This window comes from Neomonachus schauinslandi, chromosome 2 (assembly GCF_002201575.2).
Source record: "Neomonachus schauinslandi chromosome 2, ASM220157v2, whole genome shotgun sequence".
In the NCBI taxonomy this organism is placed as follows: Eukaryota; Metazoa; Chordata; class Mammalia; order Carnivora; family Phocidae; genus Neomonachus; species Neomonachus schauinslandi.
Genome location: NC_058404.1, coordinates 38,975,025 through 39,046,261, shown reverse-complemented (window position 1 = coordinate 39,046,261; position 71,237 = coordinate 38,975,025). Strand labels below are relative to the sequence as shown.

At 45.6% G+C, this 71,237-nt stretch overlaps 2 protein-coding genes across 3 annotated transcripts; one reads left to right on the top strand and one right to left on the bottom strand.

Annotated features, from left to right (window-relative positions):
- The first annotated feature begins 13,238 nt into the window (after window positions 1-13,238).
- Window positions 13,239-37,142, top strand: PLAT (plasminogen activator, tissue type). The gene is given in 14 exon segments (XM_044912282.1): window positions 13,239-13,325; window positions 24,627-24,724; window positions 25,590-25,632; window positions 27,529-27,666; window positions 28,020-28,130; window positions 28,655-28,829; window positions 29,502-29,599; window positions 30,809-30,983; window positions 31,510-31,595; window positions 32,959-33,154; window positions 33,265-33,401; window positions 33,562-33,702; window positions 34,787-34,953; window positions 36,250-37,142. Coding segments are annotated over 13 exon segments (1,689 nt in total). The 5' UTR covers window positions 13,239-13,325; window positions 24,627-24,661; the 3' UTR covers window positions 36,409-37,142.
- Window positions 37,143-41,597: 4,455 nt separating this feature from the next.
- On the bottom strand, window positions 41,598-56,976 carry AP3M2 (adaptor related protein complex 3 subunit mu 2). 2 transcript variants are annotated; one of them, XM_021681537.2, is made up of 9 exons: window positions 56,948-56,976; window positions 54,907-55,249; window positions 51,788-51,959; window positions 47,666-47,803; window positions 45,546-45,631; window positions 44,983-45,116; window positions 43,419-43,626; window positions 42,998-43,142; window positions 41,598-41,851 (listed from the first exon to the last, which is right to left on the bottom strand). In XM_021681537.2, exons 2-9 carry the CDS (start codon window positions 55,177-55,179, stop codon window positions 41,751-41,753), a joined length of 1,257 nt encoding a protein of 418 aa, XP_021537212.1. In that variant the 5' UTR covers window positions 55,180-55,249; window positions 56,948-56,976; the 3' UTR covers window positions 41,598-41,750. The 2 variants fall into 2 exon arrangements, with proteins under 2 accessions (XP_021537212.1, XP_044768210.1); XM_044912275.1 differs by lacking the exons at window positions 51,788-51,959; window positions 56,948-56,976 and having other exon boundaries at window positions 41,650-41,851; window positions 47,666-47,812; window positions 54,906-55,244.
- Between the last annotated feature and the right edge of the window lie 14,261 nt (window positions 56,977-71,237).

Sequence of the window (71,237 nt, the reverse complement as noted above, 5' to 3'; positions counted from 1 at the left end):
CTTTTCCCCGCATGAAGTCCTGTCCAACTCTGAGAAATCAGTGGCATTCTCTCGACGCTTCCTGCTGGCAGGAGGGAGGCCCCTGACCGTGGAGCGAGGGCGGAAAGGCTCGGCAGTGCGTGGGCCCCACAAGGGGCAGCGTGTGGGGAGAGCTGGGGCTCTGGCCCAGGTCACGACTCTGCCGCTTCGGGGAAGCAGTGAACTTCCGGCAAATGTTCTTATCACAAATTAATTAGTCATGCCAGATTGTTAATAATTACGAATTAATAACACCGGGTTGATAATATAACACTGACCTCACTGTGTTTTGCGAGGAAGAGATGAGATTGTTTCTGTAAATTCTTTAGAATAGCAGCTGGAACGCAGAAGCCCCCCCCACGTTTGCTCATCTTCCACGTCTGCCCTGAGCACAAAGACCGAACTCCTCAGTGCGGCTCAGGGAGCCTCTCGAGCTGGCCCGACCCCTTCTCCAGCCTCATCGCCGGCTCCCCATTTCCCGCCTGTCGCTAGCCACGCGAACCTGTGTGGCCGCCTAAGCGCCTTGCTTTCCCATGTGCCTTCTTTTCCAGCGATGCGGCCCCTCGCCCCCGCCCGGGTGACAAAGGCAGACCCCTCTCGTTCAACTCGGCAGCAGCGCCTTGTTCACGAAGACTGCTGGGTGCTAGCATCTCCTCGGCGAGAGGGACCCCTCCCTCCTTCGAGCCGGCTGCACCACGTGCTTGCCTCCGTTCTGTCGGGCGGCATTTCTGTCCAGCCCCTGGCAGGCTACAGCCCAGGGGCCAAATCAACCCGCCACCTGCTTTTGTAAGGAAAGATTCTTCAGCCAACTGGTAGTTTGAGCACCAACTCAGCGGCTCACCCCTTGTCTGTGGCTGCTTTCACGCTGACGTGACAACACTGTGTGGTTATGACAGAGCTTGTATGAACCGTAAAGCCTAAAGTCTTTATCATCCGGCCCTTTATGGAGTAATTCTGCCGACTTCTCTAGTACGTAATACAACTGTAAGGGTATAGTTAGTATCGTTAGCGGCGTGGACCTCCCGTGCAATTGAAAATCTGAGTGTAACTTTTGAATCTCCAAAAACTTAACTACTAATAGCCTACTGTTGACCAGAAGCCTTACCCATAACATAACAGTTGATTAATACATAGTTTGTATATTATTATATATTGTGTTCTTACAATAGAGTAAGCTAGAGAAAAGAAACGTAATTAAGAAAATCATAAGAAAGAGGGGCGCCTGGGTGGCTCAGCCGGTTGTCTGCCTTCCACTCAGGTCACGATCCCAGGATCCTCAGATAGAGCCCCATGTTGGCTCCTTGCTCAGTGGGGCGTCTGCTTCTCCCTCTCCCTCTGCCCTCCCCACCCCCGCTTGTGTTCCTCTCTCTCTCTCTGTCAACTAAATACATAAATCTTTTTTGGGGCACCTGGGTGGCTCAGTCGGTTAAGCGGCTGCCTTCGGCTCAGGTCATGATCCCGGGGTCCTGCGCTCGAGCCCCACATCGGGCTCCCTGCTCAGCGGGGAGCCTGCTTCTCTCTCTCCCTCTGCCTGCCTCTCTGCCTACTTGTGCTCTCTATCTCTCTGTCAAATAAATAAATAAAATTTTTTTAAAAAAATCTTTTTAAAAAAAGAAAATCATAAGAAAGAGAAAATGCATTTATAGTACTGTACTGTATTTATAAAAAAACCCAAACAAACCCTGAGTCTAGGTGGACCCACACGGTTCAAACCCTCGTTGTGCAAGAGTCAGCTGTACAAACTTGTGTCTCCTCACTAGACTGTTACCTGACGGCAGAGTGTCACTTGCCTCTCTAACCCCAGCGTGGAGCACACTGCCTGACATATAGTAAAGGATCCAATAAATGTTTTGAGAAGTAAAAGACTGAGCTCATAAATCAATGAATGCCTAGGTCTTCTTCTGTCTCCCTGATCCCTAGGTGGAGTGAGGACCGACCATATGGCTTGAATTTAGAGGCATAGGATTTGTTTGATTGAGATGAAGTTTCCGGGATCTCGGTATGTGTATCAGAATGAAATGGTGAAATGAAGTAGCTTTATTTATCTGGATCATAAAAAGCTCAGTTGCATGAAAGAGATTCACTCTCTCTGCAAAACACTCTGAGGATGGCTCCTAGGATACCCCAGAAGTATAAAACAGACTGTACAGACAGAAGAACAGTGGAAACCAGAAGTTGTGTGCACCTGCTTCTGTCTCTTCTGTCTGAAGAAGAGTTAAGACAGTCAGATTTCATAAAGAGGGAAAGCAAGTGATCAAATCAGTCGGCCATGGAGGGATAATGACTTTGTGCATTGAATTGGCTGGGGCTTTTTAGACCTATTTTTGTGGAGGCTCACATGGAGCCTTTTCTCAGATAGACAGCATCCTTACCCTGTGATCATATTTAACTTTGTCTAATTTCATTTCTTTGGAGCAGTAAGGTTTATTCCATGGTGTTCTGGAGAGAGAGGGCTGGTCGAGGCACCCCGGTGGCTCAGATCTACCACCAACTGGTAGAGTACCTGAGGGTCCAGAGCAATGAAAGTGCCAAGCGTAGGCTAAACCAAGGGAAATCCAGGGCTTTTTCTAGTTCTATAATTCTGCAAATCCGATTAGCCTACCCTTGGATTTGGGAGTACAAGACTCCCTTCACCTCCACGGGACTCAGGTACAAGCATCTCAGTGCAGAGAGAGACTAGTATCTGTTCTCAAGAGGCAGTATGTTGTGTCTACCGCCTTTGTATTTTTTTTTTTAAGATTTTATTTTAGAGAGCAAGAGAGCGAGCATGAGCAGGGGGAGGCCACAGGGAGACGGAGAAGCCGGCTCGATACCGAGCAGGGAGCCCAATGCAGGGCTCGATCCCAGGACCCTGGGGTTAATGACCTGAGCCGAAGGCAGACACTTAACCCACTGAGCCACCGAGGCACCCCCCCCCGCCTTTGTGTTCTTGCACCCCTTTCTGCTTCGTCTGGTAACAGACCCCACACCCCAAGCCGCAGAGATAGACAGAGGACCCAGGCCCGGCCGGTCCCCAGAATCTACCTTAGGTAATGGACTGTAAGAATGTGAGCCGGAGCCATCCAGTCCGTGTCCCCCAGAGGCTAGAGCAGCCGTCCGAGGGGAGCTGTCACACAGAGAGAGGAGAGGAGAGATGGCAAGCACAGACCAGGGTGTGTTGCCCATCAGGCCCGCTGACTGCTCGCCTGGGCCAATCAACCTCCTCCTGTGCTCAAGGTGGCTCGGGGCGGCCACAGCTCGCCAGCACACGGCAGAGTCCCGGCCTTTCCATGGCATGCCGGCCGGCTGGCTAGCGCAAGCCCAACGTGCTGCCTTGTTAACGGCCTTTCTGTTCTCTCTGGACAGTCAGGTCTGGGCGCTCCCGTCTTCACCGGGCCGCCTTGCACCGCAGTTGCTCGGGCAAACTCTGGAGTCAGGCTGGATCGAATGCTGTCACTCACTAATTGTATGACGTCGGGCAAGTGACTGCCCCTCTGGGGGCTTCGGTTTTCTCGTCTGCAAACTGGGGACGATCTCACACCAACTTCACGGGATTAAATGCATGTGACGTGCCCAACCCTGGAAAGTGCTACGTAAGAGGTCGTACCTATTAACATTCTACACAGTGACCTCAGCCTCCTTTTACTAACCTTTAGAAAACAGTTTTTAAGATGATAGCCAGATCGAGGGAGCCAGGGGTGGCGAAATGTTTGACACCTGGCCGAGGAGGGGCAGGACCCCAGAGGCAGCCGTGCGTCACCCCATCAGCCAGCGGGGGCACAACGGGTCATACAGGATCACAGAGTGGCACGTTTACCAGTGGCAGAGTCACTCCGGGGTTTAAAACCCTGGGGAAAGAAAAATGCAGGTTCCTGGGTCCCAGGAGCAGCCTCCCTGCCCGCCCCCCCCCCAGGGCGTGCTGACCCCTGCTGTGGGGTCCAGAGCCTTCCAGGCATCTGCCGCAGCTGGGAGAGGTCAGAGTGTGGAGACACGGTCCCCTTTCAGCCTGAGTGGCATGCGGACATTCGTAAAAGATCGTATCTAACTTTGTGTCCAATTCCCAGCCGGATAGAACCACTTCAGATGTATTTTTGTTTACGGCTTCACCTTGAATTATTTATAGGAATTCAGTACTCAGGCCCCATTTCCTGTTTAGGACAAGCAGAGTGCTTAAAGGAATTGGTGCCAGTTAGCCTTTTCTGGCCCTGTGCTCCCTGCCCTGCCGACCCCCTGGACAGTCAACCCCCCCTCCGCGGCTGCCTGACTCCAGGGAGGCCCGAACAAAGTCACGGGGCCCCTGGGTTCCAGGTGCAGTGGGCCGAGGTAGCTAAACTTCCTTGCCCACCTTCCCTGCCCTCTACCCGCCTTTTTGCTCTGCACTCTTCATGAAGGTACTTCATAGGGAATCATAATTCGACTTATCGGGCCGCCTGGCTGGCTCAGTCAGTGGGGACGCGGCTCTTAATCCTGGAACCGTGAGTTCAAGCCCCATGTTGGGCATAAAGCTTAATTCAGGAAAATAAAATTGACTTATGTTTACGTAGCAATGTCTCGCCAATTATCATTTGACCCTCCAAAAACGCCTCCGAAAGTAGGCAGTGTCGGATTTCATTCCGGTTTTACAGATGAGGAAACTGGCTCCAGGAACTCAGGGTGCTTGACCTCTGGACCTATCAGTGCTGTTACAGGCCGTCAGGGCCTTTGGGCGGCCACGTTCCAGATGTGAGCCTGTTCCTCCCACTGTTTCCTGTTGCCTCTCTCAGCTGGAGAGTGGCTTCCCCAGCCTGGCCCCGTGGCAGCAGGCGGGAGGCCTGGCCACCACGGTGAGGCTTATGTCCAATGGGAGGTCACAGCTACAGGGACAACTTTAATTACTCTGGCATCTCTAGGGATGGAAAAAGAGTGATCTGTCCCAGGCTCCACAGGGTGGAGGCAGGTGGGAAGGGCGAAGCGCCACTGCTCCTGGGTGTTGAGGCCCTCCCCCTGACCAGGGGGCTGTGGTGGGTTCAGATGAGGGGTTGCCGGGGGTGCCCACCTAGGGGGTGGGAGCTGAGATGTGGGGGGTGGTCACAGGACTATTCCCATTAGTGAGGGAGACAAGCAGGAGAAAACGCAAGAGGCAGTCTCAGGAACATTCCGTGGAGACAAGAGCCCGCCACACGGCGCTGCCTCGAGGACGTGAAGAGCTCAGGGGTGGCGTGCGCGCCACCACAGCGGGATCCCTCTGGCCAGTGTGCCGGGAGAGCCTGTTTCTGATGTGGTGCGGGTTCTCCTGGTAGCAGGACAGACAAAAACATCAACAAACTGCATCGTCATCTGAGTTGCCTCCTATGGCAGGCTAATGCTGGGTAAAACACCTTCTCTGTCCCTCTCACAGGATGTCACTCGTACGAAGAACAGATGTGACAGTGTATATGGAAGAGCTTCGTAGAAGACCGGGCACTACGCAAAATCAGTTCTTAGCCGCAGCCACACGGCAGCTCAGCTGGCAGATTTTGGCAGGTAGTGGCTTCTCCTTGTTTGAAGTCTCCTTCCTCTCACTATCTTCGCTCCAGATAGGTACCATCCCTGGATATCAGAGCTGTGGTGTGGTGACACGGAGGGCCGCATGGTCAACGCCACCCTTCAGAAATAACTTCTACTTTCCTTCATGAGTCAGATTACCTTCCACTAGCCCAGCGACTACCTTCCTTCTCCTCTTCGTGTTGCCTGCCCCCAGAGCCTTGTGGTTCCTCGGGTCTCCTCTGCTCTTCGGCATCAGCCCTCCTTCTCCCTGAGCCCTTTGCCTTCGGCCAGCCTGGACACGGAGGCCCACTACGTGCTAGAAATTCTCACCCTAGAAAATCTTACTCTAAATCCAAGGTTCAGACCTCGGCACTCTCAACACTCTCTACCGAGAGGCTCACCTACTCCCTTGGTTTACAATATTGTTTCAGAGCAGTTGCTTTTCCGATCTGTAGCTATAACCTCTCCTATGCTGTTAACCCTTTGGGGAGTGTGTTTTTTTTTACAAGTTGGCATCATAGGGCACCTGGGTGGCTCAGTCGGTTAAGCATTGGACTCCTGATTTCGACCCAGGTCATGATCTCAGGGTTGTGAGATCGAGCCCCACATCGGGCTCCGTGCTCAGCGTCTGGAGTCTGCTCAGGATTCTTTCCTTCACCCTCTGCCCCTCTGCTCACCCGCTCGCTCGTGTGTTCTCTCTTTCTGTAAAATAAATAAATCTTAAAAAAAAATAAGTTGGCATCATAGTGTTTTCTAACCTGATGTATACATTCTTCACATTCCAAGGTGATTTCTATATTAGCCCAAACCCATGAAATAGTAACTTGGGAATGGATGGGTCTGCGGCCTTGACCTGTTACAGTTGTGATGGTCATTACACGTAAGTAAGTAGGGGCTCACGAAGCCTTTTTTTTTTTTTTTTTACGATTTATTTATTTTAGAGAGACAGAGAGAGCAAGGGTAGGGAGGAGGGGCAGAGGGAGAGGGAGAGAGAATCCCAAGCAGACTCCCTGCTGAGTGAAGAGCCTGACACCGGGCTCCATCCCACAACCCTGAGATCACAGACCTGAGATCATGACCTACGCCGAAACCAAGAGTCAGATGCCCAACTGACTGCACTACTTCGGCGCCCCCACAAAGTCTTTCTTTTAAATTGGAGGTCAGGTCAGAATATTCAGATCAACAGGAGCTTGTTCGGTGCTCAGATTCTGGCAACTTCCCTCTGTTTCTAATAAAAGCTGTGGACTGGGCCACCTCATCCCTGAACCAACACAGTGAGATAGGACAAGTGACATTTGGAATGTGTGTGATTAAAGGCATCAATCTAAAATCAAACAGGAAACCCTGTGCCCCATAGATAAAGGGAGGCTGGGGGCAATTTTTGATCTCAGATTTACTCAGATTGGTGCAAATCCATCACAGGGGGAAAAAAATGTACATTTCAGTCAGAATGAGCTCAAAAAGCATCTTGTAAAGTATGCATCATTTCCCTGAGGTGGAGTCTAGATACGCAGGGAGCTATGGAAAGCTACACCAGAACTTTATTCACTGGGCAAAAATGCTTGACTCAGGAAGAAGGCCACCGGAGCAGAGTCCTGTGATGGCACGGTGGGAAGGTGGGTCCAGTGTAAACAGTATGTTCCCGTCGCCCTGAACACATGCTGTTCCCCAGCTGGTGACCAGAACTGATGCAGAGCCTGCCCTGCGTAAGTGATCACACCTCCCTATCAGGGATGATCTCATCACAGAGGTGAGGAGGACTGGGCGGCTTTCTCCAAGGAGCCTGTCCCCGCCACACACGGCAAGGACCTCACACTTGGGGTCAGCCTGGGGGCAGAACGGATGGAGGGATCTGTGCCCATTTGGATTTGGTTATTGCTGCTGTTGTTGTTTTAGAACAAAAAGAAATGACAGGAAAGGCCGAAAGGAGACAAATCAAGGACTTCAAGGAGGCCACCGGATTTGGTAGCGCTAGGTTCAGTAGGACAAGGGCACACAGAGGAGACCAGCACTCCCGCACTGGCCCCCAACACTCACACTGCCACCTGGGGCAGCCACTTCTCAGTGTCCTCAAGCATAGAGGAAGGGATTAGAGTAGCTCAAGTCACCTCAGATTGAGCACAGACACCCTTAAAATCATAAGATGTTGACAGAATACTTAGAGCTATTGATTAAATAAGCTATGCCCAGATATAAGCAGATGGCAGTGGATGATTTCACAGACCAATTAATCTCTGCAAAATACGCCACAAAACTAGATTCTTATGTATACATAAATATAATATTAAGATAGAGTTTTATAATATCAGAAATGGTTGTATTGTGCATTTTCAAATAAATATTTTTTAATTAACAGACATTTTTTAGAGAAGTTTTAGATTTACAGAAAAATTGAGTAGGAAGTACAGAATTTTCCCATATACCCTCTCTTCCCTGACACAATCTCCTCCTTCATTAATTTGTGTTTAGTGTGGTAATTTCTTTTTTTTGAGAGAGAGAGAGAGAGGCGGTGGTGGGGGGCAGTGGGGGAAACAGAGGGAGAGGGAGAGAGAATCTTAAGCAGGCCCCACACCCAGCAGAGAGCCTGATGCAGGGCTCGATCTCACGACCCTGAGATCATGACCTGAGCTGAAACCAAGAGGCAGACGCTCAACCGACTGAGCCACCCGGGCGCCCCTGTAAAATGGCTTTTAAAAGAAAAAATATTATTAGCATTGGTTTTTTTCACAGGTATGACACTAATATCGCTTAGAAGACAGTACAGAGGGCGCCTGGGTGGCTCAGTCGGTTAAGCGACTGCCTTCGGCTCAGGTCATGATCCTGGAGTCCCGGGATCGAGTCCCGCGTCGGGCTCCCTGCTCGGCGGGGAGCCTGCTTCTCCCTCTGCCCCTCCCCCCTCTCATGTGCTCTCTCTCATTCTCGCTCTCTCAAATGAATAAATAAATCTTTAAAAAAAAATTTTTAAAAAGAAGACAGTACAGAACTGCAAAAAATATTGACAAAATGACTTATTAAATCACCAATTTTATATCACTTTCCTCAGTGTTTTCTTTCTTCTGTTATCCTACTTGACCAAATAATACTCCTGTGAGTTGATTGCTCTCAAGCTAAAGCACAGGGTAAACTGGCCCAGAGTCATCCACCTAATTTCAGAGAAAAAAGACAAACTTCCCGATTTAGAGCCGCGGGCTCTCTCCACCAGCCCCACCGCTCAGCAGGGAGCCGGTGCAATGGGACAGGTGTGTGTTTACCCCTCCAGAAGTTTGAAACTGGAGGTCACGTCTCAGAGGTCCAAGGGGTAGCTTAGAACCAAGGACGTGAAGTTGTTTTAGAGAATGGGGGGGAAGAAACTCGATCCCCTCCAAGAAGGAATTGATTGAAAGTGAGATGTATTCAAGAAGAGTTTGAATAAATGCAAGGATAACTTTATAACAGGTTAAGGAAAATCCTAATCTTCCAACACGTTGTCCTAGACAACCCTGTCCTTCTGGGGCCTGTGTCAGAGAGAAACTGCTAGACACACTCACACTGGCTTGGATCCACTGTGGAGTCAGTAAGTCTCTTTTTATTAAAACAGTTTAAAAATATCATGAAAGGAATTGACAAAAAAACCTCCCAAAAGTACAACACTCCAACACTTGATTTTCTCTTCCAATCTTCATTATACATATACGTGGTATTTACGTGGTTTATATTACAGTGCATAATACATATCTGTTTTCTACTTCTTTTGGGTGAGATAATTTATGATCAGTTTTGATTTTCTATATAATTATATTATCAATCACCATAATGGCTATGTAATATTGCATTATACTAACATATTATTCCCCTATTTTTGGACATATGTTATTCTCAGTCTTTAGATAGCCAAAATAATGTTTTATACCTACATTTTCTTGTTTAGGAATTTTAAAAATTTATTTCATTGGGCTACATACAGTTGACCCTTAAACAACATGGGTTTGAACCAAATGGGTCCACTTATATGCAGATATTTAAAAAAATAAATACAGTACAATACTGTAAATGTTTTTTCTCTTCCTTATGATTTTCTTAATAACACTTCTTTTTTTGGCTGACTTCATTGTAAGAATACAGTATATAATGCATATAACACACAAAATATGTGTTAATCAACTATGTTATCGGTAAGGCTTCTAGTCAACAGTAGGCTATTAGTAGTTATATTGGGGGGGAGTCAAAATGTATACAAGGATTTTCAACAGTGTGGGGGGTCGGCACCCCTATGCAGAAGTAGAATTACTTCTCCAAGAGAATAACCCAATTTTTACCTTTTTATTTTGAAATAATTTCACACTTCTAGAAGAGTTGCAAATATAGTACAAAAAACTCTGGTACCGTCTCGTGAATGACTCTTAACAAAACAACCATATTTAAAGGCATTTCTCAGGGTGCCTGGGTGGCTCAGTCAGCTAAGCGTCTGCCTTTGGCTCAGGTCATGGTTCCAGAGACCTGGGATAGAGCCCCGCATCAGGCTCCCTGCTCAGCGGAGAGTCGGCTTCTCCCTCTCCCTCTGCCTGCCGCTCTCCTGCTTGTGCTCTCTCTCTCCGTCAAATAAATAAATAAAATCTTTTTTTTTTTTTAGATTTTTTGAATTTTTATTTATTTGACGGAGAGAGAGAGAGAGACAGCGAGAGAGGGAACACAAGCAGGCGGAGTGGGAGAGGGAGAAGCAGGCCTCCCGCTGAGCAGGGAGCCCAATGCAGGGCTTGATCCCAGGACCCCGGGATCATGACCCGAGCCGAAGGCAGACGCTTAACGATTGAGCCACCCAGACGCCCCAATAAATAAAATCTTAAAAAAAAAATAAAGGCACTTCTCAGGCTTTCAGCCTATTTGATGTTTCTTGATGTTTGCGTGGAATTCAGGTCAGTGATACAGCTGAGCAATTCGAGAGTCTCTAGTTGGGATGAAGGCATAGACAATGAATGCCATATACCACCACCTCACATCTGTTATGATATCTACCCCACTGATCGCTGGGGCACCTGGGTGGCTCAGCCAGCTAAGCATCTGCCTTCGGCTCAGGTCATGATCCCAGGGTCCTGGGATTGAGCCCCGCATCGGGCTCCCTGCTCAGCGGGGAGTCTGCTTCTCCCTCTCCCTCTGCCTCTGCTAGTGTTCTCTCTCTCTCTCAAATAAAAAAAAAAAAAGATATTAAAAAAATCCACCCTGACGGCTAACAAAATTAAACTTCCTTAGATTGTACACAAAATTTCTGTCTTCTGGTCTCAAACCATCTTGTCCTAAGGCTCTTGCCCATTTCTCTTTTCTTGGAGTTTCCACAAACATCACATCATTTCTTAGTCAGTGTGGTCCTTATTCTCATGCGCCATCCCTGCGCCCATTCCAGTGATAAGGGGTCCCCACTGGTGACTCACACATTCTGCAAGGGCTGGGTGCCACCTTGAAAGAATGCCAGGCTGGGAAAGTGCTGTAGGAATATTTCCTTCCAGTTTCCCTGAGCCCATTTTGTCTCCATGTTATTTGGGCTGGGTTTTATTTCTCTTCCTTGAAAGCAAAGGGTTTTGATACAATTTTCCCAGGATGTGATTTCACCAAGATTTCTTTTTTCTTTTTCCCTCCTCCGCAACAATCCCTCGTCTAGAATCAAGGCCCCCATTGTCACTGTATCAGCTTCTCTACACCTACCTCCTCCTCCTCCTCAGGCTTCCCCAAAGAAAAACAATCTCTTATTTAATAGGAACACAAAGGCCCCAGTTCCTAGGTTCTAGCAAGGTATAATCTGGTCGGAGTCACTTGGGTGTATTGCAGCAAAGCTGAGGGGTACCTGTTGGTGACCGGAAACCTCTCCTCTTAATCTCCTGCTCCCTCTTGGTCTCCCCCTCTCTCCCTCAAGACCCCAGGCCTGTAGTTCCCTTGAGGCCAACAGACAGCTCCACCCCACTGGAGACTACTTGGAAGGTTGTGATTAAATTTGCATTTTAGCTGGGGGCTAAAAACCTAAGGGAATGCATTTCTAAAGGGGGAATTGTAGGTATCTTGACACGTGTTGGGAAAGGACTCTCCCTGCCCACTCCTGGATCACACCCCGTTATGGATCCTGGCATATAGATCCTACCCCTGCTCAGGCTTTAGGAGCCAATACCCAGGCTCCAATCTGTGTGTGATCTAAGGATTTAAGCGTAATCATTCCAGAGTAAATCATCCTCTACAGGAATTCAGATTAAAGATCCCTCCATCCCTGCCGAACCAAAATGGCAGAAAAAGCCTCTGGCCCTTATCATGGCATCCCACACTACAGGGAGGTAGAGACGTCTCCATAGGACAGAGCCATTCTTGGCTGCAGCTAATCTGATGTCCTAGGCCCAATGCTCTGTAGCTAACTTGACCCCCGTGGTTCCCCTTTTCTATAACGGCCACTGGCAGAGCTACGGCTTGATAAAAATATAGAAACACAGTTTGACTTTGGACACGACTGCCTTATTTTCCCACCTCAAAATCAGCTCCCATTGCTTGACAAATATGAGCACACTTAGGATCAGAATCTATGAAATCTGGCCTCTCCTACAAGAGCTGGTCATCCCTCAATTTCTTCTGCCCACCTCAGTCTTCTGATCCCTCTCCTGGCATCCCTCTTGCTTCTTTCTTTCACACTGCCTTGTCTCAGCCAGACACTAACCAATAATACAGATGCCACATATTGAGCCCCGAGGTACGCCAGGGAGCTCCTGCACATGGTCACGCTCTAATCCACGCACGTGACCTCTGATGCGCTAGCTCAGCACGACTGAAAACCCTGGCTGAAGTCACGTCCCTCATTACTGGTACCGCTGATTCAAGCCTAAGCCTCCCCTTAACCTGCTGCTTTTCCTTATCAGTCATCTGCAGATTCTAACAGGTCAAACAGGTTGCCCATTTCTAGGAGCATTTGCATTTAAAAGCTAACTCCAGAACAGGGGAAAGTTTAAGGGATGGATAGCCAACGATAGAATTTCAGGCAAGGCTGTGCAGAAAAAGAGTTTAGACAGAGCATTGATTCAGGGCCCTCCACCTTTATTCCATAGCCCCACTCAGGGAATGCTGGAGCCGAGAAGTCCTCAGCCATCACTTTACAGGGAAGTGAAATGATCTCTCCATGATTATAGGGTGGGGGAGTGGCAGGGTGGGTGCCTGATGCAGATTTCAGGCTGGGGTACTTTCCACAGCAGAGGAGCCCTGCCCACCTTTGTTTACTGACCCCCCCCAACCCCGTTCCCCACGTGCCCCAACCCTGGCACTTCTGTGCCTGGAGGGAACTGGTCCACCTGTCCAGTCCTCCCAACCTCTTGTGTCCAGAGGGGCAGATTTACTGCTGGAGATTCCAGAAGAAGCCCTCGAGGCCTCGTCTGTATTTGTTTAGAACCGTAAATTCCTCTTTCCATGATAGGCTTACAGCCAGCTGATACCGAGGGTCCCATTTAGGTCATAGACCAGGGCTTTAAAGGAAGATGATTGTTAAGGTTCCGTCCAACTCCCAAATTCCTGTGATTTGATGACATCAGGATTGTGAATACTCAGGCTGGCCCTAAACCAGGTTGGGCTGTGCTGCTTCCATCAGAAACTTCCTCCCCCTCTTTATAAAAACAGGCCCGCCCCGTTGGGCTCCCTCAGGGCCCTGTCCACTGGGCATTCTCCCGCTGCAGAGAAACCCGCCCACCCAGGGCCACTGACCCCACCCCCTGCCTTGAAATTTAAAGCAGACCGGAGCTGTGCAAGGAGACTGGAGCGGAGGTCCCGCAAGAGCCCCGGGCTGAAGAGAAAGCTCTCCAGGGAGGGAAGGAAAGCCAGCAGTGGCGGTAAGTTGAATTCTGTGCCTCCCTGTCTGTCCATCTCCTCCTGCCTCTCTTAAAAGTCTTTCAGGCAAACTGAGCCAATAGAGGAATGCTTTAAGGAGGGACTGACTTTGTAATTCAGGCAAAAAGCGGATTAGCTAGAATCCGAGCCCAAAGGGAGCCTTCTTTTTGTATCTGCATTTCATTGGGATGGGCTGAAGCATTTTGGAGGGGCGAGGGCAGTCAGGGGAAGAGAGAATAGGAGGGATTATTTTTTGGAGAAGAAATCTCTGCAGAGCAAAGGGGAAAGTGAAAAGAATTAGAGAGAAATGCTCTGAAGAGACAGCGGGAGCCCCTCATGACTAAAGGGCAAAAAAACGTGCAATCAACTGCCTTCGGGATTTGTGGCTATCAGAGCCTGGAGGGTCCACAGTGTCTGGCTGCCGCCCTCCCTCAGTGAGCCCATTAAGAAACCGGGGCTGGGGATGGGGCGGGGTGGGTGGGGAGAGTGGTGCACGACTTGCCTCCTTGCCTCAGAGCAGGATTAAGTAGGTGGGAAGTGCTGGGAAAGAGAAGGTCTCTGATCTACCCCCATGTCCCCTACCCCCATCTCCACTGGTCAGTTTTTGCCCAGTGTGCAAGTATGAGGTCCTCTTTAAGGACTTTCAATTACAGAGGGGAGAATAACATCAATGGCTTTTCTTCCTAACTGCAGGACGCCTATCAGGGCTTTCCAGATTTTCGCTGTTATTATCTTTATTTTCTTAACCTCCCTGGGAGGGAGCCAGGGAAGTAGAAAAACATGCTGAGCTCCCAGGTTAACTAGTGACAAACTGAAATGCAAAGAAGTGTGGAAATGATGACTTACCTGGTGGTCAGGTCGGATTAATAATGGTGATCTCCTGCAGTGGATTGATGACAGAAGAAAATTGTGTGTGTGTGTGTGTGTGTATTTGCAATTCCATGAACAAATTCTGCAAATACAACTAGTAAACGGAGTCCCCTCAAAGGGGACTTCCTAGCAATTCTTGCCCACGGGCAGGAAGACTCATCCTGGAATCTAGACGCTGACTTGTCCAGAATCAATATATGACGGTCAGCCTCAGTGCTTCCTGTGAGAGCCCAGCCAGGCTCGGGGCACCAGCAGGGATTTGTGAATGTTGAAACAGAAAAAGCTCCACACCACTCATCAATTTATTCCACCTAAAGTGTTCTCAGGGATGCCAACCTCAAACCTCTGGATCTCATCAAGAATAAATGGTAGCTCCCCTCTGCCTGGTGGCTTAGTCTCTGTCCAGATTCCCTAAGACCAACTCAGTTTATTTTGTGATGCCCCAGATCAGATACTCCTGGTGTCTGTGCTACTCGTCAGTGACTTCATCACACGGGGTGGGGGGTGGGGAGGGACGGGACGACAGCCAGGGAGTAGCTGAGGGACAGCAGTGATTTGTGCTCATTGAGGAGAGGTTCTGGGACTCAGCTTTATTTTCCTGGGTCCCAACATGTTGAGTAGAACCATGCTCAGTACATTTCAAACTATTGTAACCAGCAGCCCGGCCATACCTAGTGACCGTACCCATCTAACGCTTTTATAAATGACTGGCTGGGACCACAGAGCATTCGGGGGAACTTACTGTCCAGGGGAGGCCTGTTACTAATCTGCAAACAGCACCTTTTCTAGTTAGGGGGTTTTAAAGCAACTGAAGGGGCCCTTTGACGAAGATCATCATTTGGAAGGAGTGGTGCCAGCTTCAGGATTTCCAAAGCTTCTAAAATGTATGCAGGGGGGCGCCTGGGTGGCTCAGTTGGTTAAGCGACTGCCTTCGGCTCAGGTCATGATCCTGGAGTCCCTGGATCGAGTCCCGCATCGGGCTCCCTGCTCGGCAGGGAGTCTGCTTCTCCCTCTGACCCTCCCCCCTCTCATGTACTCGCTCTCTCTCATTCTCTCTCTCCCAAATAAATAAATAAAATCTTAAAAAAAAAATGTATGCAGGTTATTTTCAATCAGACAGTTGAGGGGGCAACGTGGTTCACAAGAATGGTGGTGAACTTAGCTCCAGTTCAAATTCAAAGTCCATCCACTTCTCAGAGATACTGAGTGCCTGGTGCTGAGGAAGAATTTAGGTGTTGAGTTGAAATGTTCAATTTCACTTGATTATTTGGCACCGTGCATCTGCAGTCTCAGAATAAAATTTCTACTTTCTGTGAGTGAATTTCAGCTCTGCTCTGATGAGATGGCTAGGATGGACCATGAGTGACCAGAATATTCTCTTCATTCGTTCTTTGGGTCATTAGCTTTGCATGGAGAAAAATTCTGTGCATAGTTTCAGGCTATAAGCCTCATCTTAAGCCAACCAGCTCACAAAGCTGGTAGTCTCAAATCAAACCAGATAAAAGAATGAGGACAATTTAGACTCACAGAAAGTCAGAGCTAGAAAGCATCTTAGCGGTTATTCACTCTGGTCCAACCCCAGGTCCAGCCACATAGTCTCCTAATCCTGGCTTAGTTGTCTACTTACACATAAGAAGAGCATATTTTCTTGGCGATCTTTTGTACATTCTCCTGCCTGAGAAATTGACTTCTGGAGAAGGGGGTAGAGTGACAGACAAGCCTCTCGATCACCTGAAAAATAACACGTGTGCTAGTGGGGAAAACGAACCAGGTGCTAGGCACACAGCAAGCAATGCATAAACATTCTTAAAGGGGATGACTTGGGCAAGTTCTGGTGCCTATTACCATTACCCAGGAAATACTAACTAGCTGTTCTTCCTATAAAACTTAATGTAATTGCATGGCCTTTGCAGCTGCCCAGCACCGTCTATGCCAACAGCCGTGATCCTGAGGGTGACTCTTGGCTAGCAGGCCCATGGTCAGGCAAGCACGGCTTGCTTACGTGATGCTCCTGACGCAGGCATCCAAGGCTTGGAGAGGTTGGTTGGGGACTGATCTGGAAAACCTGATTCCCCCTTGAGCCTCTGAAGTAACCCACTTCAAGGTCAGGCTGAACCTAGATACTGAGATACCTTCATTCAAAGCCTTTTCTGTTTATTATATGGTCACAAATATTCACAACCAGACATTAGGGAATTGAAACTGAACTCATGCCCCAAAGGCTCCTCCATCCTTGGAATTTTCGGGCTTTCCGAACCATATTTCCTCCTAGGGATGCCCTCGAAGGAAGAGCCTGGGGTGTGTGAATCCTATTCCTTTGCGCAGTGGCAGGTGTTCGTGCTGAAGAGTAAGGGGCTCCGGCTGCTCGCTGCTATTACCCTGGGCCCCAGGCTGTGGTCACCTCTTGGCAATATACTCTCCGGAACACCTCTTTATTTTGTTCAACCAGCAGGTTATATAATACCAATGCCAGGAAGCCTACCTTGACCAGCCCCTTATCTCAGCAAGAGGGAACTAGATCTCCCTCCTCCGCGTTCTACTAAGACCCCTTCTTCCTCTGCATTTCCACCTTCTATCCCTACCTCCCTGCATGTACCACAGCGCCGATCACACTGTACTCTGACCACCTAATCACTTGTCTGTCCTGTGCCTACAGTATGAGGTTTTGAGGATAGAACATAAATGTCTTTGCACCGTGGATCCTGTGCTGGTCTGTGGTTGGGGCTCAGGAAACGTTTGATGGTGACTACATAGAGTTGTTAAATCTTCGCCCATGAATTCAAGAAAGAAGGAAATTAGACTGAGCTGGGGCTTGAAGGAGAGGTGGGTGGGGTGGAGGACCTGATAGATGGCCCCCCAGGAGGACACCCAAAGAGGCCCTCAAGCCCTCTTGTGAGAAGTCTTTGCATGAACAGCTTGATGTCAGCTGAGGCCTCTGTAGGTAGGGGACAGGTAGGGAAGCTAAGCCCAGTAACCTGCTAGGAGTAATCTAAAAGAGAAAGACCGCCAGTCAGCTGGATCTCTGCTGGCTTTTCACATTTTGTCCTGTTCATAGAAAAGAGAAACTTGTTTTATTTTGCCTTTATTTTGTAGCAAGAGCCAGTGCCTGCCACCTGGGCTGTAGAGAAAAAGAGAAGTAGTTTGGTTTTGTTTTTTCTTTTTCTGGGAAGCTCCAGTTTCCTTATTTTTCTAGCCTAGTGTCTCTGGTTTTTAAACATCCTCGTGGTCTTCATCAGACAGGCCTATCAGTAGCAACAGCCTGATCTTCCAGCTGTCTCGGGCACTAATTCCAGCTTCCTCTGAGAGTCCAGAGTGGGCCTGAGGTAAATAGGTCCTGGAAAGGCAAATTAAAAAAAAAAAAAAACATTCAAAATAGGATAAAGGACACCACCTCATATCCAGGAACTAATGGCTCCTGTTAATACTGGTCTGTGTGTGTAGATGAAAGGCGTGAGCTTTTATATCAGTTGTAAAGAATCCGGTGGCAGGTTATCACAAGATGTCCGCATGATCTAGGAAACAGTATTTGGGTATTAATGCTTGACCACAATGGGGAACCCCATAGACGTTAGCATCTTTCTGCCTTGGTAGCTTTCGGTTGTTTTTCCAGGGAGAAGCTGTTAATTTTGGTGCTCCCGTTAGTCATAGGGCCTTTGCCTGCTTCTTCTCTAATTGCTGTAATAATTCAGCAAGGTGGGAATGATTGGCCCATTAGAAAATCCAGGAAACCACACACAACCTGTGTGTCATGGAACTTGAAGTGAAGACTCCAGAGGCTAAGCCGCTTGCCCTGAGACATGCTGCCCTTCCCAAACAGCAACTCTGAGCGCATTAAAAACATTACGGTCCAGCAACAGGACACAGGAAGGAGTGGTGGAAAGTGTCGGCTCGAGTCCAGACACCACCTCTCACCACGTGTCTTGCCTTAGGGCCAAGGCCCTTATGCTTTTTTGAAGTTCGATTCTCTCATCTGTAGAAACAAGAGAATACTATTGCCTTAAATGATTCAAGGGTTGTAAAAGGGTTTTGTAAACTCTGCCCGCTAAGTGGTAGGTACTCAAATGCCCGCGGAGCAAGGGGCATTAATCCACATACAGCTCTCTCAAACACACTGTAACATCGCTTTCCTGCGAGCCCAGGAAAATGTGGATACATTCAGTAATGATACAAGGAAAGCTTATGATCAGTTTTCTGACTCATGGGTGTTGCAATCTGGAGGTAAACTGCAGAATTATCAAAGGATTGCGCATTTCATTGCTATGTGGCGATGTTGGTTTTAGGGAGCGGAAGGAACGCGAGGAACTACCTTTATGCCTAAGATGAGACACTGTTTTAGATTAACATCAGATTGCAGGGGTTGTTTAAATTCAACCTTTGGGTTTAACATTTTATTGCACTAATTGCATGAGCGTTTGTCCGTTGAACCTTGTTTTTTCTTCACAGGGTAAAAAGTTTATTAGGAAAGGGTTTCTTTTGTTTTTATCCTAAAAGGAGGCAGGATGGGTTTCTGTTTTCCTAGACCCACAACCAGCTCTCCCTTATATCCTCCTAACAACCAGGATTACCCGGCAGAGGGTGGACAGGGAGTAGATGACAGTGCTCAGTGCAGAGTTTTCGGAGTTGCCAGATTAATTTCATGTGACTCAGACACAAGTCATCCGCCTATGGTTTGAAGGTGTTTTGGAGAGGATTCTGCCCTGAGTAACTAGTGAGATGGGAGGGAGCTAGGAGAGGATGCTATTCTCTTCACCTCATTGGAATGGATCAAATTAGATAAGAAACAGACTCTTCCTCTCTTGTCCCCTCGTTATTCAAGAAGAGAGAAAATAAACCTTAACACACAGAAATTTAAGTATTGAAAAGTTAAGAATTGCCTACATGATGGTAGTTTCTGAAAATGGTTTTTATTCTGAGAGCACGGACTCTATAAAAAACAGGACCTGTATAAGCAAGACCGGGGCTAAGAGGCTAGTGGCCCCTGTCCTGGGCTCCATCTGGGACCCACAAAGGTGAGCTTTTGTGAGGTCCCCACCTGTGGGGCGGGCCTCCTCCTGCCATCTTACCCCCTCTCTTGTCCCGACTCTAGTGACATGCCTTTGCTCTTCCAAGGAGTTCTGCCTTGGACCATTTCTTTTCTAATTTGTTGGCATTCACTCTGGGCCACGGTGGTTGGGGGGTGGAAGGAGGGTGTTGTTTGTTTAAAGCCATGAGTCACTTTACATATTGGTATTCTTGGAGACCGACTCTCTCTTACTCAGATTTCCAGAGAGAAGCTTTGCAAAGCAATAATAACCTGAGACTCTCCTTTACCAAAGATTGAGGTAACAAACCTTGCACACAGTGTAAAATTTGATCATAGTATCAACGTACTTTTGTCTTTCCCTTGCAATTTCCTGTCTCCTCTAGCTTGCTCATATTTATGCCTTTTTCTTGCTGGCAAGAGTAAAAACTACAAGTCCTTGAGTTCTATACCAGCTGGGGCAATTGCATTGTTTGTATCTAGAACCACAGAACTTGATTGAGTGACTGTGTTTGTACAGTTCTTCTATTACAGATCACTTTCACACATGTGGTTGTGTTTAAATAAAAGTACTTATATGCATTTTTAAGTGTTTCACAGTTTATACCCATTATATCATTTGTTCTCACAACAGCAGAAACCACAGTGTGTTAGCCCTGGAGGAAACCTCGGGAGTCCAGCCCACTTGGTTTTGCATCCCTGGGAGCTGATTTTATGTCTCAAAATATAGGCGCTTTTGGGAAAGGCAGCATATCAGTTTTTACTCAGTCATTCTAACCTTGTGTGAATGAGCATATCAGTCCCTTTCCGAAGGGCAGATTTTTTTTTTTCAAAGATTTTATTTATTTGACAGAGAGAGTGAGAGAGCACAAGCAGAGGGAGACGGAGAGGGAGAAGGAGCCCGATGTGGGGCTCCATCCCAGGACCCTGGGTCATGACCTGAGCCGAAGGCAGACGCTTAACCGACTGAGCCCCCCCCCCCCCGTTCCATCCCCGGAGGGCAGATTTTTAAGGGGGAAGATGGAGAAAGTAGGACAGTTAAGCGTCCAACTCTTGCCTGCAGCTCCTCATGATCTCAGGTCATTATCTCAGGGTTGCGAGATTGAGCCCCGCATCTGGGCTCAGTGGGGAGTCTGCTTGCGATTCCCTCCCTCTGCCTCTCCCTCAGCCCCCCGCATTCGTGCGCGCACGCATGCGTTCTCTCTCAAAGAAATAAATCTTAAAAAAAAAAAAAGGACCATCTAAAGGCACTGCAACAATGGTTCGTGTACTTTCCCCCGGTCCTGCCTCCAGCTGTCCTGCTGCCGTTCCAGCGGCCTCACCCAGTGCAGACTCCACAGCTATGAATGGGTGCCCATCAGTCAGCATTCCCCCACGTTACCCTGCAGAAACAAACCCTGAGGTTCTGCCTAGCATGACCATTGATTTCTCAGCCACAATGGCACACTTCCTTGGCTCTAGCAGAGTAATCCCCTCCCTGGTTACCAGTGCATTGTTCCCGTTCTTCCCTAGAACAGTCATCACTCACGGCTGTTCAGAGGGGCCAGGGAACAGAGCCACTCCAGTGCCGTCGCCAGCAGGACCCAGCGCAGCTTCCAGACAGAAGGTCAGAGATGCTCTGGAAGCAGATGAGGCTTCCACACGCAGACGTGCAGGCTGGGTCCCGCACAAGGATTCCTGCCCATGCATCCTTGAAATCCAGGCCATGCTTTATTTGCCAGGCCCTGTGTCCTGCTTTTGTTGTAGTTGTTTTTTAATTTGCACAGATTCTTTGTCAATTTGCCAAGCTCTGTGTCTGCTGAACTCCATCCACCAGAGAGGGTGCCTTTTGCAAATCTGCTGAAATCAACTCTGTGTGCTAGCGTGGGCCTGCCCGGGCTGGGGCCCCGGGATCTTGGGGACCACAGGCCTTATGGCCATTCCACCGTTACCCTCACACAGCGATGTTTTCAGTGATTCAGATTCCAGTCTAACAAAAGTGAGACATTCTGGTGGTTTTCCTTCTTCCTTCCTTCCTTCCTTCCTTCCCTATTTCCTTCCTTTCTTCCTACTTTCCTTCCTTCCTTCCTCTTCCTTCTTTTCTTGCTTTTTGTTCTCTGACTCTGGGAAACTATGAAATAGAGCAGAAGGAAGAGAACACAGAAAAAAAATAACAAGTCGTCTTTGTATTTATAGAATGAGCCTAGAAGGCCTTCTTATACTTACTCCGCACATGTCACCTCCCACCCTCCTCACCGTGAGCACAGGCTGCTTCTTCCTTTGGCGGCAGCCCGTGCTTCATGGCATTGGAGCCTGTCCCGGCGCTGGCAGGCCCCACGCACCTGGAGTCTGAGTCCCTGTTTCTGGTATTCACTTTGTTCTTTGTCCAGGCGCTGCCCCCAGACCTCTACATCCACCTCTTTAATGAAGGCAAAATAAGGACACATTTTTTCCTCCTCTCTTCCTTCTCCCTTGTCTTTGGACTGCACTGTTTGTCTGCTGGCGGGATGACTCATTTCTTTGTCATCCTCCTACCCCATTCAGCCTGTCCAGATGCTCTCATTGCCTCTGCACAGTGAGATGGAGCTATGGCCTTGTTTGAGATTGTCCCTGGATCGGCTCAAGGCCCAGCAAGGCCCCCAAAAGTGGAGGAAGGTAAGGACTGACAGAACAGAGACGGTCTCGCACTCTCCCAGGAGCAGAAGACAAAAATAGACTCCTTTGCCCCTTACGCCCCTGAGTTACCAAGGGTTTTCACATGATGCAGCTGTGGGAGCCGCAATGGAAGCCCTAAGTCATGCTCCGCCTCCCCATCTGGTCCCCCTCCCCCATTTGTCCGGGGAATACAAATGTGTTGATACTGCACTTCTCACTTGGCAATGTTCCAGCATCTAGAATTGTGTTCCAGTTAGAAGGACCCAGAGGTCCTTTTTTTTTTTTTTTTAGGACCGTGAATTCTTGAAATAAAACTATCTTGGTGGCCCCAGAGGAAAAAAAAAAGCAACCCCCACCCCGCCCCACACTGGGGGCTTAGGCTAACGAGTTTATTGAAAGGGCTGGTTGGTTTGACAGGCAATGCTCAAGTTCCTTGTTGATGGGTGGCTCCTTTACTCATTCATTGCTTCAGAATTTCTTCATAAAATCCCCGAGAGCTACCTCAAGGCTTGGCCAGGATAATAAAGGATGGGACAGTCTATATGCATATGTGAAACAGGATTAACATCTGGAGGAAGAGGGGGAATGCATTTAACAAGATCTATTTTAAAAGGTTATAGGAAATGGGATGAAATTAAGAAGGGAAATTTAAGAGGGGTTTTGGGAAATTTTGAAAAAGAAATTCAGAGCAGTTCCCTGTGACCAGAAGATTCCACCAAGTGCTCTTGTTTCCGGTGGGCTCAACTCCCCACTGCTCTCTTATGAAACTTCAAGAAGCCTGTGAGCAGTAGCAAGCTTCCTCCTCCCAGTGAGAAAAAGGCCCCCAAAGAGCACACCCTACGTGGCCCCCTGCCCAGTGGGGGGGCCTTGGCACTCCAAATTAGAACAAAGGCAGATTAGATCCTGCCTTCTTTCTGTTTCCTTCACAATGGGGGAGGGAGGTGGGGCCGGGCTGTGCTGGTTGGCAAGCTGGCCCTCTGAGCCTTGCCTGCTTTTTCTCGTTGGAATCCTGTCAGCCAGCCCCTGCTGCTCCCTCCCCTCGTCCCCGGCTCCATTTGCCCTCCCCTGCTTGTCCCCAGCAGCCCCAGAAGAAGCAGTGGGGCATAGAGTCCTTGCACCCCCCACTCACCCTCTCTTTTTACCCTTGCCCCGAGGGGGGCCTGTGGCCAGTGACTGCATGGGCACTTCCAACAGGGAAGTTCTTTGCAAAGAAACAAAGGGGCCAGAGCCAGGCCAGGATGAAAGTTTTGGAAGCCTCTGATCTGACAGGGCCCTTGAGGATCCTTGCGATGGGGGAGGGGTGGGACCCAAAGTTGTTGTGACTGAAGGGAAATGAGTCAAGGGAAGAAATGCCCTGATTTAATTCTTGTGGACAAAGGAGTGAGTGGGCCTGCCAGACCACAAAATAACACCCCGACCAACTAACCTAGTTTAAGCTGCAGAAGGCAAGATCACTGGGGAAACTGGGAATTTGGAGTCCAGGAAGATCTGAGTCTAAAGACCAAAAGCCAGATGCCTCTGTTCCTTTCTGCCAATTTACACTTTGCCGGGCCTGTCTATAAAATAAGAGACAGACCTTCCAAGGGAGCAGTGGGGGGCGGGAGGGGTGAGAGCTGGGGCAGAGGAGCATTTCCTGTGTGGGACAAGGAGGGAAGTTGGCTCTGCGAGGTGCCGGCGGTAGAATCCCTGTGGTGTCCTCTGAAAAAGTTTCAGAGGGGACATTTCTGTGGTTCCACCTAGTTGACCCCAGGGCAGGAACTCACTTTGAGCAAACCAAACTGGGACACTGGGTCCCTGGGCTGCCAAGAAGCACCAGGGATGATCTCACTATTCAGCCCACAGAGAACTCTGGGCGAGACGATCTCCTAGCCACCTGTGTCTATTGATGGATGAATGGATAAACAAGATGTGGTCTATACAGACAATGGAATCTTAGTCAGCTTTAAAAAGGGAGATTTGGAGGCACCTGGGTGGCTCAGTCAGTTAAGCTTCCGACTCTTGATCTCATCTCAGGTCTTGATCTCAGGGTCATGAGTTCAAGCCCTACGTTGGGCTCCATGCTGGGTATAGAGCCTACTTTACAAAAAAAAAAAAAGGAGGAGATTCTGACACATGGCTCCACATAGATGAACCTTGAGAAGAGTATGCAAAGTGAAATGAGCCAGTCACAAAAGGACACGTACTCTTATGATTCCACCTATATGAGGAACCTAGAGAGTCATCATAGGCATAAAGACAGAAAGCATTCTACTTTCTGGTGGTTGCCAGGGGAATGGGGAGTTACTGTTTATTGGGTGCAGAGTTTCAGTTTGGGAAGATAATAAAGTTCTGCAGAGGGATGGTGGTGATGCTTGCATAACAATGTGAACGTGCTTAATGCCACTGAACTGTGCACATAAAAAGGGTTAAGATGGTCAACTTTGATGTATTTTACCACAATAAAAAGTATATACAATTAAAAATATCTTCCAGGGGCGCCTGGGTGGCTCAGTCCATTAAGCGTCTGTCTTCGGCTCAGGTCATGATCCCAGAATCCTGGGATCGAGCCCCACATTGGGCTCCCTGCTCAGTGGAGAGTCTGCTTCTCCCTCTCCCTCTGCCTACTTGTGCTCTCTATCTCTCTGTCAAATAAATAAAATCTTCAAAAACATCTTCCAGACATCCATGGGAGCTGATGCTGGAGGGACTGGCCATGATCAAGTCATAGGTTCTTGACCTTTCCATACTCCTTGATCTCTCGATCACACGATGAAGTTTTTTTTCCCCCTTCCTCTTCCAGAATTTAAGGGACACTCTGAAGGAACGGTGAATACAATGAGGAGAGAGCTGGTGTGCGTCCTGCTGCTTTGTGGAGCAGCCCTCACCTTGTCCAGCCAGGTAGGAGGGCCGTTCAGGTCTGCCCCGAGCCTCGAGCCCGTGTACCCTCAATGGACTCAGGAGCCCCAAAGTGGGGTTCTGTCAGAGTGCAGAGGTCAGCAGTTACGGAGCGCAGTGCACACACTCCTCTCTGTGTAGGATGCTCAGGATTCAGGGTTCCGGGTGCAGAACCCTAGGCAGTTCTTCTGACTTGGGCAAATAGTACTTAATCCTATTCCACTGCTACTGCCTGCCTTCTTTGGAGCTGTTTTTAAAGAATGTGTTTGAATTCATCCATAAAGCATCTAAAAAAGATGGTGCACAAGCCGTGAGCCATGGAAGCTGGCAAGCTGACCTAGGCTGCTTACTATCTACTTGGGATGGAAGCCATACTACGGACATGCTCTCTAAAAATGCCCAGTGAGCAAGGGCACCATGGAGGGCCCGATGAGCAGTACCTGCACAGTGAGATTTTAGAGGAGAGAGTTGGAGGGAACGGAGGGGGGCTACAACTCCACTAACCCCTTGTGGCTATTTAAATTTAGAATTAAATGCAATTAAAAGTTCAGTTCAGTTGCACTAGCCCCATTTCAAGTGCTCAGTCACCACACGTGACTAGTGGTTACGGTATTGGACAGCACAGGTATTAAAGGTTTTCATCACTCAGAAAGCTATTTTGGCAGCATTGCTCTTTCTAGAAGGGGAGGACGAATTAGAAAAGAAGGCAAGAAGTGGACATTGCACCTGGGGCCGGCTACCCGAGGGGGAATCTTCAGGGCAGGTGGCATCTGACTGGGGGTGTGTACGCGGGCTCTGGATCAACCACGTTTATTCCTAACACGCCCAGCATGGGCTGATCCTTCCTCCACCGCTGGTTGCTTTGCAGGAAATCCACACCCGATTCAGAAGAGGAGCCAGATCTTACAGAGGTAAGGTGAAGCTGAGGTGGAAGGGGGTCTATGGAAGCAGGAAGCAGAGTCAGGGCTTAGGAGCTCAGGGTGCCCTAGACGCTATCGGATTTATCTTCCACCACACCCAGCTTACGTAAGCTGTGTGAAGGTGAAATTTTGCTGGGTCGTTCCGTAAAGATGCCTGCGTCACCCCCCAGCCCTTACTCATTCACCTAGTTAGCTGAGGCCAGATTGTGAGAGGACAGGAACAGGCGTGCCCTCAAGGAGTCCGGCTGTCAGGGGGTCACAGAGCTGGTGGGAGCCTGCCAGCCCAGGGGCCCGAAGCCCTGTTACACAGGTGACAAGACAGAGCCAGAGATTGAGCGACTGGCCCAAGGCCACACCGAGGCCAGGCCGCAGCTGCCCTGGCCCTCCAGGGTCCTTTTCTGGGCTGTGAGCCCCATCCTGCCAGAGTCCACCTGGCATCTTTGTTAACTGCCATCTCCATGCTTCCACGTCTTCTGGTTGGTAAAACTGGAGTAACGAACCTGGGTTACCTCACAGAAGTTCCACAGGTGTGGAAAGACCTTTCACTCTAGAGTCGACTCTAGAAACCTGAGGAAATCGCCATGAGCATTAGGTAGGATTCCAAAAATAAAACATGCTAGCAGCCAGATTGTCTTGACTCTGGCTGGAAGAACTCTTGGGCCCAGCTTCACGTCTAAAGCTACCAATTTAGGACCCTCATTTCTTGTCCTTCATGACCTAGTTCCTTTGGCTCTGGAAGGCTTTGCAACACCTCTTTTAAAGCGGAAGTATGCTGTAACTTTTTTTTTTTGAGAGAGAGAGCGAGCGCATGCGTACACGCGTATACACACACACGCACACACACACCCACGTACATGCAGGGTGGGGGGAGGCGCAGAGGGAGAGGGAGAATTTTCAGCAGGCTCAAGAGGGCCCAACATGGGGCTCAATCTGAGACCCTGAGATCATGACCTGAGCCAAAACCGAGAGTCAGACGCTTAACTGACTGAACCACCCAGGCGCCCCAACCGCTATTCATCCATAAAGCAACTCTTAATGCCTTTGCTGTTGGATAGCACAGCATTTCCGACAAGGGTATCCTGGCCCCAGGGGACCCTCAGAAGAAACAACAGTATTATTTACAATGAGCATGTGTCACTTCTTTAATTCATGGAAAGTTGAAGATTTCTTAAGTTGGCATTCTGGTTTGCAAACAGAGAGGCAAAGAGGGCTAGAATATCAGTGTGAGTACTTAGACCGTTTTCATTATATCAAAGATACTAGTGAGAGCAGCACATTCCCCACACAGACTAAGATGTGAATTTTCTTTCTTTTGGGCTAGCAATGCGTCATTTCAGTGTGGTAACACTCATGTGGATCAATAACTCTGGTAGGCAATTATATACGTGTGCATATTTCTGATGAATTAAAATGAAAAATTAGGGGCACCTGGGTGGCTCAGTCGGTTGATCTGCCTTCGGCTCGGGTCATGATCGCAGGATCCTGGGATCGAGTCCCACATCGGGATCCCTACTCAGCAGGAAGCCTGCTTCTCCTTCTCCCTCTGCTTCTCCCCTCCACTCCTGCTCACCCTCTCTCTCTCTCAAATAAATAAAATCTTAAAAAAAATAAATAAAAACATAAAATATAATGAAAAAGTAGAGTATTACTTAGTAAATGCATTTTGATAGATAAATTCTTCCGAGATGAGGGCCCCGCCAAGGAAGAACAATAAAAGCGGTCTTTGGTGACAGATTCGCAGGTGTGTGTTGTCTTCGGGCCGGGAGCAGGGAAGGGATGAAGGATGGGTTGTATGACAAGTGAGTGAGGGACTCTCAGAAGGACCCGCGGTGGGGCGGCAGTGTTTGGGGATCGTGCCCTCAAGAGGCCGCCTGTCCCTCGTTCTAGTGAGCTGCAGAGACGAGAAGACGCAGACGCTGTACCTGCAGAACGAGGCGTGGCTGCGCCCGGGCCTGCGGGGCAACCGCGTGGAGTACTGCCGCTGCGTGGCCGGCCGCGCGCACTGCCACTCGGTGCCCGTCAGGGGTACGTACGCGCGCCCCGCTCTCCGGCCCATGCCCCGTGTGTCGCCGGCCCCGCGGGGGCGCAACTTCAGATGGAGGTTCTGGGCGTGCTGGGCCTCAGGCTAAGGTGGAGGCGCTGAGCCAGAGTGAGACTGACCTGGGGCCCTCGCCTTCTGCCTGGCCTCAGCTTCCTTGTCCGTCAAATGGGGAGAATGGGCGCACCTACCTCACGGTTTGCTAAGGGAAAAGATAGCTCCTTTTGTCAACCGCCGAGACTCGTGCCTGGCAGGCGGAGCTCACTCCTCAGATCCTAACTCCTGTTATCCTTGGAACTGCTGTGAAAGTGATTGAGGCTTCCTTGTTTGTCCTTGACAGTTTGCAGCGAACAGAGGTGCTTCAATGGCGGGGTGTGTCGGCAGGCTCTCTACTTCTCAGATTTTGTCTGCGAGTGTCCTGAAGGCTTTTTGGGGAAACGCTGCGAAATAGGTGAGTGGTGGGTGGGTGGTGTGAGAAGAGGGCCAGAATCCCAGGTCTTCCCAGAAAGGAGAGGAAGTGTGGTGACGGGGGCGGGGTGGGGGCAGGGAAGGGTCCTCCAAGGGTCCGTTAGGAAGCCAGAGTGCTGGGCGCAGCGGGCAGAGCCTTGGGTGCCAAGCTGGGGTCTGCCTGGGGGACCCTGGCCACCCCGTGTACCTCCTGCGCCCCAGAAGCTTCAGCAGCCAGCCCGCCTCGCTGGTTTGGGGTGACGCCAGAGCAGACGTGAAACCCCTTTGGAAAACTAAATGGCAGAGGGGGGAATGCACATGGGAGGCGTCACGTGTCCTGTTTTCTCTCTTTTTTTTTTAAAGATTTTATTTATTTATTTGAGAGAGAGAGGGAGCATGAGTGGGGTGAAGGGCAGAGGGAGAAGCAGACTCCCGGCTGAGCGGGGAGCCCGAGGCGGGGCTCGATCTCGGGAGTTCGGGATCATGAATGAGCCACCCAGGTGCCCCATGTGTCCTGTTGTCAATCAGATGCCAGTGCCACGTGCTACAAGGACCAGGGTATCACCTACAGGGGCACGTGGAGCACCGCGGAAAGCGGGGCCGAGTGTGTGAACTGGAACAGCAGCGCGCTGGCCCTGAAGCGCTACTCGGGCCGGAGGCCCAACGCCATCCAGCTGGGCCTCGGGAATCACAATTACTGCAGGTGCGGGGGCCCCCCTTCCCGCGTGAGCTCGCTTCCCGCTGGGGAGGAGCGGCCACAGCTGGGGACACCACCGCGGGCTCATCAGGCGGCGGGCTCCACGGAAACAGAACCGGCGCCTTCTCTACCGATTCAGCGACGTGCGTGGGGGGCGCGGGGGGCGCGGGGCTGGCCCGTCTGGAGCCTGTGGGCAGGCCCGCGGGCTGCGAACTCACACGGGCTTTGCTGTCGCGGTCTGGAGGCAGAGGTCTTCCCAGCTTTTGCCCCGACGGCCTTCCGCAGGCTGGATGAGGCTGCCACATGATACAGGATAATCTCCTCTACTTGAGGTCCGCTGATTGCGGCTGTTAACCCTAGCTACAAAATCTCTTCTCCGCGGCAGCTGGATTGGCGTTCGATTAGATAACTGGGCACTTAGAGCCAAGTTAACCCATAAAACTAAACACCACAGGCCAGCCCTTGTCAACATGGCTTCTGTGCACACCTCCTTAAAGCATACTTAGTCTCAGAACGCAGACGGTAGCTAAGTCATACTTGCACCCAGCATGAGCCAGCTCCCCGGTGGACCGCCGAAAGTGCACTGACCTTTTCCCCGGAAGAGGATGCAAAGTCTTTGGGTCTCAGAGGGAGGCTTCACTTGTCACCTCCCCCGGCCTTCCCTGGCTGCTTTTTCAGAAACCCGGACGGGGACTCAAGGCCCTGGTGCTACGTCTTCAAGGCGGGCAAGTACAGCAGTGAGTTCTGCAGCACGCCAGCCTGCCCCGAGGGTAAGTGCTGCTTGCCCACCTTCCCCGGCAGCGTCCCCGGAAGTAGAGCCTAGGACAACCAAGCTGATAGTGTTTCTACAACTGAGGAGACTAAGGAGTGGGCTGGTGGTTCATCATTTTGGTTGCAGAGGGAAGAAAGTCAGGAGACTTAGGTCCTCACCCGGGCCTGGCCTCTAACTAGCGGTTGGACCTTGAGCTGGCCTCTTTACCCCCCGGGCCCCCCATTTCCTCATGTACAGAGGAGAAGGGGGGCTGCATTGGTGGTTTCCGGTCCTTTTGAGGATGAATGGGGATGCTCCCTTTTGTGATTGATGGGCCTTTTTCTCAGTCTCTTTCTCTTTAAGATGTTTAATATGAGAAGATTTTCCAAATTCAAAAATACTAAATTATAAAAAAGCACTATGAACTCTGTGGTGCTTTTACAAATAATGATATCCCAATAGTATTAAACATGTGTTTTAAAGTTCTAAATATTCATATCCAATAATAATGTGCCTTCTGCCTACAGGTAAGTCTGACATACCTGTGAATTTGAGGACTCTTTATAGTAATTCTAAAGCATCCTCTCCCCTCCCAGGATCAGTAAATTGGGACTCACTAGTCTAGGTGGCCTTAAAGATCGCTTTAATTATGCTGTTTATAGTGGTACACTCTGCCAGTTTCAAATGGGGAGAAAGGAGGCTAAAATGGGGCAAAACGGTGAAAATAGGCAGCATCCGTAGGTCCATATTCTCTCTTCCTGCTCAAGCCCAACAAACCCTTCAGAGCACTGCAGACAAAATCTGAGAAACTGGGGCCTCTGACGTGTCCCTCCACTGAAGAACTCTGCTTTGCCACAACCTGTCAAGTATAAGTAAGGAAACCCCCAGTTACTTTCAAAGCAGCTCCAGCAATAATCGCTACTAACTGGGCATAGACCCTTCCTGCCGAATGTGAACAAACCCTCGGAATCTCTCAACACAGCAAACCAGGCAGCCGCATCCAACTGATGAAAGTTGGCCCCCCAACTGAAAGCCATTTACCATCCCTATGTCAAAGGCCTTGAAGGAGGAGGAAAGAGGGGAGGCGGGATGGTGTCTCCTCCCTCCTACGGGCAGGCTAACTGCCTTCATCCTCTCAGGCCAGCAGCCCCGCTCAGGGCCTGCTGCAAACCCCGACTCGCCTGCTGTAGCATTTAATTGGTTTTGTTTCAGTTTGAGATTTCTTCTGTTCCAGAAAAAAATGAGGACTGCTACTTTGGTAAAGGGTTAGCATACCGTGGCACCTACAGCCGCACGACGTCTGGTGCCTCCTGCCTCCAGTGGAATTCCATAGTCCTAAGAGGCAAGTTCTACACAGCGTGGAAGACCAATTCTCAGGCCCTGGGCCTGGGCAACCACAATCACTGCCGGTACGTAGCACCGGGTCCGTGGGGTTCATGTCTGGGCAGAAGGCAGCACTGGGACGTGGGGTAGGAGATTTCATGCCTCAAGTTACATGAAAGACCCAGTGGGTGGGAAGGAACCATGGGTATTCTCTAGTCACACCCATTCACTCGCTAGAATAACACCTATTATAAAGAGGGAAGTTCACCAGTTTGTCAGCCCACATCCCACGTTCGAGGTACTGTCCCATAGCCACTTAGTCCTCATCGGTTCTGTTCTTGTCTGGCTCCTTTCTCCCAGGGAATCACAAGACTGTCCTCACAGCACAGCTCACAGTCCCTTCCAACATCCCTGTGAGAGGGGAATGTTGTGTTGCTGATAGAAAAACAAAATTAAAGTTATTTTCCTCTGGTGAGATCTCGGACAGAGCCAAGTTCAGAACTCAGGCCCCTCCTTCCCAGCTCATTGTTTTGCCATTGGTTTACTGAGCCTCCTCCTGCTCTCACGTGGCTTCTGATGTGCTTGAAAACCTTAAACTCTCTTATCATCTAGGAACCCAGATGGGGATGCCAAGCCTTGGTGCCACGTGCTGAAGGACCGCAAGTTGACGTGGGAATACTGTGACGTGCCCCAGTGCTGTAAGGGCTGGCCCTTGGCCACCTCCCGCTGCCCAGCCCCCCTTACTGACCATTCCCTCCGCCACTTCCTGTGTCCTCACAGCTGTCTGGTTCAGACTGTGTAGCTCCCAGATTTTCAGGAAGGCCTTGGTGGGGGAGTCTCCATGACTGAAGCAATGGCGGGATGACAACTCTCTGGGCAGGTGTTCACTTCCCATGCACGAGGGTGACGCAGAGGGGCAAAACGGAAGAGAAGAACTGGCCAGTTTCTCTTAGAATTCATTAGGCTCTGAACTTCTCTCTCCAGATGCCTTTATTAATGATCAATGATGAGGTCGTGGTGAGCATGGAGGAGGATAGCTCACGTATACGGCTCCCTAGATAACAAAGTGCTCTCATAGCGTTCTCCTGACAGTGTGGTGAGAGGCAGTCTTCCTGTCTTCGGTTTCTGGATGAGGAAACCAGCTCAGAAGTCACATGGCCTGCCCAAGCTCACTGGGCTCCGAGTAGCAGAGCCCAGGTCTGATCCCACGTCCTCTGACCCCACAGCTGCTACTTTTGCTGTGAACTCTTCCAGCCTTCCTCACAGAGCCCGTTTCACACAGGGGACCTGGGTGGGTGGAGGGAGTGGAAGACGGAGAGGAAATTCAAGTTGGCACATTTTGCTAAAAAACTTTAGTTTAGAAATTGTCTGAGAATAGATTAGTATTAGTCCGTTCCTGTGAACACACATATTAGCCAGAATGTTTCTCAAGGAACATAGTACCTAACTGGGCAGGTAAGACACAAACTACCAGTGGACTCACAACCAAGGCCATGCATGGCGCGTCCTCAATGAGCAGTACCGGTGAGCCCGCTCGGAGCCGGTGGGCTGGGTGTGTGAAGAAAGCTCCATGAGGAGGTGGGATTTCACCTAGGCCTTGAAGGATGGACAGGGTGCAGTAGATGGAAAAGAAACAGGGTAGACATTCTCCAGGAGGGAGCTGCAGGGCCGCGTTATTTCTGAAGCCAGGAGGCGGGTGCAGGAGAAAACGGGGGGTAATGAAGCATGGCAGAAAGATCCCATTTGGAGTCAGACAAATCTGGGTTCTAATCCGGGGGCCGCTGTGACCTTGGGCAAAAATTTCCCAGCCTCTCTGAAGTTCAGTGTTGTGAGGGTTAAAGATAGTGTATGTGCAGTGGTCGGTGTGCACTATGTACCCAACAGATGAGAGCTGTGGTTTTCGTTAGCGCGGGCACTGTTCTGTCCCTCTGTGTAGCCTGGACACGAGCAGTAAGCCTGTGGAAACTCGGGGTTCCAAGAGGGGAAACCAAGATAGGTGCTCAAGGAACTCACCCAAGGACCGCAGGTCTGATCTCCCTTCTCTGTCCTTTCCTCTCCCAGCCACCTGTGGTCGGAGACAGTACAAGCAGCCGCAGTTTCGCATTAAGGGAGGACTCTACACAGACATCACGTCCCATCCGTGGCAGGCCGCCATCTTTGTCGAGAGCAGGAGGTCACCAGGAGAGAAGTTTTTTTGTGGGGGAATACTGATCAGTTCCTGCTGGGTCCTGTCCGCTGCCCACTGCTTCCAGGAGAGGTAGGGACTTCGGAAAACCCAGTCTCCCTAGACTTTGAGGCCTTGAAACCGGGGCCCGTTAGAAGAAGCCTCACAGCGAGCAGCGCGTCCTAAGGCTCTTTCTCCATTAGGTACGATGCCCACCACCTTAGGGTGGTCTTGGGCAGAACATACCGAGAGGTCCCTGGAGAGGAGGAACAGAAATTTGAAGTTGAAAAATACATCATCCATGAGGAATTTGATGGCGACACTTACAACAACGATATTGGTGAGATGTCCTATGCCCCCTGCTCCGGATGACACGACACACACCCACCCATGTGCATCCACACCTCGGCCTTCCACACCCTCGCCTTCTCCTTCATCTTCCTCCCCTCCAATCAGACGAGCATCGCATGGGGCTTATTCTCTTCTCGCTCTCCTCCCAGTCCTGCTGAAACTGAAGTCGGAGTCGCTACACTGCGCCCAGGAGAGCGATGCCGTCCGCACCGTGTGTCTCCCCGAGGCCAACCTGCTGCTGCCCGACTGGACAGAATGCGAGCTGTCTGGCTACGGCAAGCATGAGGCATGTAAGTGGAAGGAAGTCTCGCCCCATCCTGTCTGTCTGCAGGACAGCGGGGCGTGCGGTTATTGAGAGGAAAAAGTCATGAGAAAGTTCTAGCCCTGGCTCAGGCACTGACGCTGTGTAAATGTAGGCAAGTTCCCTGCAGACCGAGAACCCATCGTCTGCCTGCCCCACCTCTCGGGGTCACTGTGCAGGTCAAGAAAGGGGTGAAAAGTGCAAGTGCTTCGAAGGGCCTAAGATCGCAGGAAGGTTCTGATAAGAAGTGGAGGCCGGTGATGAGGGTGTGCGGCTCCTGCGCCTCTCTGTTCATGCAGGCCCGAGTCCACACCCTAGATCTGCACCTTGTAGCGGTGGGACCCAGGACGGGTTTTTATGTTACACGGCTCCGAGCCTTGGCCCCCTCACTGGTCACATGGGGGTAGAATTGCCTACCTCCTTAGATTATGAGAATTGAATGATAGTAGGTTAAGCCAGTGGTTTTCAGCTGGGGTGTTTTTGCTCCCCAGAACACAATGGCCATGTCTGGAGGCATTTTTGCTTGTTACAACTCAGGATGGAGGTTTATACTAACATTTAGTGAGTCGAAGCAAGGGGAGCTGCCAAACACCTGCAGTGCACAGGACAGCCCCCCTCAAAAAAATGACCTGGCCCCGAATGTCAGTAGCGCTGCTCCTGAGAAACCATGGGCTAACCTCTATAAAAGAGCTGGTTTTGTCGGTCAAAACGATATTGACAATATTTCGTAGGCTTCAGCCTCATCGATCTGAAAGCTGGATCCAAGTTAGCCATTATTAGAAACGTCGGCTTCGGGGCGCCTGGGTGGCTCAGTTGGTTAAGCGACTGCCTTCGGCTCAGGTCATGATCCTGGAGTCCCGGGATCGAGTCCCGCATCGGGCTCCCTGCTCGGCGGGGGGTCTGCTTCGCCCTCTGACCCTATCCTCTCTCATGTGTTCTCTCTCTCTCATTCTCTCTCTCTCAAATAAATAAATAGAATCTTTAAAAAAAAAGAAACGTCGGCTTCCTCCTTCTAAAAGGTTTACAAATAACTTTCCCTAAAACCGTCAGCTATCTTCCCTTCTCTGTTTCAGCTTCTCCTTTCTATTCTGAGCGGCTGAAGGAGGCTCATGTCAGGCTGTACCCGGCCAGCCGCTGCACATCACGGCATCTGTTCAACAAAACCGTCACGAACAACATGCTGTGCGCTGGAGACACGCGAAGTGGCGGGGACCAGGCAAACCTGCACGATGCCTGCCAGGTAGACACGGGGGTCTCGCCCACCTGAGGGGAAAAGTGGTCCTTGGCCCACAGGTTCCTAAGCAAGACAAAAGTTATAGCCCGAACGGACGCGTTCATTTTGGTGAGGCGCTAGAGATTCTAGATGAGGGCCTCAACAAAATAACACAATCGGAGAGAGATCAAAGTTACCCAAACCTAAGAAATCTAAACTGCAGGAAATGTCCCCAGTGTCTACACCGGAAACTCCACCTGATTCAGGGTTTCTTGTAAGCCCAGGCAATTGATCAACTATTGAAGTGATGGGTAAAGCAACACAAACGAAGCAATTCTTGACTTCTGGAGGGGCTGGAGAATTGGAGTCCGCCATGTAGGGGTGGGGAGGAGAAGCTGCAGCTTGCCGGGGAGTATGACCCAGATGATTTGTGAGAAAGAAGTTTTAAGAACTCATACCAGCCCTAATATGAGGTTTTTCGCCTGGGAAAGCAAACTATGTCAGGCTCTCTGTCAGAGTCGGTACTTCTATCTCATGAAAACAGGGCACTGGCATGGGACACACACCAACTGTGCTATTAGGACCGAAATATAACCAAGGCCCCATTATTGATGAGGCATTTTCAAGCCTACAGTGTGCCAAGCTCTCCATCGAGGGGCTGGGGGTTAGAGGGGAAACAAAAAGAGGGAAGCAGGGCTCTGCCATTGAAGACTTTGTGGGCTTTGTTCTTATAAGGTAAGTCATATCAGCATTTTCCCTTCAGTTCCTTGACAACCTTTGTCTCTTTTTGAATGGTTTCTTCAGAAACCTCAGCTGTACCCCTAGCTCAACAGTCATAAAAAGGTTGTATGTAAAGTGAAACCATGATCTGTAAGCTTCAAGTTAAAAGCAAAAACAAGAGATCATTTTGATTCAGTAAGACAATAACAGCCAACATTTACCAGGAGTTTTACAAAATGTCATGCTTTCTCCCAATTAATTCCCATAACAACCTCCCATACAGTAGATAGTATGATCCCTATCTTTGAGATAAGAATACTGAAGCACAGTTAGCCTAAGGCCACACAGCTAGTAAGTGGTAGAGTTAAAAGGAGGGTTGTGGCCTGAGATATCTGAGCAATTATCTCAATTCTACTTTGCAATGTAGATACAGCGTAATTGTCTACAGGATCAAGATCATTGAGATAAAAATTTCCCTCTCTGAATTTTGAATAATACAATTAGCACTACAGATATTAACCCTAACTCCCCCCCCCCCCCCCGCCCTGCCCCGCAAAGAGTCTGCGTTTTTTGCAAACAACTAACCTGTTCTCTCTATTGCAGGGTGACTCAGGTGGCCCCTTGGTGTGTATGAAGGACAACCGCATGACTCTGGTTGGCATCATCAGTTGGGGCATTGGCTGTGGGCAGAAAGATGTTCCTGGCATATATACCAAGGTTATTAATTACCTAGACTGGATTCAAAACAATATGCGACTGTGACCAAGGACATCCAGTTCCCTGAAATTACGGGAGACCCTACTTCCTCTACTTCAGAAGACACACTAAGGCGGAGTGCTTCTTTATAGAGCTGAGCCATCACACAGTACAAGTGGATGGCAGGGCAGGGGGAACCCATAGGAGAGGGGAGAGGATAGGTTTTAATAGGTACTTCCCATTTTAGAAGTTTTCAGGGGTTAAGATCTGATTTCAGAATATAGTTTGTCAGCCGAGAAGACAGATAAACGCCAACCCCTCCTGGAATACCACCATCTAAGGCAGAAGAGAGGGAGAAGAGAAGCCCAACCTCCTGATCTGTCACCACGAGCAGCTTTGGAAATGGGACCGCAAAGATAAAAGCATGTCTCAATAGTAAAAAAGTAACTAGATCCTTCAGGAAGGAAGGATTGCATTAGAAATGGAATGTCTGTCTATAGTCACAAGGAAGCCCAATAGGCGCCTCTTAATAAGGGATGGGTTGGCTGGCCAGGTCATGTTTCTCAACACCACCTTTTAAATCAAGTATTTGGCTTTTCCCTTTCTCCACTTTACAGCTCTTGGAAGGAAATCTTTTTGTGTATAGTGTAAATCTTTTTTTCTTTATAATAAAACAGGAGACTTGTATCATTTTAGTAACTGGTAAACTAGGCTTTAGTATATTTATATCAATCCATTTTAGTTTTTACTTTGTTGCCACGCCCCTGTATTATACTGTGCTGAAATAATAAATTCAGATTATTTTTCACATATTTTCCCAAATCAGAGTGGGATAATTTTGTTACACTTGCAGTATCTCACAGCTCATTTATTCTTGTTACTCACGGTCACATTTTAAAAATCATCTCAAGTATTTCCTTTCATTCATTTGGCATATACAGAATACTCGCTGCATACAAGGCAACGTGCTAGGTGCTGCAGACAGTAAAAAGGGGGAGGGAGGCAGTTCTCGGTTTGACAGGAAAATAAGATAAAGAAATACCCAGGTAGAACAGAGACGGGTCACAAAAACGGCAGAGAGAAACTTTTACTTTTCAGTTGCAGGAAGTATGAGGGAATCTTAAGGAAAAACAGAAGTAGGGCCTTCAAAAATTGGGCGAGATCTGGACTGGTGGGGAGGAGGTGTGGGCAAGGCATCCTTGAGACCAGGAATGTCACTGCATGGAAATACAGAGATCTGGAGAGGAAAAAGGGCGGTGGGAGTATGGGGAAGGATTTTGTACAGGTTGTCGGAAGTGAAGGTCATGAAGAGTGTGGGTAGGAACTTAGATTATGGTGCTTTGAATGCCAAACTGAGTTTTGGACTTAATTCTAGAGGCAACAGGGAGCCACTGGGGCTTGTGCATAAGAGAAGTAATGAACGGAGCATGCCCCAGGGAAAAAGAACCCTGAGGGGGATGGAATGAAAGCAGACTGGGTAGGCAGACTCCGTGGGCCACAAGCGAGGTAGTAGAAAGAAGCAAGGGGGTACGAAGAACAGAAGCACGACCTTGCTGGCCAGCATAACAATATCCCACGGTTGGTCGGCCTAGAAGCTAGTATTGGCCGTTTTCTTCCCATTCCATTTTCCTTCCCTGTTCGTCTGAAAGAATTAACTCCCAGACCGTGGGGCGCCTGGCTGCCTCAGTCAGAAGAGCATACAGCTCTTGATCTCGAGGTTGTGAGTTCGAGCCCCATGAGGGGTGTAGAGATTATTTAAATAAATAAAACTTAAAAGAAAAAAACCATGAATTCCCAGACCAGTCCACACTAGTATGTTACTTCAGGATGCTGCTTTCTGCTTCTCCTAGGCTACTTTCTTAACTAGAGCTGCAGCTCCTGTTACCACTGCCACCCCAGATCCAAGAATAAATCTGAGGGGGCTTGCTGTTGGATATATGCAGCAGTTTCCTGGAGAGGAGAAAAGGTGGTTGCAGTTGTCTCTATCTCTTGAAAGGCTGTGAGAACTGCTCAGTTTAGAGGTTCTTAGAAGAAAAGTACATAGTTTCAGCTCACAGAAGAGACTCTAAAGCCCACGAGCTTGAGTTAGAGGGGAGCAAAACCCAAACTTCCCTGAAATCCTCAAGCCCCCGGAGCAGTTAAATAGATGCAGATCACAGAAACTGAAGCCACAGATTCCTCCACCTTAGACCTCTCCCGCACAAGTTTCCCGTGCAAGTGGCAGGTTTTATTTGAGATAGAAGTGTCCCTCGGCCATTTTAGACAAACACTGCTCGAGGACAATAGGCAGGACTCCCAGCGAGCACATCTCTGGCAGGAATTCAGTGGGTTTCGCCCCATCCCCTTTGCATGACAAGCCTTTCTTCAGAGACCCGGATGAATGAAATGAACTGAAGCAGCAAGGCCTCCTAGGATGGAAACGCCAAGTGACAGGCCCCAACATTCCTCTGGGTGAGGTCCCGGCAACCACAGACTGGATGAAGACACAAGAGGCCGCGGACCAAGCTGCAAGGCTGAGTCCCGGCCCCGCAGATTCCTTCGAATTACACTGAAATACATTCAAAGAACAAAACATCATTATCTGGTGTGGGTTAGGAAATTTAGGATAAAATGTCTGGAACTAGGCAGGCCAGGGAAAGGGTTATAAGGGGGAAATGAAATAGTTCCTTCTCCCCAGCTGGTTAATAAAGCAAATAGACGCTAACAGATCTGAAGGACAAAGATTCTTAGGTAGCTGTGCAATACATTTTAGTGGGTAAAGACTTAGAGGAACTCAGATGATGGAAACTGCTATCCTCCTAGAGCTCCGATCTGAAGTCTGGTTATCAAAAAGTGTCATAAATTTTTGGTTTCACGTTTAACTTCAAAAGCCAAAAACTCACCCAATCCCCAGTACTCGGAATCTTGGGGGAGAGTTTAAGAGTTTCAAATTCAATTCTTTTAAAATTCTAACAATTAAAAAAAATTAATCTCATTGCTAGCACTGAGTCACCACCTACTGGCCACAGAGGAAAGTACATGTATTATAAAATGCACCTGGTCACACCACAGCGCAACCAGAACAGCCAGAGCGCGGGAAGACATGTTAACGACCAAGACAGGTAGGATGGAGTATTCATAAATACCAAACACTAGTTCGTAAACAGAAAAAGCCCTAACGTCTTTTCATGGCCACGACAGATTTACCAAAGGATATCAGTACGGATATGGGATAACAACCAGTGTCCATACTTTTTTACAAAGACTGCCCATGACTTATCTTCCATTTCACACCCAAACTGACAAACCTAAGATCAAGAGCGTGGGGAAAGCACCAGAATAGCCATTGGCAGCTTTAATGGCTGGTCTTTAATGGGGAAAAATGACTGATCTTCACCTTTGTTCTTACAACCTGAAAAATGACATTAATGCCAACATCCCCTATTTCCAGAGGTAACGAGAATCATACCATACCTATGGCGTTAGGTCTACTGGTTGAAAAGACACAAGTAGTAAGATCCTCCCGAACTGATTTATTTCTTAGTGCTTCTACCGAGGCCTGTCTGGCATAACACTACTGTTAGTCCCAGTAACAAGACACTTAGGACACAGACGACTGGTAAAACTCAAACTTTATTACGATTTAAACACAGGAGATACTTCCACACATATTAAACACGTATGGAATCGAACAGCTCAACCAAGACGGCCTGCACTTCTTATGCTGACACCCTGCTGGGTGGTCGCCGCGATGCTCCACTGGGCTCCAGAGGTCTGCTACGAGGGTGATACATTACTTCACATGCTAAGGCCTGGAGGTCCCATACCCTAGATACTTGATTTCTCCTCAAGTTCTTCCCTTGAAATTAGGATGAACTGTCTGGGAGGAAATATCACAGCTGGATTTACAAACCTAAAAATATCCAGGGACCAAGACTGGTTGTTTTCCTATGACCTAGGAAACCTTAAAATCCTTCAGAGCCCTCAGAAGAAGTAATTCCGAGTATTCTGGAATCATAGGCAGGGCTGTTCCCCTACCCTGCCAGGTATGTATGCAGGGCATAGTCATTCAGGACAAATTCTGGAGTGATGGGAGTATGAAACACACCTGTTTGTATACAGCACAATTTATCCCAGAGGAAAACCACAAAGCAACATTACTCTGCAGCAAAAACAAGTCCAGGAAGTAGGGAGATAAAACTAGCAAAACAAAATTGCTGAAGGATTTGGAAACAGGGCTTTAGAGAAAAATTGTAGGGTTTGGAGAGGTCTTCATTTTTCTCCATGCATTAAGCAGAGCACAGTATCACTCCTTAAGCTACAACAAAAATTTTAAAACCTGTCTTCTATATAAATTTTTAAAAACTCCAGCACTAGTCCAGCACTGACAAGTATAAATAAGGAGTCACTGGGTTACAGCTGTGATGCACTTCATGAGGAAGGAGTTGGTCATCTACACTCCAACATGGTGACACACAAAATCTGGCTGCCCTGGAATTATGGGATTGGCTTTTCTGAAATTGTCCTTGGGTAACAGGAAAAAGCCTGGTGAATTCTGCAATGCAAAGTGAGTAAACTGTTTTGGGTTAGAAAAGGGGCATTTTAGGCGGCCTCCGCCAGGAAGAGGGCAGGTCACCTTCTCACAGAAGATGACAGACCAAGTGCTAAAGGCAAACAGTAGTTAGTATCTGAAAACTGGTCGGTTATCATCATAGTCTTCAAGGGAAAATCTGATTCTACTGGGGTTTTCCATGTCATCAGTGGACTCAAATTTAAGAAGTTTCCAGTTCACTTCTAGAAGTACTGATGATTTTATATAGATAGATAGATAGATATCAAAGTAGAGGGATCAGAAAGAAACCAACTCCACTCTTTTCCTTCCAACCTTCCTTCATGTGGGGCTTGACTACTTTTCCTGCCCCTTTCACTTGAGCCTGTGTCCTCATACTTCTTCAATACTGTTTCCTTTCTTCTCCCTCATAGATCAGATCCTTAACTGGCCTTTCTGTGACTAACATTCATACTCTTCCAAGCTTTCTTTCCTTCTTTCTAATCTTTCTACCTTAAAAAACAAAAAGAGGTCGTTCGTTGGCTTAGATCATTAAAGCCAAGCAAGTAACAAATGCTAGTCTTTTTCTATGGTAGCCACGTTAAGAATAGTCAAATATGGCATCAAGTGTCTCTACCCTCCGTCACACATCTCTTCTCGCAGAACTGAGTTGGTGCTGATTGTGTTTCAGTTCTGTCCAGTTCTCCCTGGCGACCTTCTCTCCCTTGATTAGCTCCATGGCACTGAAGGCTAAGGAAAAAAGGGAGCAGGTGGGTCCAGAAGGGGATACTGACCTAGGAGACAGGCTGGTATTTTTTACTTTTAGACAAGTAAGAAATGAAAAAGCATTCATGACTGTTCTTTTTGCAAAACTCTCCCTTCAGGTTCGAACTTGGAACTTTCCAGCTTTGGTCATGTATTTTATGCCCTTAAAGGGTTTGTACTTTTCTCCATACATATCCAGACGATTCACCTTGAGTCCTGGAAGGAAGGAAGATAGGCATTATTCAAAAAGGAGCATGTAGCATGTTATGTTTAAATCCATTTTAATTCAGAGGGATCAGTGGGATAGAGACAGTTGTAACAATGAACCAGAAAAATAATAATAATTGTCCCTTATTTATTTCACTTTCCTAAAGCTCACAGGTTTTTGACTCTTGGTCCATACACCGATAATAAAAACTGCTCCAACATAAAGCTATCCTACTGGAAGACCTATTTGTAAAGTGGCAAGGGCAGAAAGTTACATGCAGACTGATATGAGGATAAGGAAAGAATAAGACCCTTCTATGTTTTTCTCAAGTTATTGGATGGAATACATGAATAAATAATAAAATTAATGAATGAAATAAAATATAACTTAATGATGAATGCTTCCTAAGTATTCTCACTGTACTAATAAACAAAACACATTTTATACTGTATAGGGCTTTAAAATTTGTGAAGTGTTTTAAGATGAAAGAGTTTATAATTGAAGTGAACGTTAACCACTTAAATTAGACAAGTTCTGTTGATAAAGAAAAATAGGAACTTTATATAAAGCTGAAGTCATCTCCTATCTACTTTATACAGTTGTTCTAAGGATTAAATAACATAGATGGAAAGAGCTTAAAACAGTGCCTGGCACATAGTAAATGCCTGGTAGGCAGTAACTATCATCATCACCAGCCTGAGACAGGTGCAGACCTCAGCGGGCTGATGTGGGTTCCACATGGTAATAAATGCAAATATGAAAGTCCCTCTGAATCTGGGGGAAAGGAGGGGAAATTATTCTTCTCAGTTACCAGCTGAGAACGCAGAAGCCTTCCCATCCTGAAAACCTTGGGACCCCAAACTGACAACCCCAGTATGACTCAACACCTGCTTGCCAACACTCCATCTACCCACACTATTTCCTTCTCAACTGTGTCTTATATATTGGCAGTCAAATCACTTCAGCCAACTTCAAAGTAAGGATGATGAACTTTCCCCAGAAATGCTAGAGAAGATTTTACTCAAGATTACCTATCAGGTAATGAAACCAAACTCCATAAATAGGGAGCCAGCAGAAGGCATTCTGAGATCTATGTCCTACTGGAGAGAGCCACTTCTGTTCTCATGAAGCCACCTAAGTCGTGAGTCACTCACCAGAAATGGCCAGCTGCTGGATCTTAAACTGCAGATTAATTGTGGGGTTCTCATCTGGCTTGGAAGCTCCAGCCTGAAGACTCATGGTCCCCTTCAAACTTGGTAGCTTTTGGGGATTTATTTTTCCTACATCCCACGACAGCATCTTTAAAGATAAGGAAAGAAGTTACAGTGGAACCCTTCATCTGAGGTGGTTGAGCTCTAACCTCAGGGCATCTGTTCACAGTATTACAAGCTGCCTCTAAAGTGGTTTTCAATAGAGAAAACTATTTGTCCCCATAAATTATCTCAAGGAGAAAAAGGATGTCCCTTTGATTAAGCTTCCCTTTCAACAAGGTGTAATGTCTATGTGGAGAGCTCCTGAAGAAATACTTCTATTTAATATCAGCAATTTGAAACCTCCTGCTTATTCTCCTCCTACCTTGGTAACTGGGTCAAATGTATGTGTCCCCTGAGATGGAGTGAGGCTCATATTCAGGACCCCTTTGGGCATCTGGCTGGTGACAATCACTCCCTCTATGGTCTTCCCCATAGTCTGCTTCGGTCCCACTGTTATTTCAAAGCGTCCAAGTGAACTACTGTCCCGGAAACTGATGCTATGTTTGACATACACTGGAATTGCCACCAGACTGGAAAAGAGAGACAAAAAACCCATTTCATTACTATACTGGAAAAATGGCAACATTTTCTTCTTTTATACTTTTTTTTTTTTTTTTTTGCCCCATTGACAGCTTTTCCTTCCTTACCTACTCCTTTACTCCTTATATTAAAAAAAAAAAAAAAAAAGGCACAGGAAAAAAAACCAGTAATCTTTAATTTTTTTCTTTTTGTAAAGCTAAGATGCTGTCTAGTTAGTTAGTGAACTAACTCTTCCAATGACTGAATAATATTAACAAAAACCAAAGGGTATACTAAGCCTACTATGAGAAGGGCATTAGAGATAAAAATTAGGAGTCACCATATCTCTGTGTTTTACTTTATGACATGTGACCGATAATTATTTGTACTTGCGAGAGTACTATTCATACCTCATGGACCTTTTATAGTATCTTGGGAGTGCTTTTACCGGACTTCCTCTGATCCTCATGAAATCTGATGAGGTACATATGGTAGGTTGTCATGATAGGACAGAACAGGAAATAGAGAAATCACAGAGTAATACCAAAGCAATAATAGTGCTTAATATCTATTAAACACTCCTGTATGCCAGTTCTATGCTAGATGTTCTTTCTCCATTATCTTGTTTAATCCTCCCAATAAGTATGAAGTAGGTACTGCTCCTGTCCTGATTTTATAAATAATGATGTCCTTTTACTTCACTAAGATTAAGTAACCTGTCCAAGGTCATATATCGTAAGTACTGAAGATGGGGTTTAAATGTAGGCAGTCTGAGCCCAGAGCCTTTGCTCTCAGGCACGCAGATATTTTCCTAAATTATTTGTTCCAAACCCCACAGGGAAGTATTGGTGGATCTGAGGTGTCATGGCTCTCTTCGGTCTGTATTCCTTCTACTACACACCTTATACTAAGGGCTTCTCAAGTCCTTTGAAGAGGTATTAAAGAGAATGTTCAAGACCAAAAATGACTGCCTTTTATGATTTTTCATAGCATAGTTTAATGCTTTTTTGGGTCACGGGGATTGAATACAGGTGTACTCGGATTCCAATCTGAGGAAAAGTGTTCTTGTTTAGACATACAGTAACAAAAACAGCAGCAGCAAACTTAAATGAGCACCAGCTTTGTGTTAAGCACTATTTAGACTGTTTTATTTAATCTTCAAACAAGGCCCATTTTTTTGTTTTCCGCTTACAGATAAGAAAACAGACACAGGAAGGTTAAACAACTCACCTGAGGTTACCCGATTAGTAAGTACAGAAACTGGAATGTGAACGCAGGTAACTCTAGAGCCTGAGTCCTTAATCACTACGGATACTGTTTCCACATATACACATATGATTCTATTCTTAATTATAAGGGCTGCTTACTTCTGTGCACTGACATGGTAAGAGAGCAGGCGAAAGTTTCCATCAGGAGGGATGAAGGAGAGGATACGCTCAGATTCCCAGCGCTTGAAACGAACACAAGGATGGAAGCTGACATCATCCAACAACCTGGGATTCTGTAGTCACCAGGCAAGGAAAAGCAATTAGTAGGAATTAAACACCCATATTGCTTTTGGGAAACTCATTCAGATGCTGTCTTTATTTAAATGTGCACGCACACGTGCACACCCACACACACAAATTCTGTATCTACTTATAGAAAATTCAAGCCTGATACAAGCTTTGTGGCTGTCCTTAATTATTTTTTCTTTCTTTTTTTTTTTTAAGTAGGCTCCACACCCAGCGTGGAAACCCAGTGTGGGGCTTAAACTCACGACCCTGAGATCAAGACCTCAGCTGAGATCGAGAGTCGGACGCTTAACTGATTAACCACCCAGGCACCCCTGTCCTTAATTATTTACTGTTCCATTCCATTCTCACCACTGTCTTTCCAGAAGCAATTAATTTGCCATCCCGAAATCTGAACCTGTGGTTTAGGATTTTACCATGAAGGAAAGCGTAAGGTCTGGCATTCCAGTCAGCTTGACGCAGGCATCAATGACCCCCTGGATCTCAGCAGTAATTGTGGAACCTGAGATAGGAACAAGGCAAAAAAGACAGTAAGAGGTTATTCAACACTTCTGTCTTTCCCAACCAACTTATTTCCTCCCTACCACCTTAATCTTCTCTTTTCTTCCCCAACTTTTGTCTTCTCCCTCCCTCCCTCCCTTCCTTCCTTCCTTCTGTCCATCTATTCATCTACCCAATGCATTGGTCCATCCTTCTAAACATTTATCAACTGCATATCAAATATGAGACACTATGATGAAGCAATGGGAATAAAAGATTAATGAGACAGTTATTAGCTTAAAGAAGTTTTCCATCTAGTACCAGAATCAAACAGGGTACCATCGTAACCAATGGTTCAGAAAACTTCACAGCAGAAACTGCTCTCCCTACGGTCACCAATGAATCAAATGGACACTTTTCAACTTTATCCTATAGAAGTTCTCTGTAGCATGTCATTGTAGACCACTTCTCCCTTTGTAAAACCCTCCTTTCTCCTAACTTCACCTAGTTTTCTATTTTTCTAGCTCCACTTCCTCAGTGCTTTCTGTGGCTTTCCCCTTCTTTGCACAGCTTTCAAATGCCCATGCTTTTTCACAATTCTGAACTTCTCTTTCCTTTCACTCAACACCGTCTCCTTGAGCTTCTCCCACAGGTTGCCTTTTCACTGTGTTGACTGTTTTTTTTTGTGCAGAAACTTTTTAGTTTGATGCAATCCTAACTGTCTATTTCTGCTTTTGGTGTCATATCCAAAAAAGCCATTATCCAGACCAGTGTCAAGAAGCATTTTCCCTGTGTCTTCTTCTAGCAGTTTTATGATTTCACATTTTACATTTAAGTCTTTAATCCATTTTGAGTTTTGTTTTTTGTATTTTTTTGGTGTGAGATAAGAGTCCAATTTTATTCTTCCACATGTGGAAATTCTGTTTCCCCAGCATCATTTAATGAAGAGACTATCCTTCCCCCATGGTATAATCTTGGTTCTCTTGTCAAAGATCAGTTGACTGTAAATGCGTGGTTTTATTTCTGAACTCTCTATTTCATTGGCCTATGTGTCTGTTTTTATGCCAGTGTAATAGTTTTGATTACTGTAGCTTTGTAATATATTTTGAAATCAGGAAGTATGAAGTCTCCAACTTTGTTGTTCTTGCTCAAGATTGCTTTGGCTATTTGGGGTCTTTTGTGGTTCCATATGAATTTTAGCATTGTTTTTTCTATTTCTGTAAAGAGTGCCATTGGGATTTTGATGGGGATTACACTGAATCTATAGATTGCTTTGGGTAATATGAACTTTTTAAAAAATTTAAAAATTTTTTTATTTTTGTTTAAAAGGAAGGGAGAAGGAGGGGCAGAGGGAGAGAGAGAGAATCTTTTTTTTAAAAGATTTATTTATTTGAGAGCGAGCATGAGCGCGGGGGGGGGGGAGAGGGGCAAAAGGAGAGGGAGAAGCAGACTCCCTGCTGAGGGAGCCTGACGTGGGGCTCGATCCCAGGACCCTGAGATCATGACCTGAGCTGAAGGCAGACGCTTAATCGACTGAACCACTCAGGTGCCTCTGAACATTTTAGTAATATTAATTCTTCCACTCCATGAACACAGGATGCCTTTCCATTTATTTGTGTCTTCTTTAATTTCCTTCATCAGTGTTTTATAATTTTCTGAGTATGAGTTTGGTTAAGTTTATTCCTAACTATTTTATTCTTTTTGGTGCTTTTGTAAATGGGACTGTTTTCTTAATTTTCTTTTAGCATAGTTCATTGTTTGTATTTAGAATGCTACTGTTTTTTACGTTGATTGTATACCTTGCAACTTTACAGAATTTGTTTATTAGTTCTAACAGTTTTCTGTTGAGTCTTTAGGGGCCCCTACAAATATGATCATGTCATCTGCATCATAATATTTAAGTCTATTCCCAGTACCTAGCACAGTGCTTGACACAAAGTAGGCACAAAATTAAAATGAATGATCTTGAATGGGGGATAATTCTGATACTAGCAAGCACTGTATGAAGGAGACTCTTTCTACTTTCTAGTTCTGAAAACAGATTAAAAGCACTTACCTGATTTATCAATGATAGCATCAATCTCTTCGATCACATCAAAATAGGCCTCATTGTTGGTGTACTTCACCCCAGTTCTTCGCCAGGGCACCACTGACAGCTGTCCAGTAGGAAGCTGGTCACCCACATTGGTGCTTCCTAGATAATGAATATGACTGTAATTCCAACTGGATAATTAGATGTAACCAATTATCTAATAATCATAGAACACTTCCCTAGAAGTTTCTATGTTCCTATTATTCATGCACTCAATTGGAGAAAAAAAAAAAAAAGATAAGAGTTGTCTCAACTTCTGTCTGGGTAACGTAGTCTATTCTAAAAACTTGTTGCCATCTGGTCTGCTTCTTTGAGCAGAATAAAGGTTAAAAAGTTACCTGAGAAACAGATATCATATTTTGGTTTTGAAAGAAACTTGAACTTGTCTCTCAAATTTCACAATAGCTTGTAGCTTAAATAATGTACTGGCTTTCAGCAGGGATGGTGATTTACATATTAATATAAAATTTTCATGGGTAAAAACAATATTCTAGTTCAAGGTAGGTTCTTAAGTACATTTATGCTAGTTATTAAAATGCACACATTTTACTACTACTAATACTGAATCTTAGGAAAAGAATACAAATTAGGTCTTTCCCTGTCTGTAAGAGTTGTAAATCAATTCCGTTTCCCACCCCCGACAAGAATCAAAAATATTTTTTAATCCAAAAGTTCTATGCTGTAATTCTGAAATATTATAACTAATTTAAAATCTATTTCCTTCTTTTGTAACCTGGATGTTTTTAACCTAAAAGAAACATTAAACACACACATATATTCAGCATGTTTGCAAAACAGTTCAGCTTTTCAAAAATGACTCTCAGGTACCTTTTTCTAGATTTAAGAGAGATTCAGAAAAATGACTCCATAGTATTCATAAATGATTCAGGCACTAACAAAGAGCTTAAGAGTTAAATGAACCCAGAATATTGAAAAACCCAACCAATCTGTTTTCTTAAAAAGAGGCACCACATATTAAAACATGTCATCAAGCTATAATAATTAAAGCAGTTTGATAAGGCAGGAAGCCTAAAAACAAAGAATCCACAGTGGCTTAGTACATGACAAAAATATTTTAAAACAGGGAAAATGGTTATTTAACAAATGGCGCTAGGAAAGCTGATAGACAATTTTGGAGAAATAAACATGGAGCCTTACTTTACATTGTATACCAAGATAATTTCCAAATGGATTAAAGAATTAAGTACAAAATGAAACCATAAAAGAACTAGAAAAAAATGCACTTTTTAAAAAAGAAGAAGACCTTCCCTTCTCTGAGATTAAAAAGACATTCCCCTATGTTTTCTTCTAACAATTATAAGGTTTGTATTTAACTCTTTGACCTTGCTAGAATTTATTTTGTGTACAGAATGGGTAGAGGGACTTCATTTGTTCTTACCAAAGCTGATTGTCCTAATACAATATGTTACCCTGGCCCCCGGCCCACTGATTTGATATATGATCTATGTATATCAAATTTCTACAAAAGCAAGGGTCTGTTTCTGAACTTTCTTTTTCTTTTCTTTTTTTTTTAAGATTTTACTAATTTATTTGACAGAGGGGGGAGAGAGCACAGCAGAGGGAGAGGGAGAAGCAGACTCCTGATGCTGAGCAGGGAGCCCAATGCGGGACTCTGTCCCAGGACCCTGGAATCATGACCTGAGCCAAAGGCAGGCACTTAACCAACTAAGCCACCCAGGCGCCCTGTTTCTGAACTTTCTACCTTATCTCAATCATCTATTTGTCTATTACTGGGCCAATACTACGTTTTAAAAATTATATATATGATGTATCTTGTATCTATCCGATGGGACACATTTTCTCTCCTGTTCTCGATCTTTTTAAAAAATATTTACTTTTGGGGCGTCTGGGTCAGTTAAGCATCTGCCTTCAGCTCAGGTCATGATCTCAGGGTCCTGGGATCAAGCCCCATATCAGGCTCTCTGCTCAGTGGGGAGCCTGCTTCTTGCGCTCCCTCTGCTGCTCCCCTTGCTTGTGCTCGCTGTCTGTCAAATGAATAAATAAAATCTTTAAAAAAATGAAATAAAATAAAAAATATATACTTATTTTCAAAACTGTCTTGGCTTTTAGAGCTTATCTATGAGTTTTTGTCTCCTGTACCATATGAACTTAATATAGCTTGATATTTGACAAGACAAATCTGTCCAGCGGCTTTGTAATTCTTTTTCAAAATATTCCCAGGTATTCTTGCATATTCATACTTCTTAAAAATTATCTTTCAATCAGTTTGTCAAATGCCGTGCAACCCTTGTTTATATATTAAGCAAGAGCCAAAATGCCATGCAAACTCTTGTTTATATATTAAGAGCCAAAATATAAAAGCTGAATGAAGCAGAATGATTAATATGATTAAATCAGAATTAAATGTGGCTAAACACACTGTAAACAATGCTAAATGACAAGTCTCACATAGACTGTGAGAAAATATCTGTAACAGAGGATCAAAAATATACAGAACTACAAACTACCATGTATATTTCCAGTATTTCCAACATACATGATAGTTTAATGTCCTTAAATAAAAGGAATTCTTTTTCCTTTTTTTTTTTTTTAAGTAGGCTCCACACCCAGCATGGAGCCCAACTTGGAACTTGAACTCACAACCCTGAGATCAAGACCTGAGCTGAGATCAAGAGTCAGACGCTTAACTGACTAAGCCACCCAAGTGTCCCGAAAGGAATTCTTTTAAATTAGTATGAAAAAAGAAACACATTTCAACAACAAAAGAAAAACTGGGCAAAGGACACACAACTAGGTAATTCACAATAGAGGAAGAATAGTCAATGAATACTCGAAGGGTTTTAACTTCCTTAGTAATAAAAAATGAGGATATACATAAGATAAGACTAAACTGGGGCGCCTGGGTGGCTCATTAAGCGTCTGCCTTTGGCTCAGGTCATGATCCCAGGGTCCTAGGATCAAGCCCTGCATTGGGCTCCCTGCTCAGTGGGAAGCCTGCTTCTCCCTCTCCAGCTCCCCCTGCTTGTGTGCTCGCTCGCGCTCTCTCATGCTCTCTCCCTGTCAAATAAGTAAGTAAAATCTTAAAAAAAAAAAAAAAAAAGATATGACTAAACTATTAAATTGCCAAAATTTTGAAAAAATTAATAATTATAGTAGGGTTGGCTAGGATGCATAGAAACTGCTACTGAAAGTATAAATTTTCTGAAGGGCAATTTGGCACAATGCATTAAAGTCCTTAAAATGAGCACGCCCTTTGATCTAGTACTTCCATTGCTAGTACTGAAAACAAATCATCCTACATGTACACAAAGATTTAAGTATAAGAATGTTAATTCCTTGTTATTTAAAAGAACAAAAAATCAGAAACATCAAAAACACGGACTGAGTAAATAACTTAAGGTCTATTCCATATGGAAGAAAATTATAAAGTCACTAAAAATCACGTAGAAGAAAATGTATCATAAGGGGATAATGTTCACAAAATATTGATGAAAGTTATAAAAAAAATATACAAGAGTTGTTTTTTCAAAATTCTATGCATCTATTCATTATTCATCTGTCTGGAAAAGACAAAAAGTATGTCAAAACTGTGGCAGGATTAAGAGTTATTTTTGGGACACCTGGGTGGCTCCGTCAGTTAAGTGTCTGCCTTCGGCTTGGGTGGTGATCCCAAGGTCCCAGGATTGAGCCCCGCATCGGGCTCCCTGCTCAGCGGGGAGCCTGCTTCTCCCTCTGCCTGCCCCTTCCCCCTGCTTGTGTCCCCTCTCTCGCTGACAAATAAGTAAAATCTTTTTTTAAAAAAGTTATTTTCAAGTTCTTTGTGCTTTTCTGTATCTCTGACATTCCTATAATAATCAAGTGTTTCTTCTGTAATCAGAAAAAAAACCTCTTTTTAAAGGAGTACACTTTATTCTGTCATTGAAATCAGGGTATTTTCTACATAACAAAGACATATTTCAGGTCATAATCAAAGACTATAATGAGCAAAATTAAAGCACCTGGACATCTGAGAGCCCCAAAGACAAGCACTCAAAACAATGCACAACGAGGGAGGAAGCCACACCCAGGACAGCAGCTCTTTGTGGGTTTCCCCTTTCTCCATACCTGTTATGGTGTTGACGACCGTTCGAAGGATAGTGGGAGGCTTTATCAGTTCTTTGAGGATGTTTGACTCGGTAGCCAATGGAAACCCATTGTCAAGCATCTCTTCTAGTACCTCATAAACCACAACCACATTGTCTTTGATCACAGGCTCTGAACAGACTCCAAAATAATCCTGATGAAAATACAATATATATAATGTAGATCATTCAGAGACTGTAATAAAGAGAATCTTCCTAAGGAATAAGGATCTAGGCCTGTCCATGTGTTTACACAGTGCTTTGGGATATTCTTCTACAATAAGGGAATGAAGCATAACCATAGTTCTCTTAAGCGGAGGCAGAAAGAACACTGGACTGGCTTATAGTACTAGTGTCATTACTAACTTCTTTTATAAATTAAGAGAAAGTTATTTAACTTTTTTGGGTTAGTTTCTTCAACTAGACAAAACTGAATCTAGACTATCATACGTGCTTAGGAACAAGAATTTGAAAGAACTATGCAAAATAATAATACTTGATATGACACAGATTGGACCCAAAAATCTTTTTAACTCTTTCTGTTGTGCTATTCCTTAACATTCATGCAGCAAATACGAACTGAGAGGGAAATAAAATGAAATGAGGGAGATGAACTAGCGCACCAGAAAATCTCTTTGGATCATCTTTACACTAAGATGCTAGGATTCTAAGGCTTTGTCCTTTTACTAATAAAGACTGAGATACTAAATGATCCACGTTGTGGAAAAAATACTGGATTCCAAATCAGAAGACCTGGGTGGTAACCTTATTGTCACTTACTAGAAAAGTCATGCTAATTCGGGTTTTGATTTTTCTTTTAATAGTATAATTAGGATAATACCACTGGATGCACAGGGATGTTTTAAGAACTAAGCATGACTGATTAAATGATAGTATGTGTGAAAGTGCTTTATAAACAAAAAGTACTTTACAAAATGTGATGCATGATGATTAAAAGAAAGAAATGCTTGTAGTCATTTGATATGCCCCTTCTAGCAACGTCAGTCACATCTTTTCCAGGACCTCTGAGATGGTCATACAACCCTCGTTGAATTCATCCACTGAAGGGAAATTCACCCTTTTGAGAAAGCCCATTCTATGCATGGAAAGCTCTGATTATTAGAAAGTTCTTTCTTTTGCTAGACTGAAATTTGCTTCCTAGATCTGCCTTACAGAACAAATTTACATAACAGCCCCACAGTTATTTGAAGACAGCTGCAAGCTTTCACTTCCATTTTTTTTCTCCCACCCAAACTGTTTGATCCTTCCACTGTTCATGCTGTGGTATGGTTTCTAGATTGTTCCACAACCTTGCCATTTCTTTGAATATGCTCTAGTTTCCCAATATGCTCCTAAAATCATGACATCCATAACTGAACAGACTACAGCTGTGATCTAAATTACATCAGATAATGGCAAATATCAGAGACATTCCAATATCCAAGAACACTTAAAGGTCAGGAATGTGTTTCTAAAACAAGACTTCTTCTTTAAAAACAAGGATTTAAGGGGGGAAAAAAGTAACACATTTCCTTCCCAAGAGTGCTTTTCTTTTGAAAAATAAATAAGACACCTCACGAGATTTTATAAATCAGACATAATGTGAACTGAGTCACTGGAAAGAATATAAGTATGACAAATTGCTATAGCAAAAGCATTTGCAATTCTACAGCTGGAACTCTTCCATCATATTCCAGTACTAAAAAAATAATGCAGCCAGAGAGAAGACATTAAAATCAGGGTATGTCCATTTGCTTTTAACAAATCCTTCAAAAATGACAAGCTCTGAAGTCCCAGACTTCCAAACTAGTTACTTGACTGTTATCCCAAATTCCTCTGTGGTTTCCACTAGATTAAGCAACCTTTCTCACTTCCTGTCTTGTAATAAATTACATAATATTGCTATGGAGTATGAAGCAAATGCTGGGTTTCACCAATGGGACTGCTAATCTTAGAATGGGGTAAAGTATCATATGTGGAAATCATAATAAGGCCCAACAAGAGTAGTTTGAGGTCATAATACTGGGTTCTTCTACTTCTAGTTCCTCCACATACTGGGATTTATAATTCCCAAGTTTTTACTGTATTGGTGGGAAAAAAATTATGAAATATATGCTGTTCTAGACACGTGATACAGATATGACTGCAAATAAAAGGGCTCTTTGACTTGTTTTTTAATTTCATCGTCATATCGGAGTCATTCTCTTCTCTAATTCCACAATTTCTGTATTCATATGACCAATTCCAGACTTCACATGACACAGAAGTTAAACCAAAGGGCCCTTGCTTCTCACTTACTGAGTTATGCAAATAACTGTAACAGAATTTGAGCAATTCTTTTAGGGGGAAGGATCCCACTGTTTGAATTCAGAGTCTGGGCAGCCTAAAATCCTCTGCTATAAATGGTGCTGACATTCTGGTATAACTTACTTATACTTCCCCTATACCCTGCTCCCCCAAGATCTTCAAATCTATTCCTGAAAGAAAAACTCAAAGTGAAAACCATGTCTTGTAAAATGTGTCACTTAAATTCTTTACAGGAACAGAAGATTTTCCAATCTTGTTTGCAACAAGAGTTCATCACTGACACGCTGTGGTAAGCACCCCAAACCCAAGATGAAGTTTGGGTTCACAAATTACTCCTGCCAAGGAGAGTGAAACAAGCATTACTTAGCTTTCTCCTAACTTTTGAAAATATACGTATCTTTACACACTCATCACTTTTTGAGGCAACTCAAAGCAACGTAGTTGACAATGGCTAGCATCAAGTCCACTAAAACAAAACAAAACCCCCAAATTAATTTCCTCTGATTTATGAACAAAAAGTAGGGCAATTCCAATTTCCAGAACTAAAATGACTGTATACAATCATTCCAAGTAGAGTGGCTTTCTTATGCAACAGGTTCAAAGGTATTCAATTTGTCATTTCAGATGCAGCCAATTCAATAAACAGAAACAAGAATCTTATCAGATGGGAGAGGAAGTGAGCAATGTCAGTTTTGATTTTTTAAAAAGTTCCTTAATTAAAGCTGAATACAATGGGAAAAGAACCATAAAGACACTTTATAATTTACATGTACGAGCCTCCTCACATTCACGCACCTGAAATGTGTCCACTACTCGGTGAAGGAACTCAATAACAAATAGAGGTGGGACCTCTGTCTGGATCACAGCCACAAAAAAGATCTTGTGACGGTAAACACTTAAGAGATAGTGGTGAGGGGTAGGGATAACTGGAGGTACATTTTCTGCCTCAGTCGCTCTCTCTTGCGCCTCAAAAAAGTAATCACAAACAGAACGGCTGACCACACTTTTCCAATGTTTTTCCAGGAAAATATCTCCTGAGGAGTTGATCAAGAAGAGGCTATGAATCATGGTGGAGATTGTCAGTGAGAGAGGAAAGTCTTCTTTGGTCTGAAAGCCTCAGAACTGCCAATTTTCAACCCTAAAAATAAAAGAAGGCATGGTCAATTCCACTCAATCAAAACACTGTACCCATCCTTCAAGAGCAGACTCAAGTCCTCCTCTACTGTAAGAATCTGAAGTATCCCTCCCTAGAATTCCTAAGGATAATTATCAGCCATCCTGTTTGCCAATCATCTACTGCCTGGTTATCTTTACTATTGCCTTAATTATACCATTTAAAATTCTACTTAATTTTTGGATGTCTGTTTTCTCAACTGGACTGGAAGCTCCTTGAGAAAAAAGACCAGGCCTTACCGTTTCTTGTTGCCTCATTGCAGTGCGCCCCACACAGATGAGAGTTTCAAAAGAATATTGATGAGTTTCATGTATTTAGCCACAACTCACACATACATAAGAAATGCTTATGGTTGTCCAGTCTCATATGGCAGCCATTAGCTAAATGCCATCATTAAGCACTTGAAATGTGTCTGGGCTGAACTGAGATGTGCTGTAAGTATAAATACACACCAGACTTTGAAGGTCTTGTATTCAAAATGGAATTTTAGATACCAATAATTTAATAGATTAATTAATATTAACTTAATATTGATATTTTGATATATCAGGTTAAATAAAATATACTAAAATTAATTTAACCTTGTTTGTTTTTGTTTAAAGATTTTATTTATTTATTTGACAGAGAGAGAGCACAAGCGGGGAGCCGCAGGCAGTGGGAGAAGCAGGCTCCCTGCTAAGCAAGGAGCCCTATGTGGGACTCAATCTCAGGACCCTGGTATCATGACCTGAGCTGAAGGCAGATGCTTAACTCACTGAGCCATCCAGGCGCCCCTAATTTAACCTTTTTAAAAAATGTGGTTACTAGAAAACCGTAAAATTACATATCTGGCTCGCTTTACGTATCTATTGGACAGTGCTGGTCCACGGATGGAAAGCCATCACTGTGGTCTTCATTCAGTCAGTCAGACCCCATTCTCTGAGTACTTGTTATGAACAAGGTTCTGCATTGACTGCCCTAAAAAAATCTCTCTGGGGGATACCCAAGGTCTCTCAGGCGGCAGCATCTCTACGGTGCCTGTCCCCAGTATGTGGCGCCCGCGCTGGACCCCAGCTGTGGGGAATGACCCCATTCCACGAGTTGGCTGCGAACTGGCCCTGGTGGTCAAACCGCAAAGGCCTGTCGTACCAAGTGCCCCAGGGCAAGCTTAATCCCTCTGTCCGCGGACGAGGCAGCTGGAGGGAGGGGAAGAGGTGGGTAACCAGGCTGGGGAGGAGGAGAGGCGGCTGCTAAAGTAGGTTATTTTTGCGCTGGTCCCAGCCCAGCTGCCTGCGAGCAAAAGATGATGGAGGCCATTTAGGGCGGGGGTGGTCGGGGGGAGGGGGCATTTAAGGTGTGCGCAGGTTCAAGCGATGAAAAAGGTCGCCAGACTGCACACGTGCGTTGCCGTGGCAACAGTGTCCCCTCCTCCCTCAACCAGCAGGACGGAGCGGGCCACCTCCCCAGCCCGGTACTCGGTCCCTCAGCTCTCCCCGCCGCATCCTGTATCTCGGGAGGGTCAATCCCACGGCAACCCGTAACTCTGAACCTGCCCCGCGCGTCCGGCCCGGCCCCTCGCGCGTCCCAGTCCCCAACCCCCAGACCCCAGCCGGGTGCGTGCACGCGCTGCCCCCAACCCGGACCCAGCCAGAACCCAACCCGGAGGTCTCCAGCCCTCCTCACCCAGCCTCGCTCCTCGCAGCACCCACCGTTCCGACGCGCAGACAGACCCCGCCCCCCGGCCGCCCCCGCACGCGCGCCGGCGGCCGCTCGCCTGCTGATTGGCTGCCCCGTGGGCCTCACGCCAGCACCGCCCACGACCGAGATCTTAAAGCCTCTGATTGGACGTCAGTGATCCGCTTCTCCCCCTCTGATTGATCGCTGTCCGCCAGTCACATTCTTCTCGGCTTTGAGTCCCCAATTGGCCCTTGTTGAGGCTTCGGTAATCTCCAATTGGTGCAGTTCTGTGGCTCCGAGCCCTGACTGGCTGTCGTGAACAATCTGAGGGCCGCCTGGCCCTTGGTCATCCAGTCACAAAGGGGTGGCTGCTGCTGCCACCTGCGTAACCCTGAATGTACCTCGAGGGGGATGCTCAAAAGTGTGATTTCCAGGGCACGATTTGTCAAATAGCATATCATGGGTAACAAATCTTGAGCAGTAATAACTCCTTTCCATTAGATAAATGCATTTAAAAAGAGACACACTGCCTTTTCATTGATGTGCATCGGGGAAAGTAAAGGTGATTGGCTGTTTAGCGTCTTATCGAGAGCTCTGGACTCTCGATTCAGGAGGCCTCTTCCAGCCCCAGCTAGACCACCACCTGCTTGACCTTGGACACGGCACTTAACCTTTCAGAATCTCAGTTCCCAGATCTGAAAATGAGGTAGTTGGGCAGGTCTCTCTGCAAATTGCATTGGAGTTCTAATGACTTTTATAATACATTTTAAGTGATTCAAATCATTGTGATCCAGAGAGTCATGAAGTAGAAGTCAGACAAGGTTCACTTTTAGTTAAACTATAAGATGAGGTATGGGAAGGTGCCTGGCACATCACATGTGTTCGATAAAATGGCAAACTGGTGTTAATGGTATTAATGCTGATCTAGACCACAAGGCTGTCACCCTGCTCGGGCTTTAGTTTTCACTTCCGTGAAAGGAAGCATGAGTGGCAACTCCTCCATAAGGAAGGCCATGATAAACGTATATTAAAGGTGGTATGGATTGTTCTTTGACATACTTGCTAAGGACAGATAGCTGACTAATTTTTAAATAAGCAAAAGAGAAAGTCCAAAACTAAAATGGCTGAATGATGTAGCATCATATAAGCTTAGGGGCTCTGGTGCCAGACTGCCTGCATTTTAATCCTAATCCAACACTTGCCAGCTCTGTGACCTTGAGAAAGTACCTTAACTTCCCTAAATTTCAAGTTCCTCCCTTCTCAAATAAGGGCACTAAGAGTACCGACTGCACAGAGTTGTGAGCATTGAGTTAGAAAAGCGTTAGCGATTGTTATTACCTAAGAAGCAGCACAAGGTGCAATCGCACATGGTTACTAAGCAATGTGTGTCAAAGGTGCAGAAATGCAATCACTGCTGTGGCCCTTTCTCATTCGTTGCATTAATGTTTACTGAGAGCCTCCTATGTATCAAGCCCTGTGCGGGGTGCTGGGGATGCTGCAATGACTACCATCACAGGCATAGTGTCTGTTGTCACAGACGCTAGCTGAGAAGACAAATGAGAAGCAAGTAATTACAAAGCAGTGTGATGAGCAAGGAGCACATGGGGGGGAGGGCAAGGTTTGCTGGTGGAGGGGGCTGACCTAGAGTCAGGGAAGTCCTAAACTGAAACCTGAGAGATGAACGTAAATTCCTCAAATAAAAGGGTGGAAGGACAAAGAGAAGATTACATGTGGAAAGCTCTAAAGATGAGAGAATTAAGTATAGCTGAGTTAGAATTGGAGAAAGAGTGCAGGGGGACTAGAGTAGGAAGATACATGGGAGCCAGGTGGTTGTGAACTTAATAATTGTTTGTATATATTGCTTATAAAATGATATATAGTAATATATACTGTAATTATAGTTACATAATTATAATGTATAATAACAATTATATATACAGAGCATATATATACACATATACACATAAAAACACTGTGTGGCATGCACTGTCCCTTTATTCCATAGATATTTAGTGAGTCCTACTATGTACCATCACTGTTCTGGTGTTTGGATGCACATAACCAGTGAACATAAAACAAAAATCCTTGCTCTAGGGGAGCTTATATTCTAGTGGAGAAGACAAACAATAATCAATAAATACAATAAGTAAAGTATATAGTATGTTAGAGGGTGATAAGTGCAGTGGAAAAAAAAACAGAAGGGAGATCAGGAGTGTCATAGAACTGGAGGAAAAGTTATAGTTTTTAAAAGGGTAGTGAGAGTATGTCTCATTGAGAAAAGACATTTGAGCAAAGACTTGAAGGAGAAGGAGTTAGCTATAGGGATATCTGGGGGAAGAGCATTCCAGTAAAGGGAATAGGCAGCGTAAAGGCCTTAAGACCAGAGCATGCTTGAGGAGTCCCAGGAAGAGTAAGGATTCTACTGGAGTAGAATGAGCAAGGAGTAAAGCAGGAGATGAGGTTACAAAATGGAGGCTGGGGACTTGACTACATAGGTTCTTAAAATCTGTCATAAAGATTTTGGCTTGTAGTGGTTGTGAAATGGGAAGCCAAAGGAGGCTCTGAGAAAGGAGCCAAATCATCTGACTTATCAATCTGCTGGCCTGAGAAGAGACTATGGACGGGCCAGGGTGGAAGGAGACCGGTCAGGAGGTTGCTGAGTAATCTAGGTGAGAGATGATGAGGCTTGGTCCAGGTGTAGGCACAGATGTTGGAATGAGGAGTCAGATTCTGTCTACAGCTTGAAAGAGGAGCCAGCTGGATTTCCAGGTCAATGGGATGTGAGGAGTGAGAACAAGAGAAAAGTGAAGGGCAACTGAGCCTGAGCATCTGGAAAGACAGTTCCAGCAACTGGGATTAAAAGGACTTTCTGCAGAGGAAGTTTGAATGAAAAAAATTAGGAGTTCAGCCTTGGACATATTAAATTTAATATAGCTATTAGCCATCAAGTGGCTATGTTGAGAAGGCAGCTGAATATATATGAGTCCAGGCTTTAGGAGACAGGTCTGAGCTGGAGATGCACATTTGGGAGTTACCAGGATATGGATATTAAAGCCAGTTGAGATGACTAAGGGAATGAGCATGGAGAAAAGGACCAGAGTCCAGGGGTACTCCACATTTAAAGGTTCACAGAGGAGAGGAAGATCCAGATTTATATAGTCTTCCCAACTACCCTAAAGTGAACTACTGTTATGATCCCCTTTTGATAGATGAGAAAACTGCAGTGAGTGCTTAGGTAACCCGCCAAAGGTCCAGTAAGTAGGTAAGTAACACAGCTGGAGTGTCCAGTAGGTAGGTAAGTAACACAGCTGGAGTTCACGCACACAGCAAGATCTAAGCGGTCTGGTCTGGCACAGACTGCACGCCTCCTGCCTCTCTCAGAAGCCCGGGGCAGGAGACCCAGTGAAGAAATGTTAAGCAGGAGAGTGAAATGCTTTCAGATTTAAATTTCAGAGACCAGGCATGGGGAATGGATTAAAAAAGGCCAAGCTTGGGGGTAGGGAGATCATTTAGACTACTGCAGTAATCCACATGAGAGATGCTAGTGACTTCAACCAGCATGGGGGATTGGAGAAGTTAGTGGACAAATTCCAGAGGTCTTTGTTTGGAGGTAGAATGAAGGGGATTAATTAGAAAGTGAGTAGTAAGGAAGAATGAGGAATCCAGGATTATTCGTAGGTTTCTGATTTGGGCAGCTGTATGAATGGAAGTGTCATTTGTTGAGTTGAGGATCACTGGAAGAGAACCACATTGAGGGGAGGGAGAGGTGGCTGAATTTATTCATAGCAATGCCAAGGGTCATGTCCAAAATCAACACTCAAATATTTTTTGAATTTAATCAAACATCATAGAATTTGGGAGCTCATAGGGTATCTTGTCATGGTATTAAGAGGGGCCACAGGAAACCACTGACAAATGGCAAGTCCATTTTATGCATAAAAATCTCTGGGAAAAGATTTTCTAAACCTGCCACTGACAAACCATCCTAGTGTTTAACAGCTCTCACTGCTGAGAAGTTTTTTTCTTTTTTTTTTTTTGTTTAAGATTTTATTCATTTATTTGAGAGAGAGAGAGCACGAGGTGGGGGGTGAGGGCAGAGGGAGAGGGAGAAGCAGACCCCTGGCTGAACAAGGACCCCACCGAGAGGCTCAGTGCGGGGCTCAGTGCTGGGCTCCATCCCAGGGCCCAGAGATCATGACCTGAGTTGAAGGCGGACCCTTAACCAACGGAGCCACCCAGGCGCCCCTGAGAAGTTTTTCTAATGTGAGAAGCCACTCTCAGCTCTCAGGGTTCCCTGAAAATTATTTAAGTATCATTATTATTAATATTTTGGTCTGAGACAAGAGAGGCCTTGCTCACTGAGAGACATTTTTAAGGGCTCCGCAGTGGGGCCGCAAAACCCCTCTCTAGCTTTGACACTTCTTCCTCCTATCCATGAATGCTCCCTTTGCATCAAACCTCACTACTGGTCATGCACAGAAGAAACAGAATGCCTTCTCTCCAAGTCTCTGTTCTCACTGATCCCTCTTCTTGGCATGTATTTGTCTCTTACTCATCCTATTTGTGGAAATTCTCTCCAGCCCTCAAGGCCCAGCCATATGTTTTCTCCTCCACGAAGTCTGTCCCAAGCTGGATGCCCCCACACTAGAAGTAATTTCTCCCTCTTTTGTGACTAAATAGCATTTCACAGCTCCTTTATGTAACCTACAGTGCTTTTGACACTGTGCCACACATTCATGTATGCAGTCTGATCACCACAACTGGATTGTAAACTCTTTGAGAACCACAGTGTGTATAGCTCAGTGTCTAATATATATTCATTCATCTATTAAACTAACATTTATGGAGTGCCCACTATCTCCTGGACACTAAGGGCACAGAGACCATTAAAGCATGTCTTCAAGGAGCTTATAATCCAATGTGGGAAGAAACTCTAAAGAAAAGACAAGGTCCCTTTAAAAAATTAAAAACAGCTCCTTTAAGGCTGGTCCTGGAAGGAGTCTGTCCTTCTGGAGAGGAGAGCCTAAAGTCAACACCCCTAACCCTCAAACAAGAGACTCACCTTCCCCTTAGGGACTCCTGCTACTGGCTGCCCCCACCATGCTGGACTTCAGAGATTAGTATTCCTTTAACTCTTCAACACCAGTGTAGACATACTAGTTTTGTTGAATTTCCCATAGGAGAGCAAAGACCAGGGTGGACACTTATACAAAGCTTGTTTAAAGACTTGGGAATAATAAAAGGGAAATGAACAGAGTCACATCAACTAATAATGTAGCTCACAAGATGTGATGTGCTGAGGTATTCTGGGATGTATACCTGCTTCCAGGTGGCAGAACTTCTCTGTAACTCCTCTTATGCAGGAACCCCAGCAAAGCCATCTCAAGTTCCTGAAATCCAAACCCTGCCTGACAAGAAGACAGCAGCATCCCTCTTCCAGCAGCCTCAGGCTGGGCTCCTGGTTCTGGTCTCCTGAGGGAAATAATCATTGAACCAAATGGCTCCTTCCCTAGACGCTATACCCAGGAATATCCAACAGTGAATATACCTAGATGCTCTAGCATAGCATAGCATAGCATAGCATAGCATAGCATAGCATAGCATAGCATTATTCTGTGGCTTCTTGCTAGATGCTCCTTCATTCTCTCTCTATACTCCCTGTCTAGATGACCTCATGAGTGTAAGTGCTCTTTTAATTATTTAATTTTGACTTTGTATCCCCAACCTCAACCTCTTCATAAACCTCCAGACCCACATATCAAATCACCCACTTGACATCTCCACTGAGGTGCCTCACAGACATGTTAAACAGGACAAAAAAGAGCTCTTGAGTTTTCTTCCCAAATCTGTTCCTTCTTCCAGCCCTACTCCATCTCCAGCTTTCCCCATCTTAGTAAACAACATCACTATCCATTCAACTACTCATACCAATACCCACAAGTCATCCTGAGGTCCTCTATTACCCTCATCCCTGCAGCTAATCCAGAAACAAACCCTGTTGATTCCCTCACCAGGTATATCAGGAATCCATCCTCTCTCCAACTCTACTGTCACAACCCCAATTCAGGCCACCATCACCTCCTGCCTGAAAGACTATAAACCACCTACACCCTGGTCTCCCAGCTCTACTCTCACCCCTTTCAATTCATTTTATATACAGCAGCAAGAGTGAGTTCAAAAAAACTATTAATGGTTATGTGAAGCTTAGACCCTTCAATGCCTTCCCATGGCATTAAATTCAAATGCCTTTACCACTTTGCTATAGACGGTTTGTGGTCTCTCAAAATTCATATGTTAAGTCCTAATGCCCAATGGGATGGTATTTGGAAGTCGGGCCTGTGGGATGTGATTAGGTCATGAGAGTGAAGTCCTCATGCATGGGTCTCTTATAAGAGACCCCAGGGAGGAACCCCAGACTTACCACCATGTAGGGATGCAGAGAAAAGATGGCTGTCTATGAACCATGAGGCAGGTCCTCACCAGACACGGAATCTGCTGGCGCCTTGATCTTGCACTTCTCCACCTCCAGAACTGTGAGAAACAAATGTTTGTTGTTTAAGCCACTCAGACTATGGTACTTGTGTTGCAGCAGCTTGAATGGACTAAGGCACATCTCTTTTATCTACCCCCTTCCATCTCTCCAATTGAATCTCTTGCTCCTCCCTCCAACCTACCCTCCCCACTCCCCACTTCTAGGCCCTAGAATATGTTGTTCCCTCTGCTTGAAAGGTTTTTTTCCCTGGTCTTCATATAGCTAGCTCCTTTTCTTTACCTTTAGGGGCAGACAGTGGAGGAAGAAATTGTTTCATTACATGACCAAGTGAATGAATTATTATGCTATAGGTCCTGTGATGGTGTTTGTACAGACTACTATAGAAGCAACTAGGAAGTGTTCAAAAAAAATAATTCATTCAGTAAAACTGAATTCCTAGTCTACTTTGTTCTTATCCTAAATTGGAGCCAGTGGGGATCACATTCAGGTGCTGGAATGTCAGCTTCATATCAAGGATTCAGGCTTCTCTTAGGTTGCGATTCCTCCATTCATACGGTGGGGCTTTCACCTTCATGCTCACAACATTGTTGTCGTGGCTCCAGGCATCAAGCTATATTCCAGGCAACAAGAAGGAGGAAAGACAAAAAGCAAATGTATATGAGCCAATGGGGAGTCAATTGCCTTTGACAAGCTTTTTCATGAGATCCTGCTTTTGCTCTATTGTTCAGTATTGAGATAAAGGAGGTCCTGGGAATACTTTTAACTGGGCACGTGACTACACCCACCTCCCAAATGGGACTCTGTTAATAAGGAAGACAGGAGAATGGAAATCGGGTAGACAACTAACAGGCTGTCCACAGCCAGTGGGAGCGAAGAGAGCAGCTACAGTCCATGAATAGTTTATATTTTTTAAATAAAGTCTGGAATTGAAAGACTTAGGGAAGGCTGACTGGAAAACAGGGAAGCCACGCAAGATAACTTTTATGTAATCTCCACAAGATAGATTAAAATAAGGAGAAATGACAAAAACATGTCCATAGTAACAAGAAGGTCTGGTAAGTGATGGCCGGGAAGGGGACAATGTGGTCAGCTCTGATCTGAAAGGACTGTAGGATGGCAACTAGTCACAGGGTCATAAATAGCCACAAACTGACCATGTGATCTTGGGCAGGTTATGTAGATAAATTCCTTGGATCAAAATGTTACCTGTAAAATGAGACAATTGAACTAAATTATCTTCAATATCTTTTCCAACTCAGGGCTCCTGGGTGGCTCAGTTGGTTAAGCATCTTCCTTTAGCTCAGGTCATGATCTCAGGGTCCTGGGATCGACCCCTGCATCAGGCCTGTTTCTGCCCCTGCTTGTGCTCTCTCTCTCTTGCAAAAAAATAAAATCTTAAAAAAAAAAAAAAAATCTTTTCCAACTCTAAATTTCTACTAGTAATGGTCTTTTTTTCTTTCTTTTTTAGCAGTGAAATATTTTAGACAAATGAAAACTTACATAGAGAACAGATAAAATAGAATGACATGGGGATCAGAATCCTGGAGTTCTACTTGGCCTTGTCTTAATCCCCATGGTGGCCACTGAGCTCTAGAGAGTGTATTTCTATATAGTTCCATGTGTAACAAAATATAATAAAATGATGTATTTATTGGTATAAGTCAGCCTACAGATACAGCCATGAGTATTCTTTTCAGAAAAGGAAAATTGCTTTTATTTCTTAACAACAATTTTCAACACTTAAAAAAAAACCCATTAAGTTACATAACTAGGGTTTCAAATCATGACACTATTGTGACTCTCATTTGAAATCACTGGGGAAATATTAATCAAATCTCACAGGAAAATTGACAGAATTTCCTCCAAAACTTACTCAGTAATGTTAGGAAAGAAAGAAGCCTGGATTGCAAAGAGAAGTTTTCAGAGTAACATACTTATTATTTTCTAGGTAGTTATTTAGATAAAAATTATTCTCACAGGAAAAAAACAAACCTTCACTTAGCAAATACTAGTTTCCTGTGTGCCAGACTTGGCTGCTTCCTGTTTACCAAAAGTAATTGTTGGTAATTCAAAGCAAAGACCAGGAAAATGTATCTCTTGTCAGTCACCTGCTGAACTTCCTTCCCTTTCACTTGTTACACTTTTGACATTCCCAAAGTTTTTAAAAATACCCTTTTAAAACTTTAATTTATTTCAAAAAGTAGCAGTAGAAAGACTCAATGAATTCTGAAGCAGGTATCCTCAAATTTCCTCCTCTAGTATCTACCCCTTGGAGGTAAGATTTTATGAATACTGATTATTTTTCTGATCCACACAGAATCCTAAGCTTATCTTTATCTCCAAAATAGCCCAGCAAACCTGGTTTTACTCTCTCTAGAGATTCCCCACACTGGTGACTATAAGCTTCTGCATTTTTCTCTCCACTGTTTCCCTCCTCCTTCTTGATCCCGCTTTTTCTCTCACCAATGTAACCTTTCCAATTTCCAGGTAGGTCTGGAAAACACCATCTGTTCCAAGTATCCCTGGTGCAGATTACAGGTTCAGGGGCACTATTCCTTGAACCCCAAATCCCAGACACACGGTCAGCCAGACTTTTTTCTCATTTTTTAATTTTTATAAAGCTCTTCCACAGGAAAAAAAAATAAAGTAAATCGTATTTAGGTATGCATGAAAGGTAATGCAAAACCTTAAAACATATTTTAATCCTACATTTCATTCAGAAGCTTGAGAAAAACACAGGCTCTTGTTTCCATCATCGTGTCGCCTTGCCTTCAGCCAGAAGGTCGTCTAGCTGCCTGAGCCCGACATCCCTAAAACCGAGGCCTTCGTCTAATGAAGCGACTAGTCTTCCCCCTGGTGAACAAGCCGAATTCGTGAACTCGCGCGGCGGCGTTTTTGCGCTAACAACGGGGACGGCCTCGGCAATAAGCTCCTCGCCACGGAAGGTGGTGCTATTGGGTCTGAGGGGAGAAGCGGCCGGCCGGGAACTCCGCGAGCAGAGCCGCGAGGAGAAACCCGGGATTTCTAAAGTGAATTCCCCTACTTGGGACACTCCGCTTGAGAGTGAGACTTCTAGTGACTCAAAGAGCTGGAGGTAGAGGCAGAAGTGCTCCGGCGGGACGGAGTCCGGGAGGAAACAGACACCAAAGCTAATGGGGGGGGGCGACTCGGGGCCGGGCTCTCGCATATCCAGGGGCGCCTTCTGGGGACGGGGTGCAGCGCGGAGAAAAGTTGTCGGGCGGAGAGAGCGGGTGGCGATGAAAACCAAATGTCTTTCATCCCCTGGAGACAAAGAGGTGCCTTCTTTTGACAACAGCTGCCAGTGCCACACACACCATACGGCGGGGCCGGCGGGGGAGGGGAGCGGGCGAGGAGAGCGTCTGAGGCGACGACCGGCTCCGACTTCCAATAATGGGCTGGTTGTCATGGTGACGAGCCCTCCATCTGAAGGGGGCGGCTGAAAGGACCCATTGTTCTGGAGCGGGGCTGCCCGGCCTGCGCCTGTTTCTCAGAGACACCTTTGAACACCTCCCCGCGTTCCCGCGAGGCGGGCGGACGGTAGCCGGCAGAGGCTCCTCGGGAGCTGCGCGCCAGGCCCGCTACCCCAGATGGCGACGCCGCCGCGGCTCCACACACGCCGCGAGAGGAGCAAGCCGCCACTTGCCCCCCGACTCGCTGCCGCCCGCGCATGCCCGCCCCAGAAATCGGCGTGCGACGGGCGCGCTGGCCGCCGCTCGGGCGCGCACAGCCCGACCCTCGGTGGGTGACACGGCCGGCTTCCCGACCGTGCCGGAGGACGAACCCGCGGCTCCGAAAGCACTTGCCGCGGCCTGGGGCCGGGGGGCGCCGGAAGGCCCCCCGCACCCCAGAATCACTTCTCAGTCGTGCCGGAAGAAAACAAAATCGCGGTGTAAAGATTAAGTTACAAGCAGCAGTGCAGTTTTCCTTATTAGAGCAAACGATTAGGAAAAAACCTGCAAGTCCGTCCCCGGGGGCTGGTTAAATCAGGCGGGGCGTTAGCCCTCTGATGAAATATTAAGCTGCCATTAAAAAAATAGAAGGCAACTTTATATGCAGAGATACGGGAATTTTCGGGGATACTCTAATCAAGCAAGGTGCAGAACAGTGTGAGTAGCGTGTGTCCGTACACAGACACACGTACTGGTGTGTATGTGTGTGTTTGCGTCCGAGCGGTTGCTTAGGGCAACTGTGGGACTCGAGTATGTAGTGGGGAGATGAAGAAAACTTCCTTGTCAGAAAACCTTGTTGTCTTGTACTTTTTACATTTTGTCCTATGTACCATGTATTACCTCTTTAAAAAAAAGAAAAACTTTTAAGGAGAACTTTAAAAATTATATTTGCTTGAACACTGTCTAATGAGGTTGGAACTCTCCGTAAGTCATCTGAATGCCTTTTTTTAATGCTTCAATAAATATTAATTTTTAAAGTATACATATACAAACAATACAAATACCATTAACTCACAGAGATGCAAACAAAGGTAAGTCACAGTGGCAAGTCAAATATAAAAACATACACTGAGGGCCAACTGATATTGGAGGATCCCACTGTATAATTCATCTATTGTTATATCAGATTAATCACAGGGCTTCCAAATTAAACTAATGACATTACATTAGGGTGATTTTCCTAACTACAAAATGATTTATAATCAGTGAAATGGACTACTGAACCCCAATGACATGAATGGTCTTTCTATACAGATAAAAGTGAAAATTACTTAGCAGTGACTTCACCCAACAATGAAAACAAAGTAGCATCTCCTGAGCATGTACTGTGTGCCTTACTGAACACTGTTAGGAGTTTGATAGGTATTATCTTTTAATTGTCCAAACAAACCATTTGCCTCTTTTACAAATGAAGAAACATGTAGAAATGTTCTCTGTTTACCCAATATCGCGCCAAACCTGAATTTGAATTTACATCTGACTGACTCTAAAGCCTATCTTGTTCTTAGCATTGACTTCACATGTTTCTTCTTAAATTATTGTGACAATAATATAGGCTCAATATGACTTTCTAATCCCATGGTTTCACAAATTGAATAAATGGTATCTAAATATTAAGAGTTAGACTGTGTTTGAGGGAACTTTTGTTGTAAACAGTGTTGTGGGCCTGTAAATGTTTAACTCATGCCATAGCTTGGTTGTCCCGCATAAATAGGAAGTCTTTGTTTTGTGAATAACTAATGTAGTCTTTATGTAGGTGCCCATAAATAAAGTGTAATTGGAATAACGCCTTCTTTATTTGTTCATGTATTGTCTATGGCTGCTTTTGTACTACCGTGGCAGAGTTGAATACTTGTAAGCTAGACCGTATGGCCCACAAAGACTAACCTATCTACGGTTTGGCCCCCTACAGAAAATGTTTGCTGATTTCTTGATCTAGAGTTAAGAGCATGCACTTAGAAAGGCAAAAAGTACTTGTGTAATTTAAAAATGCTATCCCCATTCTAAAACTGTTATTTTTATATTTGCCCAAGTATTCCTCTCCTATTCCAAACTGTACATTCAGGGCTGTCTCAAAGGGCTTTAGCACTGAGAAATTTCTTTCAGCTCTTACAAGATAAAGATGATATATGTATTGCCTTAGGTTTCAGTCAGCCATGATGCTTTTTTTTTTCCCCCGTGATAGAAAGCTCAGTGATGAGCACACATCGCTTTGCTTTGGAGGCTGTTCTTAACTGAAGACCTTCCAGGAAAAAGAAAAAAGCCAAGGATATATGATACTTTGCCAAAACGAAGCAATTACTATGAGTTGAAATACATATCTTACGAAATCATGTACAGTAGTTGGAACCAGCTTAGAGAGATGATTGCCACTGTCTTCCTTAGATTTCAAAGACTTGTGTTCCCTTTTCTTTTTTAAAGCTTTAGTGATTCTGAAAATCAGGGAGAAGTTTGTATGAATTTGTAGGAGAGAGCATGTGGGAAAAGAGCACTGTCCCATCCACGGGGACAATTGCCACTAATCGTAAAATACAACTTTTAGGAAAATTGATTTGGGAGGATATGAATCCCAGTTACCCCTTCCTCTCCATTACTGTTCCTGTCACCTTCTAGCTCAGAGCACTGGCAGTTTCTCCCTTGTTGCACAACCGGGAAGTCCTAGGTTTATGCCTATGGACAACACCTGCTTATAAAAGCCAAAAGCTGTAGGTGTATTTAGGCAGCGAGCTGGAGAACTTTCTGAGTTTGAAATTTTGTTTCTTTAAGCTGGGAAAAACTCTAAGCTCCTCCACCCAGTTAACAACTGACCTGTGTTGGCTTGTTTAAAGCACTCATGAAGTTGGCCATAGTACAGAAGTCTTATGAAGCACTGGACTTACCAGTAGGAACAGAACACTTCCTACGTAATTATGGTAGAGCTATCACCCTAGTCAACATCACTCAGAGGCAGGCAAATACTAATTCCAGCTAATAAAAATTAAATCCTGACTGTAGAATCTAGGCTAAGGGTTTATGGGTATTCACTGTACATTTCTTTCAAATTTTCTGTGTGTTTGGAAGTTTTTCTAATCGGATGTTGGGGAAAATCAGATTCTAACCTGAAAGCTCCATTTTCTCTAAGTTTCTGAGGAACAAAACAAAACCAAATATTTGAGGAAATATTAGAATTTTTCATTTAAAAACATACCCCCACCCCTGTAAAACAAAACCGAAAACAAAAAACACCTTAAGATCATAAGGATACTATGAATAATAAAAACACAGAATGGGATTCAGAGTCTAAATAATTTCAAGGTCTTTTCTTAAGCTTGAAAATACTTTGGGGAAAATATTTGGACATTTTCTAAGAAAATGATTCTCAGTATTATTCTTAAATTATTAGAGAATGGTAATAACACCAGTTGTGTATGAGAGTGGAATGTTCTTTTTTTTCCTTTGTATTCAATTTTAAATTGCCATTACTTTTTTCTGACTCCCAGATTGCCCTCATTGTAGGCTTCCCTCTACCAGAAGTTCCTAAAGGACCTCAACCCAATGTAGATGTCAAAGTCTCAAAGTCTTCTTTTCCCTTCTTTCTCTCATCTCAGTAAGCATCTGTGGGCATCTCTTCCCACAGCTGCAAACTACCCACCAACTTCTACTTAATCCGTCCTTAGCCCTCTCAGCACCTCCCCCGCCCTACAAGAAGTCTTTTGATTAAGTGCATAAGGAGTTAAGTACTTATCTTACCAAATTAGAAAAAAAATTGGGGGGAGGACTATGAAGAGAAAATGAAGAGAACAGTAAGAATTGAAATTAATAAAGTTGAAAACTGACCAAGAAAAAAGAGAAAGTAAAATTGGAAAAGAATAAGAAGGATATAATCATGGATATGGAAGAGATTTTTAAAAACGTTTTCTTCATAGAATTATGAATTATGTGGCAGCATATTTGAAGATTTAGATGAAATGTACAATTTGTAGGTAGAATGCAAATGACAAAGAGTGACCCAAGAAAAGGTGGAAATCTGAATGGTGCATTGTCATAGAAGAAATTAGAAAGATAACTAAACATCTTTCTGTTAGAAGAAGAGGAAAACAAAAACTATTATTAATATCTTCAGCGACATTAGAGGGATCTATGGGAATGAGAACAGAACAATATGAGAAAAGAGCATAGAGAAGAAAAACTAAGAAATAACTCTTAGAAATTTAAAATATGGCTATCTTAACTTGAAAATCCAATAAAACATTTGGGAGAGTAAGTCTAGAAATCTCCCAGAAAGTATAGAAAAAAGACAGAGGTAGAGAAAACAGAAGAAAAATATAAGAAAAACTGTAGACCAATGCAGAAA

Bases quoted from the DNA above. Each gene is read 5' to 3' on its own strand.
- AP3M2 (XM_021681537.2), bottom strand. From the start codon at position 55,179: ATGATTCATAGCCTCTTCTTGATCAACTCCTCAGGAGATATTTTCCTG. The intron at 45,632-47,665 runs GTAAGTGCTTTT...TTCCTATCTCAG, and splicing joins TGCTATCATTGATAAATCAG to GTTCCACAATTACTGCTGAG. The intron at 45,117-45,545 runs GTAAAATCCTAA...TGGTGACTACAG, and splicing joins ACCTTACGCTTTCCTTCATG to AATCCCAGGTTGTTGGATGA.